This window comes from Lactuca virosa, chromosome 5 (assembly GCF_052849685.1).
Source record: "Lactuca virosa cultivar CGN04683 chromosome 5, Lactuca_virosa_CGN04683_v6, whole genome shotgun sequence".
In the NCBI taxonomy this organism is placed as follows: domain Eukaryota; kingdom Viridiplantae; phylum Streptophyta; class Magnoliopsida; order Asterales; family Asteraceae; genus Lactuca; species Lactuca virosa.
Genome location: NC_136430.1, coordinates 425,301,458 through 425,373,546, shown reverse-complemented (window position 1 = coordinate 425,373,546; position 72,089 = coordinate 425,301,458). Strand labels below are relative to the sequence as shown.

General features: G+C 37.1%; 2 protein-coding genes across 2 annotated transcripts; both read left to right on the top strand.

Annotated features, from left to right (window-relative positions):
- The first annotated feature begins 41,107 nt into the window (after window positions 1–41,107).
- Window positions 41,108–41,721, top strand: LOC145114105 (uncharacterized). The gene is made up of 2 exons (XM_079050114.1): window positions 41,108–41,434; window positions 41,521–41,721. The coding sequence occupies exons 1-2, from the start codon at window positions 41,108–41,110 to the stop codon at window positions 41,719–41,721; spliced, it is 528 nt and encodes a 175-aa protein (XP_078906240.1).
- A 17,153-nt stretch (window positions 41,722–58,874) lies between these two features.
- LOC145116856 (uncharacterized) lies at window positions 58,875–61,510 on the top strand. The gene is made up of 2 exons (XM_079053166.1): window positions 58,875–59,300; window positions 61,114–61,510. Exons 1-2 carry the CDS (start codon window positions 58,883–58,885, stop codon window positions 61,461–61,463), a joined length of 768 nt encoding a protein of 255 aa, XP_078909292.1. The 5' UTR covers window positions 58,875–58,882; the 3' UTR covers window positions 61,464–61,510.
- Window positions 61,511–72,089: the final 10,579 nt, after the last annotated feature.

The window sequence follows — 72,089 nt, the reverse complement described above, 5'->3', positions numbered from 1 at the left end:
TGATTTAGAAATCATATCACAATTAGTCCTCTAAAGGTCATCTTAGTGCATTCTTATGACTAAGAAGAGGAGTCATGAATTGTTGAAATGGTTAGATCAGGAAGATGAGTCATACTTCGTTCCAAAACAATTCTTAGAGTCATACTCCAAGATTTTAACTTGAGTGACATATCTTAAAGAAAGGTTTAAAACACTTGTCAAATGTAAGAGTAAAAGTGTCCTACTCTTGTACATTTGAAATTGGTAAGTTGTGATGTTTTGGATAAAACAAAGACCAACTAAGGCCAATTGTGTGAAGTGTTTGTCTTGATAAAAAATCCGCACTATCTCTTGAATATTTGGCAAGATAGTCTTATATGTCAAGAGGATAGTGGGAGTCTTAAAGATCCTAAAAAGAATTTCAAGAACTAATCAAGAATAAAACCTGAGGTTCTTCACTAGCACACGACTTGAGGTTTATAACCTATCGTGTTGACATATTCTGTGCCCATTCCAGTTAAAGTTGGCTTTGCATAGGAGTTCTGAAAGTTCTCAATTGGTTGCATAACAACTTGGAAGCAATGGCAGGCCCTGTACTGCCAGGTGGCAAGAAGTTAAGATTGCATAAGTTCAGTCCATATGAGTTTGGATTTGTCATTATCCTTGTCTTGTGACTATGGTTTTGACGATTCACATGGATAAGAACACATACACCATAAAATCTAAGGGTCATAAGGTTTCTCTCCGATTCATGAAAATGATGGTGAGGAAACACTTCCACCAAGTAGATTTGAAGCAGATGGCAAAAGGTCTAAACAATTGAGACTATGATTACGGCATCCCTTTTCATAGTTCTGAAATTGTTTAGACACACATGCATGTTATCTAAGGAAAGGTGTATGATTTTGATAAAGTTTTATCAAAGCATCTCGTATCAGAAATCTGAACTTTGGTAAGAAAGTCAACAAAGTATTGATTTCTAGAAGTCCAGCTGATTTCTGAGTACATGTCAAAGCTAGTGGGAGCATAAGTGTTATGCTAATAATCATCATGTTAGTGGGAGCATGATAATTATTGTTAGTGTTGCAAGTTAGCAATGTTAATTATAGAAAACAAAAGTTTCAATTCGTGAGGCTGCAGGGATTGAAAAAGTTGTTTTGCTATAATTAAGGGAGAGGATATACTTCATTTCAGTTCTAAAGGCTTAGATTGAGACCTTAATCATCTTTAGTCAACAATATATATATATATATATATATATATATATATATATATATATATATATGAATTTCATGTTGGATTGGTTCAACTTAAGGAAATTCTATATATTGCGTTCTCAAAATTTGATTATGATTACGGCATCCCTCTTCATAGTCAAATTTTGAAAACATGGCAAATAAAAATATTGTAGCAAAAGACTGGTCTAGAATCATGTCTTTATGTGAGACATCATGAATCGTGTACCATTTGCTTTGGGTACATGATCGATTGCATGTGCTATAATATTTGTCATTTCTAAATTTTTTCAAATGCCCAGAGGCATTAAGAAGGGAAAAAGTCTAGAATTGGATATGACTAAATTGATTAAGCAATTGTCGAGGACAATCTGAGGTTTACCAAAGATTGGTTGCTCAGGGACAGTTGGCAGTATAGTGCTAATTTTGGAAGGACCATATTGACATATTCTGAAAAGAGGCATCTCTTATTCAGAAGTGATAATCAAAATGAGAATATGGAGTTGTCTCCATAGGTGGAAGTTATCTGTGTAAGATTAGAAAACTTAATGCAAGAAGCATGTCCAAAGCAATGTACTTTGAATATGAGACTTAGTTTCCATGGAGTTGATTTCCATTGGAATACCTTATAATGACTGTTGACAAGTCTTTGTGACTTTGTACATATTCATTACAGGAGGGTCAGTGCATATAAGTTTAAAATCTAAACAGATTTCGATAAATGATAGGAATTTGAAATTCTCACATTTTTCGATAAGGATTTGGGAGTGTGAAATTAGAATCATTGAAATTATGTTCAATTGGTTTATTTCACAAAGTAAGGATCATAGACAAACATAGAGTGCATACTTGGTGTATGGCAAAACTATTGTTTAAGAAAAACATAGTATACATGCTTGGAGCATGGGACAACTAGTGTTTTTAATTCAAGTATAAAGTTGATAAAACCGAAACAATGAATAATGAGTAATCAGTATGGTGATAAATAAAAGTGTTTATTTATATTCATAGGGTTTGATACCATATTTGATTCATTTATTCTTGTGTTTCACTTTGCATATTTTGACTTCCAGAATAACTAAGTCACTCTTCCTGAATGATTTGTTATTCAAACCATCCACAGTCGGTCATATGTTGGAAGTAGATATGAATCAAGACTGTCATGGGTTGGTTTGTAGAGGTCCAAGTTGGTGGACAAAGCGGTGCTACAACACTCATGAGTGCTCATAAGTTCTGAGTATTGGATTCAACCCACGCTCATTTGAATCACTTCATGGATTTTATCACGAGTGATCATGAGACGATAATATCTTATATTCTTAAAACCTAGAGATATGAGTTGTTACTATGAGTTGGTTATACATTGATTGCACGAAAACGCATTTGGTAACTCGATGTTATAAAACGTGCCTTTGTGTATGATTCAACAAGTAGTAGAACAAGCCATATTAGTCAAAGTTTATCCATTCCTTTTACCTTCGGGATAAAAGCGATATCTGTGGGCCCCTCGATGATTTAGTGATGACTACCTAAGTGCTTGGCCAAGCCTGGACTGATTTGATTTGTTCAATTAGTCAATCGTCATAAATCGGAAATCGGGAAACAACAAATGGACAGAGAGAATGATTATAATCCATGTCTCAGTCCATATGATATCTAGAATGGAGGAATATATGATCCCTTATCTAATGGACGCGTCATTGATTTGTTCAGAGTTCGACAGCGGCTTTAAGAGCTACGATTGCTAGTCGGGTTATGAAGTCGTACTTGTAATAATAGTTTTAGACTTATCCAAGTGGGAGACTGTTGGATTAGATGTCTAAGCCCATAACTATTATTGGTATGTACTTGACCCGAGAGTAGCATGGTCCATTTGGGTTGCATATCATCAGGACAATTTGTTAGGATGGACTTTTGAGAGAAGGTTATTTATGGTTTATTAATATATTATAAGTTATAATATATTAATATGAAATCATATGTTTTAATTAGTATCGATCAAGAATTAATTTGGAATTAATTTAGTGATCAAAAGAGACTAATTAAATCTATGGGGACTAATTATGATAATTAGTTATATTTATATGTGTTGTGCTTATGATCCATGTTGGACCAAGTTTATGTATGGATACATAAAGAGTTGGGCCACATGAACCATGGATCATAAAACCCATGGGTATGGATTATGGGTTATACCCATGACCCTTGGAATCCTACATATAAATAGGTTACTCCATAGCCAAAATCACCACTTCTTTTCTTAGAGAAATATGGAGGTGTTTTGGTGCATGGAATTCTCTCTCAAGAGCCACCTTTGTCCTAGGTGTGTTGTGATTCCATTTGAGGCATTTCATACTATTGGTGCTAAGCTCTTAAGGCCAAATACATCAAGACTTCAAGCCACATAAAAGGTATGTTTCCCTAACTAGTATATTATATGGTTTATGTCAAATGCATGCTAGTTATAGGTTTAATGCCTTGGAAACCATTTGCATGTATAATAGAGAAAACATAGATCCAAGGTATTTAGGGTTGTATGTGCACCATAGGATGTTGTAGTATACTAAAACCCAACATAATTTCCTCTCCCCTAATTATAGCAAAACAATTTTCAACCCCTACAACTTCCGGAATTGAAACTTTTGTTTTTCTATAATTAACATTGCTATCTTGCAATATTAATCATAGTTATCATGCTCCCACTAACATGATGATTATTAGCATAACACTTATGCTCCCACTAGCTTTCACATGTACTCAGAAATCAGCTGGACTTCTAGAAATCAATACTGTATTGACTTTCTTACCAAAGTTCAAATTTCTGATACGAGATGCTTTGATAAAACTTTATCAAAATCATACACCTTATCTTAGATAGCTCACAGGTGTGTCTAAACAATTTTAGAACTGTGAAAAGGGATGCCGTAATCATAGTCTCGATTGTTTAGACTTTTTCCATTTCTCATAAGTCCATGTTAGTGTGTCGGTTAACCACACACGCTCCACTAACGACTTTGAGAATGCAAAGATCACAATTGCTATCTTACTTATAATCTACTTGGTGGAAGTGTTTCCTCACCATCATTTTCATGAATCGGAGAGAACCCTTATGACCCTTAGATTTTATGGTGTATGTGTTCCTATCCATGTGAATTTGTCAAAACCATAATCACAAGACTAGGTTAGTGACAAATCCAAACTCATATGGACTGAACTTGTGTAATCTTCTTGCCACCGGGCAGTACAAGGGCCTGCCATTGCTTCCAAGTAGTTATGCAAACAATTAAGAACATGTAGAACTCAAATGTATAGCCAACTTTAACTGGAATGGGGCACAGAAATGTCAACATGATAGGTTATAAACCTCTAGTCGTGCGGTAGTGATGAAACACAGGTTTTATTCTTGATTAGTTCTTGAAACTATTTCAGGATCTTTTAGACTCCCACTGTCTTCTTGACCTATAAGACTTTCTTTCCCAATATTGAAGAGATAGTGTGGATTCTAATCAAGACAAACACTTCACACAATTGGCCTTAGTTGGTCTTTGTTTTATCCAAAACAACACAACTTACCAACTTCAAATGTACAAGAATAGAAAACTTTTACTCTTACATTTGACAAGTGTTATAAACCTTATTTAAGATGTGTCACTCAAGTTACAATCTTGGAGTATGATTCTAAGATTTGTTTTGGAACGAAGTATGAATCATCTTCTTGATTTAACCACTTCAACAATTCATAACTCCTCTTCTTAGCTATCAGAATGCACTTAGATGATGAATTGTGATAAAGTCTCTTAATCATTAAGATGATCTTATAACATGATACTAAAGTACTCTCCCATCTTTTTCAGATTTCAGAAATTTTTATCCTTCTGCCTAATTTGATTCTTCTTATTCCTTCTGCCATACATCGAAACTTTTCCAATGTTCCAGAATTATACTTAAACTTGTAAGTATAACCATATTTACTAAACTTTAGTAAATCATGACGAAGAGTCTTATCGATCTTGTGTGGTGGACTTTGACCAGTGCACAAGAATGTGTACTTGATCCCTTAGTCCTTCACTTGACTCACATATACATGTGAACAAGGAATTAGTCTTAATTTTCCAAAGATGAAAATTCTCATTCATCATACAATACAACTTGCATGATTCCAAGTTTCTATCCAACTGAAACTTGGGTGATGACAATCTTTCCTTATTTGGTAAATTATGACACTACTACAAATGAAAGAATCAATTTCATATTTCCATTATTGCTATCAATGGAATCATATAAGCAACAATTTTTCACAAATGCCATTGTAAGGATACTTAAAATAAATAAAATCAAAAATTTTCTTTTATTTTAAAACTTGCGGAAAAACTTATCCTTACAATGCAAATGCATATGAAAACTATGTTGTTATCTATTCCTAAGCAATCTATCACAACTCTTAAGCAGCAGCTCACAAATTTTGATCACCGAACCATGCGATCGAAATCCATCTTCGCGATCAGAATCAGCTTACTCTTCTTTAAGTTTCTTTACTTTTCTTTTGATTCTTAAAACATCAACATGTGACCCAGTCACATCATGTAATAAGAATCTCAGAATAGAAACTTAACAGAGTTAGATAGTGGACTTTACCTGAAGTAGAGTCAAACTTCTTGACTTGATCAACCTTATGATCTTTCAGGTAAATAGGCAGTTTCGCTTCCAATGCCCCTTTTCTTCACAATGAAAACATATAGACTCTTCGGGAATGGTACAAAAGGCTATCCCAGACTTAGACTTTCTCTTTACCTTCCGGTCAACCGGGTTGACCAAGGTCGATCCCTTTCCATTGGGAAGAGAAAGCTTTTCTTGACTTCCAATGTTACCATTGTCCATGTCCATGGAAGTTTGAGAAATAGACCTTCCATCCATATTTGCTTGACTATTGCACTAAATCATTTCTGATTCAGCAGTAATAAGCAAATATTAAAGATCCATTAGGGTCATGTCGTGATCTGTCACATAATAGTCTTTAATGAACTTACTATATGACTGAGGAAGTGACTGAAAGACCCAGTCAATAGCCAACTTCCTTGGGACAATGAAACCCAACATTCTCAACCTGTCAATCTGTGACTTCAGTCCTAAGACATGAGTGCACACAGGACTTCCATTTTTATGTTTTATTATAAGTAGGGATTGAGTGATCTTGAACTTTTTAAGTCTTCGAGCTTGTGGGTCGGGGAGAATAAGTGAAGGAGGTGGAGGTAGAGAAGTATGATTTCCATGAACCAACCATGGGAGATCATCTTCATTAGGAAAGCTTGTTCCTAGAGATTTGGGATGATCATAGATGTCTAAACCAGACATCTAATATGGGAGATATTCAAGTAAGTTGATTTAAGTCCTTAATATAACACCCAATATGAAATATTAAGGCTAGGACCCAACACAATATTTTATAACTTGGAAGAGGGATGCCGTAATCCAGGCTATAAAATATTTGAAGGTAGGCGAATGACGATTCACCAATTTCCACCATGAAAAACGAAATAATTTATTAGGTTTTAATTGGATTTGAAACTCCTAGATCTTTTGAGATTCATTGAACTTTTCAATGGCATGTTTCAATCTCGATTATGCCCTCTTAGGTTTTGTGATTGGGATGCCGAGGATCATAAAACAAGGTGTGAATAACCATGCAAATATACTTGCTACCCTTAATATTTATCACTTAATCGATGTGTCGGTTAACCATACGTGCTCCACCGATCCTGTAATAAACATTAAGTTACCCTTTGCCTACCTTGTTAAATCCAGGTTAGTGTTCCGGTTAACCACACACGCTCCACTAACGACTTAAGCAAAGTGCCTAGTGTAATTTCATGGGTTAGCACCAAATTCACATTTTCCTAAGTAACTAAGATTGGGAATTTATAAAAGGTTTAGTTACTTAGTATTTATCATTAATACTTTTAATGAATGGATAATTAATTCTAGTCATTGTCCTACCAGTTCGGCTAACGACCCTCCACCAGTCAAGGAAGCGGTGAGTGAGAGTGGACACCCATTAAACTGCCATTTTATAGGCAGTAACCTTATACCCCCCTTATAGACCGACTTCGTGAATGAGGCCTACTAATGGTAAGACGACTTGCTCTATATATATATATATATATATATATATATATATATATATATATATATATATATATATATATATTATTAACTTATAATATTATATAGTATAAGGGTTGATTTTAACTTTTAAAATCCTAAGGGCTTAATTTGGAATTAAAGTATTCATGAAAGAAAACTTTTCAAATTCCAAAACTTAAGGGCAAGTTTTGAACTATTCAAAAACTTTTCAATTCCATAACTTATGTGTTTAAAGTAGTTTTAATTCAACAAACTCTTCAAGTTCCATAACTTGAGGACAAGTTATGGAAGACTTTAAACTATTAAAAGAATATGACTTTTCTTTATTCATAACCTATGGAAATATTTATGAGTTTTATGAATCTTAAATGTGACTTTTCATATAACTTGAGGACAAGTTACAAAAACACATTTTAGAACCAACTCTTAGATTAATTTGGATTGAAAACAACAATTTCACATAACTTTTCTATTAATCTAAGCAACTCATAAGAACAAGATAATTCATATCAACAATTTTCAAGAACTTAGCTAATCAAATAAACAAAATAAAGTCTTGAAACTTTGACAATTATCATTTATTTGGATGAGAATAAACATTACCATAACATCAAAATCAAGTTTTATGAACAAAAACACTTTGTGGTAAATTTTACCACCTCGTGGTGAACTGGCAGATTAAAAAAAATGATTTTTCTTGCAAATAGCATCAAGTATAATTGAAAACAAGCCTAGGCTCTGATACCACTGTTGGGTTTTGAGCATTCTAACACTCCTAAGTGTACATGCAACCCTAAATACCTTGTATCTATGGTTTCTCTATTATACATGCAAATATGAATCTTCCAAGGTATTACCCTAACTAGCATACAATCTTTGATACTTGGGTAATAAAATAGATAGAATACACACCTTGTTGATGTAGCTTGACTCCATGAAGCTCGAGAGCCTAGTTCCCCAAGTGTGACACCTCAAATGGTTCACACAACATCATCAACACTTGAAATAACCATGAGAAGAAGACACTCATGCTCAAATCGGCTAGCCCTCATATGTGTGTCACTAGTGCCAATTTCTTGAGCTAAAGGGGTCCTTATATAGTGTGCACATTAGGGTTACACCATGTAACCCATGACTTTACCCATTCCTTATTCTCCATGGGTTTTAACCTCCATGGAGTATCCATGGGTCACCACATGGGTTAAACCCAACATAAGGAATCATGGATCATAAGCCCACATATATAAGAATGAATGATTTACACAATCAATCCCCATATATTTAATTAGTCTCTTTTGATCACTAAATTAAGTCCAAATTAACTCTTGATCAATACTAATTAAATAACACGATTTCATATTAATATATTAGAACTTATAATATATTAATATGTCACAAATGTCCTCTTCTCATAAAACGGTCTATCCAAATGTTCCGATGCCATGCAACCCAAATGGACCATGCCGGGTCGGTCAAGTCTTACCAATTATAGTTATGGACTTAGACATTAATCCAACAATAACTTCCTCCTCAAAGTCTCATACGCAGTCTGCTACTCTGGCCCCCAACGAAAATCCACACTCTTCTTCGTCAGGCGAGTCAAAGGAACAACAATCTTGGAGAAATCCTGAATGAATCTCCAATAGTAACCTTCCAGTCCCATAAAACTCATAATCTACGATGGAGATCTTGGGACCTACCACTGCATGACTGCCTCAATATTGGCCAGATCAACTGTTCTGGTTGTAGAGGTGCCCCAAGAACTGAACCTCTCGTAACCATAACTCACACTTTAAGAATTTGGCATAAAGCCTCTCCTGCCTCGGTACTCCAAGTAACTCCCGAATATTCTCCTCATGTTGCTCCCTAGTCTTGGAATATACCATAATATCATCAATGAAAACAATAACCGACCAAATGAGCATCGGCCTGCATACCCGGTTTATCAAATTAATGAACGTTGTTGGTGCATTGGTGAGCCCAAACGACATCACCACGAACTCATAATGACCATAACGAGTTCAGAATGTTGTCTTCTCCAAATATCCTCTCTAACCATCATCTAATGGTACCCCGACCTCGTATCAATCTTGGAGAACCAAGATGCATCCTGTAACTGATCAAAGAGATTATCAATCCTAGGAAGTGGGTAACGATTCTTTACCGTCAGCTTGTTCAATTCATGATAATCTATGCACATACGACGAGACCCATCCTTCTTCTTCAAAAACATAATCGGTGCTCCCCAGGTTGAACTGCTTAGTCTGATAAACTGCTTGTCCAATAGCTCCTGAAGCTTAAAGGACAACTCTTGCACATCTGGTGGTGTGAATCGATACGACACCTTAGCAATTGGGGCCACACCGGGAATCAAATTGATCCTGAACTCCACCTGCCTCATGGGAGGCACACCGGGTAAATCCTCCATAAAACATTTGGAAACTCTCTGACCACTGGCACATCTAAAACTGAAACCCTCCCCTCAACTTAAGTATCGACCACATAAGCTTGATAACCCAAACATCCATGCTGGAGATATTGTCTGGCCTGGAAGATGAACAAAAAGTTGAACAAACCCTAGTGCCCTCGCCATAAATGATCAGCTCCCCTCCCCCACTTGGGGTTCGAACCACCACTAACTGCCTCTCACAATCAATCTCAACTCCAACCCTGCTCAACCAGTCCATCCCCACAATTATGCACACATCCCCCATAACGATGGGAATCAAGTCAATCTGGTAAGATAACCCGAATATCTCCAAGATAGAGTCGTGAAACACGCTCGAAGTAGAAATCTTGTGTTTGCTGGCGATGGAAACTCATAACGAACACTCTAACTCCCCAAGATTCATATCGAAATCTCTACTGCATGACTGAGATAAAAAAGACCGACTCGCACCCAAGTAAAAAATCACAAGAGCAGACAGAGAATTCACTAAGAATGTACCTATTAAGAATACAAACATAAGCATACAAGAAATAATTTGACAAACTAATAAATGAATACCTACCAGTAACGACGTCAGGCGCCACCCTGGCCTCCTCTGTTGTGAGCTGAAAAGCACGAACCCTGGCCTTTGGGGCCTTGTCCCTCCCTGGCGCCCATCTGGGATCCGAAGAATGGTTGGAGCCAGTGTCTGCACTGGTCTGGCGGCGAGAAAGGAACAATTGGCCTTCACATGGCTAACCTGATCACAATGGTTACAAATCATGTTCCTTGGTTGCGGAGCCTGATAATGTCAATCGCTCGCAAAGTCCCCCTCCATGACGTAATTGTGTCATGTTGTCACTGATCGGCACACTCCCTCATGCATCTTCCCGTACTTGCCACACGTACGGCCCCTCTTTCCTCCAGATTATTAATCAGCGGGTTTAAACCACTTAGTTGTTGGTTGCGTCTGAACTGGGGTCTTCCTCTTTTCTCTCGTCTAGGTCTTAATCTCAATCTCCCTCCTCCGAGTAAAAGACTGCAACTCAGAGAAGGAACTATACCTCTCAGTCGATACAAACTCGTGAATCTCCGTCTTGAGCATGCTCAAGTAGTGGGACATATGAACCTACTCCGAAGCAGCATACTCGGGGCAAAATAAGGCTCTCTCAGTAAACATATCGGTGATCTCTGTCACCGACTCTGTCTTCTGCTTCAACGACAGAAACTCATGGGCTAACCTCTCCCTCTCAACCAACTAAACATACTCGGTACAGAACATCTCCGTGAACTGATCCCAAGTCATTGTGGCCTTCTCCGTAGAAGAATAATCCTAGTAACCATCTTCCACCAATCATTCGCCCCCAAACGAAGAAAATTCAGGGCAATCTTTCCCTTATGGTCCTTTGGGTACGAGCAAGTGAAGAAATAACCCTCCATATCAGATATCCACCTCATGGAAACGATCAAGTCCTTGACCCCATCGAACTCTGAGGGTTTCGTATTGTTGAAGTCCCAATACTGAACCATCGTTCTCCCCTGAAGTCTTGTGGCAACAATAGTTACAGTGGTTGCGGCATCAACAACCTCAGTAACGGCGACATATCGCTCATGAAAGAGCTCAATCATAGCGGTCTTGACAAACCTAAACATCTTTGGGATCGCCTCTCTAACTACGATGGTCTCTTGAGTAGTGATTATCTCGCGAATCTCATAATCAGTCAATCCTGGCCTCTCCGGGCCGTTAGCTTTTGATCTCAAACCTGTAGTGATCGCCATACCGAAAAATAAACCGAAATACATCAGAAAAGCCATAATTAATGCTAATACACCTCTAGTGGATCACTAAATCCTCAGAGCTCGCGACTTCCTTGATACGCGTACGGGTCCTGTGCTTTTAGTAGTACGGGCCCATACTACCTTCCACACCTACCCATATTTATCTCAAGGATCGTCACATAACCCTTGGCCCCACAAAACCCAAGCAACTAGGATACACATACATCATATACTCACTCTCTCGAGAGTGGCTAATCATTCGATATGTTGGCTTCCTAACAACCATACCCGATCATGAAACTTCCACTAACCGTGCAGTTGATTGTGTATGCTAATCATACATAACATTGGATTCAATATACAGTCGAATAGTTGATTCTACCCTAGGCCCACAACCAAACAAGGAACATGAAATAAGGCTAAATCTAACATTCTCAGACTATGGAATCTTAGTTATGTATAACCATGATGCATACACTAAGCAACCACAATAATAATTTCAGTTCCATATAGCATACCAAGAAGTTCTCATAGGCTATCATGCATCATAAATCTGGAAATTCTAGCATGCAATTCCCGAAGATCCATAGCCTACAAACTAGCATGTAATTCTATCATATCATCAGTACAAGTAAATAAGTGTGGGTATCTTGGGGAATAACTTTCCTTGGCTCCGACTCATTGTACACATCACATCCTCTCCTTTGATTATTTTAAATTTAATTATGAAAATATTTTATAGTTCCATAGTTTGAGTCTGGAATCACATAGATGTTCATCCAATTCACTTAAAACAGGGCTCTGATACTGTTACATCTCAAAAATTAGGGTAAATTTAATTTTTTCACAAACAACCCATTAGCTATAATGTGTGTACAAAAACCATTATTTCAAAAGTATAATAATAATCAGAGTATCACAAGATCCAATATCATAAAAACAGGAAGTTGTGCACGATCACGCCTTCGCTTTCCCACGATCCTCTCAAGTACCTGAAACAATAAACTGAAACCGTAAGCCAACGCTTAGTGATTTCCCCCAAAGTACCACCACACAACATAACAAATAACAACATGCATACATGAGCCTTCGGCATGACTGGACCGCCACACTGGGCCTTTAGCCAATCTGGACCACTCTTCGGGCCTTCAGCTTGACTGGACCGACTCGCAGGCCTCGGCGGGCTAGGGTTTTCCCGACCATCTGGTTTCTTTAGAAACTCGGCGTGTTCATTGGTGCACTCGATGAGTTGGGTCAACATGGACGTTGACCTTGACCGTTGACTTTGACTTTGACCATGGTTGACCAAGTTTGAATTTTGAGAGCATTTTTGGTATTTTGAGATTTTGATGGAATTGGTCACATGGTGGTTGTAGGCATTCGAGTCGAGAGCTGAGATTCGAAGTCAGACCTTATCAATTTTGCACTACTTGTGATGTGATTTTCCTCACTATACTTTGGGTAGAAGGCACCAAGGCCGACCCATTAGTTTGATAACCTGATATTGTGTATGTTGAGTATGGAGTAGATATACATGCTAGTTTTTATATGCTAGTAAGGTAGATCTGTAGGACTACCTGTGATACTGCTTGTTATCTGAATATGATATTATATGTTATATGTCGACATATGGTGAGGGTTGGGCTGAGGTTGTACTGCTCCGTGCTGTAGCCAACAAACCCCGGAGCATACCAGCTATGAGCTGAGGGCCAGGAAGGGCATGCCAAACTCATACTGAGGGCTCATGAGCATTCCAGATACAAGCTGAGGGCCGGGTGGGGCATGCCAGACTCGTACTGAGGGTCGGGGAGCAAGCCACACATAAGTTGTGGGCCTAGGGGGAAGCCAGACTTATGTTGTGGGCTCAGGGGTAATCCAGTCTGTTAGTTGTGGACCCATTACATGTTTTTATATTTGTGTTGTTTGCTATGTATTGGTATTTTAGGGGAACTCACTAAGCTTTGGGCTTATAGTTTTGGATTATGTTTCAGGTACCTCAAAGGATCGCGGGAAGGCGAAGGCGTGATCGTGTACATCCTCATGTTATGTTTCATGATTTTGGGATTTCTCTGATGTTTAAACTCGTTTTGAAAACTACAATGCAAAAAATTATGATTTTTGGTTGGTTGAAAAAGTTTAAATTTTCATGAATTTTTATGAGTGATACAAGTTGGTATCAGAGCCTTGGTTCGAGTGAATTGGAGGAACATTAGTGTGAATCTAGTCTCAAACTAAGGAAAAAGATTTTTAAAATGATTTTCAAAGGTTTTTAAAATAATCAAGGAGGATGCGATGTGTACGATCAGTCGAAGCCAGTAAGTAGACCCTAAAATACCTTACTGTTATTGATATTATGATATGTTAGAACAACATGCTAGTGATAGGCTAGGGATCTTTAGGATGTTTGCATGATAGAATTGCCTGATTATATGATTCCAGATAGCCTAGGGTTCTTCTCTAATGTAATTAACATCATTACTGTAGTTGCTTGATGTATGCATCATGGTCGTACATAACTAAGATATTATAGCCTGAAAATGGTTGTTTTGGCCTTATTTCCTATTCTTGTTTGATGAAGGGCTTAAGGTAGGATCAAATATTCGACTGTCTATATGGTCCATCGTTATGTATGGCTAGCATACACGCGTGCTGCAGAGTTGGTGGAAGTTTCATGGATGAGTGGTGTGGGGTCATCCGACTAGTTTTGATATATAGTTATCCTTTAGGGTGCGAGGATTGAGAGTTTGGGTATGCTAAAAGTATTGTTAGGGTTGTTGTGATGATTCTCTGGGACAACTACGGGTAGGTGTGGAAGGTAGTATGGGCCCGTACTACTGAAAGCACATGACCCGTACGTGTAACCGAGAAGTCACAACCCCTAGGGCTATTTGGGAGTTGGTTCCCCTGTTATGTTATGTGCATTATCTGATATCTCCCTAGTGTATTTTCAGTATGGTGACTACGAGGCGAGTTGAGATCGGATCCGAATCAGGATCAGGAGCCGACAGACAGATTGGGGCGGATGAGTTGGATGCCCGGATTAGGAAGATTCTTCATGACGAGGTTGTATCCGTTGTGCGGGACCAGATACCGAAGATGTTTGGGTCTATTAAGACCGAAATGATGGAGTTATTTGATGATAGATACGCAGCCATTGCTGAGACTACTGTTGTTGCAGCCTCCACAGTCGTGGTAGCTACTGGTGTTGGACCGGGTCGGGTTTTTCAGTATCGGGACTTCGACAATACGAAGCCCCCGAATTTCGATGGGGTGCAGGATCCGATCATTTCCACGAGGTGGATATCTGATGTGGATGGAGGTTTCTTCACTTGTTTATGCCTTGCTGACTAGAAGATCAGGTGCGCTCTGAACCTTCTGAAGTCCTGAGCGAAGGATTGGTGGAGCAGTTTTCTGAGATGTTCCGCTCCTGATATGTTCCGCTGGTGGAGCGTGAGAGGTTAGCGTAGGAGTATCTGGATTTGAGACAGGGTTTTGAGACGGTGACGGAGATCACCAAGATGTTCACGGAGAGAGCTATGTTCTGCCCAGAGTTTGCTGCATCTGAGCAGGCTCAGATGACCCGTTACTTGAGCATGCTCAAGATGGAGATCAGGCAGTTTGTTTCTACACAACTCTATGGTACATTTTTGGAGATTCAGGAGGCCGCCATGTAGCGTGAGATTGATATTGATCTGCAAACAAGAGAGCAGAGGCCGGATCCGGCGCAGTCGCAGCCTGCGCTAAAGCGGTTTAAGACCGATGATGTCAGATCTGGGGGCCAAAAGGGCCGCACTTGTGGGAAGTACGGCAAGGCGCACGAGGGTGCTTGTCGATAATCGTCTGGGTGCCACAATTGTGGCCGGAAGGGCCACATGGCGAGGGATTGCCGCTAGCACGTTCCAACACTCAGTTCCATAATTTGTTATCATTGCGACCAGGTTCGCCATGTGAAGGCCAACTGTCCATCGCTCGCTGCCAGGCCGACGCATGATCCAGCGCCGACTATTTTGAGGATCACTGACGGAAGTCAGGGAAGGGCGGAGCCCCCGAGGGGTCGAGGTCGCACGTTCTTGCTTACTGCCAAGGAGGCCAGAGCAGCACCAGATGTTGTGACTGGTATGTTTCTATCCCATATCTTATTGATTATGTTTGTATTATGCTTATATATTTGTACCTTTGGTAGGTGCGTTTTTAGTGAACTCTTTGCCTGCTTTAGTGTTGTTTGACTCGGGTGCGAGTCGGTCCTTTGTTTCTAGGTCTTTTAGTATGGAGTTTGCTTTGCCCTTAGGGGAGTTGGAGTGTCCGTTGCGAGTTTCTATCACCAACGAACACAGGGTTTTTGCTTCTTCAGTTTATCAGGATTACGTTCTGGAGATCTTCGGGGTATCCTTTCCGATCGATTTGATTCATATCCCCATTGGGGATGTCTGCGTGATTGTGGGTATGGATTGGCTGAGCCCTTTCGGTGCCATGATCGACTGCGAGGGTCAGCGCATGGTAGCTCGAACCCCAAGTGGGGGAGAACTAGTTATTTGTGGAGAGGTCACCAGGGTGGGTTCAGGGTTTTGTTCTGCAGCCATGGCTTGACAATATATTTAGCATGGGTGTACAGGTTATTTGGCTTATGTGGTAGATACGCGGGTTGGGGATCAGGTGTCCGTTGCTGATGTTCCGATCGTCAGGGAGTTCACTGATGTATTCCCGGAGGAGTTACCCGGTGTGCCTCCAGAGAGGCAGGTCGAGTTCAGGATTAACCTCGTGCCAGGTGTGGCCCTGATTGCCAAGGCTCTGTACCGGTTGGCACCGTTTGAGATGCAGGAGTTTGTTGGGTTTTGAGCATTCTAACACTTCCTAAGTGTACATGCAACCCTAATAAACCTTGGATCTATGTTTGTCTAAGGTACATGCAAAATATTAATTTCCAAGGTTTATAACCTATCTAGCATGGCATGGGGTACTTTTAAACATAAAAGGACTAGATGAATTACATACCTTTTGTTGATTGTTGATTTCTTGGAGTTTGAGAGCCAAGCACCAATAATGTGAATGCCTCAAATGGAAATCACAAATCACCACAAACTTGGAAAAAGTATGAGAGAGTATACTAACACTTAGAAATCGGCCACCACTATTACACACACACTAGGGTGTTATTTCATGCAACATGAGCTTGTTTATATAGTGTGCATGGTTAGGGTGAAACCCTAATAACCCATGTCGTTTCCTTTCCAAGGATCCATGGGTTAAAAGCTCCATGGATCATCCATGAACTTCCATATAAGCTTAGCCCATTAACAAATGAGTATTAGCCCACACCATATAAATATAATAGCCCATGATTTAATTAGTCTTCCTTTTAATCACTAAATTAATTCATATTTAATTCAAGATTAAAACTAATTAAATAACATGACTTTATATTAATATATTATAACTTATAATATATTAATAAATCGTAAGTATACAATTCTCATAAAATTATCCATAAACAGTTTGGGTGAAGTGCAACCCAAATGGACCATGCCGGGTCGGGTCAAGTATATACCAAATAAGTTATGGACTTAGACACCTTATCCAACAGTCTCCCACTTGGATAAGTCTAATAACTGTATTTGCGTATGTTACTTCAGGAACCAACCAGCAATCGTAGCTCTTGAAAACTCTGTTGAACTATGAAGCGCCATTTTAGATAAGTGATCATATAATCCTCTGTTCTCATGATATCAGCCGGACAAATACATGGAACAACGTCACACTTATTGTCCAGCAGTTTGTTTCCCGATTTCCGATTTGTTTGACAAAGAACTAAACTGAACACATCAATTAGGTTCTGACCGGGCCCGGTACATAGGTCAAAACAAAATCATCGAGGGGCCCAGATATCGCTTCTAATCCTCCAAGGACTAGAAGGAACAGATAAACTTTGACTCATATACTTGTTTCTACTACTTGTTGAATTATACACAAAGGCACGTTTTATAACATCAAGTTACTGATGCGTTTACGTGCAATCAATGCACAACCAACTCATAGGTAACAAATCATATCTCTAGGTTTGAAGACTTATATGATATTACCGTCTCACGATCACTCGAGATAAATTCCATGAAGTGATACAAGTGAGCGTGGGTTAATTCCAATACTCATAACTTATGAGTACTCATGAATGTTGTAGCAACCATTGCTATGTCTAAACACGTTTAGCCATCTACAAACTCGATTCATGATAGTCTTAATTCATACCTACTTCCAACATATGAACGACTGTGGAGTGTTTAAATAACTTAGTCATTCGGAAAGAATAACCTAGCTATTCTGGAAGTCAAAACATGCAAAGTGAAACACAATAATAATCGAATCCAATATGGTCTCAGAAACCTTTTGAATATAAATAAAACCACCTTTTATTTATCACCATATTGATTACACATTATTCATTGTATAATGTTTCAAATAATCAACTTAATACTTGAACAAAAACAACAGTCGTCCCATGCTCCTAGCATGTACACTTTGTTTTTCTAAACAATAGTTATGCCATACTCCAAGTATGCACACTATGTTTGTCTATGATCTTTACTTTGTGAAATATATCAATTGAACATGATTCCAATGATGCTCATTTCACAATCCCAAATCCTTATTGTAAATGTAAGAATTCCTAATTCCTACCATTTACCAAAAAAAACTGTTAGATTTTAAACTTATATGCACTGATCCTCTCGTAATGGTTATGCACAAGGTCACCAAAACCTTGTCATCAGTCATTACAGAGGATTCCAAAGGAGATCAACTCTATGGAAACGAACTCTCATATTCAAAGTACATTGCTTTGAACATCCTTCTTGCATAAAAGTTTCTAACTTTCTCATAGATTCTTAATATCCAACTCCCAATATGGAAAATTTCCATATTCCTATTTTGATTATCATATCTGAACAAGAGCTACCTCTTTTCAGAATATATCCATATGGTCCTTCCAAAATTTATCACTATACTTCCAACTGTCCCTGAGCAACCAATCTTTGGTGAGCCTTAGATAGTCCTCGACAATTGCTTAATCATTTTAGTCTTATCCAATTCTAGACTTTTCCCTTCTTAATGCTCTGAGCATTTGGAAAATTTAGAAAGGATGAATACTATAGCACATGTGACCGATCCTATACCCGAAGCATATGGGACACGATTCACGATGTCTCACATAAAGACCTGATACTGGATCAGTCTTTTGCTACAATATTTTTTTATTTTCCATGTTTTCAAAAATCGACTATGAAGAGGGATGTCGTGATCATAATCGAATTTGAGAACGCAATATATATAGAATTTCCTTATGTTGAACCATTCCAACATAAAATTCATATATATATCCTTGACTAAAGATGATTAAAACTCAATCTAAGCTTTTAGAATTGAAATGAAGTATAATTTCCTCTCCCTTAATTATAGCAAAACAACTTTTTCAACCCCTACAACTTTACGAATTGAAACTTTTGTTTTTCTATAATTAACATTGCTAACTTGCAACACTAAACATAATAATCATGCTCCCACTAACATGATGATTATCAGCATAACACTTATGCTCCCACTAGCTCTGACATATTTCCAGAAATCAGCTGGACTTCTGAAATTTAGATTCGCACACCCTTTCTTAGATAGCTCACATGTGTGTCTAAACAATTTCCAGAACTATGAAAAGGGATGCCGTAATCATAGTCTTAATTGTTTAGACCTTTGCCATTTCTCACAAGTCCATGTTAGTGTGCCGGTTAACCACACACGCTCCACTAACGACTTTGAGAATGCAAACATCACAATTGTATCTACTTAAAATCTTCTTAGTGAAAGCATTTCCTCACCATCATTTTCATGAATCGGAGAGAAACCTTATGACACTTAGATTTTATGGTGTATGAGTTCCTATCCATGTGAATTTGTCAAAACCATAATCACAAGACAAGGTTAGTAACAAATTCAGCCTTACATGGATTGAACTTGTTCAATCTTAATTTCTTGTCATCTGGTAGCACAAGGCCCACCAATGCTTCCAAGCTGTTATGCACATAGTTTAGAACTAACAGAACTCATATGCATAGACAACTTAATAGGAACAGACACAGAAACAAGAATTATGTCAACTTAATAGGTTTCAAACCTTAAGTCGTGTGCTAGTGATAAAACTCAGGTTTTACTCTTGATTAAATCTTGAAATCCTTTCAGGATCTTTAAGACTCCCACTGTCCTCTTGACATATAAGTTTCCCTAGTCAAGAACCATTCCTTGACAAAACAAATATTCAAGGGATAGTGCAGATTCTTATCAAGATAAACACTTCACACAATTGGTCTTAGTTGGTCTTTGTCTTATCCAAGACATCACAACTTACCAATTTCAAATGTACAGGAGTAGAAAACATTTTACACTACATTTGATAAGTGTTTTAAACCTTACTTTATGTCACTCAATGTTACAATCTTGGATTATGACTCTAAGAGTTGTTTTGGAACGAAGTATGATCCATCTTCTTGATTTTAACCATTCCAACAATTCATGACCCCTCATCTTAGTCATAACAATGCACTAAGATGTCCTTAGAGTATGAATTTGTGATATGGTTTCATAATCATTAAGATGATCATAAAAACATGTATGATCCATCTTTTTGATTTTAACCATTCCAACAATTCATGACCCCTCATCTTAGTCATAACAATGCACTAAGATGTCCTTAGAGTATGAATTTGTGATATGGTTTCATAATCATTAAGATGATCATAAAAACATGATACTAAAGTACTCTCCCATCTTTTCAGATTTGAGAAACTTTTATCTTTCTGCCAAATTTGATTCTTCTCATCCGTTCTGCCATACATTGAAACTTTTCCAATGTTACAGAATTATACTTAACCTTATAAGTATAACCATATTTACTAATCTTTAGTAAATCATGACGAATTGATCTTTGTGGTGGACCTTGACCAGCACACACCCAGTGTACCTAATTCCTTAGTCCTTCAATTGACTCACATATGCATGTGATCAATGAATTAGTCTCAATTTTACAAAGATGAAAATTCTCATTCATCATATAATACAACTTGTATGATTCCAAGTTTCTGTCTAACTGAAGCTTGGGTGATGAGAACCTTTCCTCATTTGGTAAATTCAGACACTACCATATATGAGAGAATCAAACTCATATTTCCAATATTGCTAGAAACATACAAACATCAATTTTCCATAAATGCCATTGTAAGGGGATATAATATAAAATAAACTAAACAAAACTTTTATTTCTTTATTAAAATGCGGAAAAATATTTCTTACAATGCAACTTTAAATGAAAACTATGCTATTACATATTTCTTAGCAATCTATCATAACTTTTAAGTAGTGGCTCAAAAATCCGATCCTCGAACCATGCGATAGAAATCCATCTTCGTGATCAGATTCAACACACTCTTCTTTTAACCTTCCTTTTGCTCGATCCTGCTAAACATCAAGATGCAACCTAGTCACATCATGTAATAAGAATCAACAATTAGGAACTTTAACAAAGTTAGATAGTGGACTTACCTGAAGCCGAGTCAAACATTTTGTCTCTACTTGCTTTCAAATATTTTAGGTATTCAGGGCAGCTTCGCTTCCAATGTCCCTTCTCATGACAATAAAAACATATAGACTCTTTGGGAATGGTACACGAGACAATCACAGACTTAGCCTTTCCCTTTACCTTTTGGTCAATCGGGTTGACCAAGGCCGATCCCCTTCCATTGGGACGAGAAAGCTTTTCTGGACTTCCAATGTTACCATTGTCCATGTCCATAGAAGTTTGAGAAATATATTTTCCATCAATATTTGCTTGACCATTGCGCCAAATCATTGCTGATTCAGCAGCAACAAGCAAATAAGAAAGATCTATTAGGGTTATGTCAGGATCTGTCATATGGTAGTCTTTAATAAACTCACTATATGACTCAGGAAGTGACTGAAGAACCCAGTCAACAGCAAACTTCCTTGAAATAACAACACCCAACATTCTCAACCTGTCTATGTGTGACTTCATTCCTAAGACATGAGTGCACACAAGTCTTCCATCTTTATGTTTCATTTCTAGTAGAGCTTGAGTGATCTTGAACCTTTCAAGTCTTTGGGCTTGTGGGTCAGGGAGAATAAATGGAGGAGGTGGGGGGAGTGAAGCATGATGTTGAGGGACATCATCTTCAAGAGGAAAGCTTGTTTCAAGCGATTTGGGAAGATCATAGTTGTCTGAACCAGACATCTACAATGGGAGAAAATCAAGTTAGTTGATTCAAGTCCTTAATATAACACCCAATATGAAATATTAAGGCTAGGACCCAACACAATATTTTATAACTTGGAAGAGGGATGCCGTAATCCAAGCTATAAAATATTTGAAGGTAGGTGAATGACGATTCACCAATTTCCACCATGAAAAACGAAATAATTTATTAGGTTTTAATTGGATTTGAAACTCCTAGATCTTTTGAGATTCATTGAACTTTTCAATGGCATGTTTCAATCTCGATTGTGCCCTTCAGGTTTTGTGACTGGGATGCCGAGGATCACAAAACAAGGTGTGAATAATCATGCAAACTCACTTGGTACCCTTAATATTATCACCTAATCGATGTGCCGGTTAACCACACACGCTCCACCGATCTATGATAAACATTAAGTCACCCTTCGTGATCCTTACTAGTCCAAGTTAGTGTGCCGGTTAACCACACACGCTCCACCAACGACTTGGTAAGGTACAAAGTGTGAATTTCATGGGTTAGCACCGTATTCACATTTTCCTAAAGTAACTAAGATTGTGAATTTATAAAAGGTTTAGTTACTTTATAATATTCATTATACTTTTAATGAGAATTTAAAGTCATTGTCCTACCCGTTCGGCTAACGACTCTCCACCGATCAAGGAAGCGGTGGGTGAGAATGGACACCCATTAAGTTGCCATTTTATAGGCAACAACCTTATACCCCCCTTATAGACCGGCTTCGTGAATGAGGCCTACTAACGGTAAAACGACTTGATCTTATACATATATATAATAATTAACCATTAATGTTATAAATAGTATAAGGGTTGAATTTTAACTTTTAAAACTCTAAGGGTTTGGAATTAAAGTTTATTAAAGTGTGTGAAACTTTACAAATTCCAAAACTTGAGGGCAAGTTTTGTAACTATCCAAAACTTTTCATTTCATAACTTATGAATTAAAGGTTCATAAAAAATGAAGACTCTTCATTTTATGTAACTTATGTGTTTTAAGTGTGTGTTTAAAAGAAGTGACCTTTGGATATCCATAACTTGAGGACAAATTATGGACTCCATTAAAACACATAAATGATCAAGAATTAATCCTAAACAATTCAGCAAATAATTCCTATCATCTTCTAAATTCATAAGAACATGAACATGATCATCAAAGTTTCAAGAATTATATGAACACATACAAAGCATGAAATTTTGATATAAGCTATTGTAAAAGGATTAGAACTACCATTACACCAACTAAAACAAGTTTTAAAACACCAAAACAGTTTAGGGTAATGTTTCTAGTCCATTTCCAGCAGCAAAAGTAGAAAATCTGCATTCTGAGGCTCCTACTCGCCGAGTGCACGAACCTACTCGGCGAGTAGGATGAGTTTACACATGAACTCGGCGAGTCCCCCCATGGACTCGGCGAGTTCATCAGTCAGACAGCAAAAAATCGACTTTTTATCACTATTTTGCATCAAGTATCAAACAAACAAGCCTAGTCTCTGATACCACTGTTGGGTTTTGAGCATTCTAACACTTCCTAAGTGTACATGCAACCCTAATAAACCTTGGATCTATGTTTGTCTAAGGTACATGCAAAATATTAATTTCCAAGGTTTATAACCTATCTAGCATGGCATGGGGTACTTTTAAACATAAAAGGACTAGATGAATTACATACCTTTTGTTGATTGTTGATTTCTTGGAGTTTGAGAGCCAAGCACCAATAATGTGAATGCCTCAAATGGAAATCACAAATCACCACAAACTTGGAAAAAGTATGAGAGAGTATACTAACACTTAGAAATCGGCCACCACTATTACACACACACTAGGGTGTTATTTCATGCAACATGAGCTTGTTTATATAGTGTGCATGGTTAGGGTGAAACCCTAATAACCCATGTCTTTTCCTTTCCAAGGATCCATGGGTTAAAAGCTCCATGGATCATCCATGAACTTCCATATAAGCTTAGCCCATTAACAAATGAGTATTAGCCCACACCATATAAATATAATAGCCCATGATTTAATTAGTCTTCCTTTTAATCACTAAATTAATTCAAGATTAAAACTAATTAAATAACATGACTTTATATTAATATATTATAACTTATAATATATTAATAAATCATAAGTATAGAATTCTCATAAAATTATCCATAAATAGTTTGGGTGAAGTGCAACCCAAATGGACCATGCCGGGTCGGGTCAAGTATATACCAAATAAGTTATGGACTTAGACACCTTATCCAACAGAGTTATCATCTTAGTTTCAGGAGTTGCTAGGCAAACAGTTAATCAGATCGAGTAGTTCTCCGTGGGGAGTGCCGATTTTATTCGTCAAGAAGAAGGATGGTTCATACCGGATGTGTATTGATTACCGGGAATTAAACAAGTTAACGGTGAAGAACCGTTATCCCCTTCCGCAGATTGATGACCTCTTTGATCAGTTGCAGGGTGCATCATGGTTCTCCAAGATAGATATGAGTTCTGGATATCATCAGGTCAGGGTGAGAGAGAAGGATGTGAAGAAGACCACGTTCCAGTCTCGTTATGGGCATTACGAGTTCGTGGTGATGCCATTTGGGCTCACCAATGCGCCTGCAGTATTCATGGATTTGATGAATCGGGTATGCAGGCTAATGCTCGATCATTCGGTGATCGTGTTTATTGATGATATCTTGGTATATTCCAAGACCAAAGAGCAGCATGAGGAGCATCTTCGCGAGCTCCTTGGGGTTTGAGGCAAGAACGACTTTATGCTAAGTTCTCGAAGTGCGAGTTCTGGTTACAAGAGGTACAGTTCCTTGGACACCTCATTAACCCGGATGGAATTTTGGTCGATCCGGCCAAGATCGAAGCGGTGATGCAGTGGAAGGTTCTGAAATCTCCCCAGGATATCAGTAGTTTCTTGGGTTTGGCGGGGTACTACCGAAGATTCATTCAGGATTTCTCCAAGATTGCAATACCCCTCACTCGTCTGACGATAAAGAGGGTAGATTTCCGGTGGGGCCCCGAGCAGCAGTCAACATTCAAGACCACTTCGGTAGAGGCTATGCGAGGCCCCAATTTTGACCCTCTTGGAGGGAATTGGGGATTTTGTGGTTTTATGTGATGCATCCATCACTGGTTTGGGGGTAATCATCATGCAGAGAGGAAGGGTGATAGCTTATGCTTTGCGGAAACTGAAGCCGCAAGAGTCGAGATATCGCACGCATGATCTTGAGTTGGGGGCTGTGGTTTTTTCCCTCAAGATTTGGAGGCATTATCTTTATGGGGTCCATTGTACCATCTACACGGATCACAAGAGCTTGAGGCACATTATGGATCAACCGAACCTGAACATGAGGCAGCACATGTGGCTGGACGTAATCAAGGATTATGACTACAAGATCCTTTTGTTGGATATAGTGTCTAAGTCCATAACTTTATTTGGTATGTACTTGACCCGACCCGGCATGATCCATTTGGGTTGCATGGCATTGCAATACTTGGATAGACTAAATGAGAGAATAAGGCACTTATGATTATTAATACATTATAAGTTCTAATATATTAATAATAGTATTATTTAATTAGTATTGATTAAGTATTAATCTAGTATTAATCTAGTGATCAAAGTGAGACTAATTAAATATATAGGGTTGATTATGACAATCATCAATTCTTTTATGGTGGATTAATGATCCATGGTTTATGGGTTTGGTTATAACCATATGGAGCTCCATGGATAGTCCATGGGAGTTACAAACCCATGGGTCATGAGAAATCAAGAGTCATGACAATTAAGGGCATTCATGTGTAAACCCTAATTGTCACAACACTATAAAAGGAACCCTATGGCTAGCAAAATGGGGACCTAGTGGATATAGTGTTACTAGAGAGGGCATAACCAATTTTGAGTGCTAGAAGTATTCTCTCAAGTTATTCCAAGTCTTGTGGTGTTGTGTGAAGCATTTGAGGCACAACATTTGGGGTGCTAGGCTCACAAAGTCTTGAAGGAATCCAAGCAACAACAAGGTATGTATTTCTTCTAGTTTTATGTTTTATGTAATCCCCATGCCATGCTAGTTAGGAAATAACCTTGAAAAAGAAATTTGCATGTATATAGAGAAAACATAGATTCAAGGTTATTAGGGTTGCATGTACACTTAGGAAGTGTTAGAATGCTCAAAACCCATCGGTGGTATCAGAGCCTAGGATTGTTTTCTGTATACTTGATGCAAAACTGCTTAAAAATCGAAAAATTCTGCATTCTGACGACTGGACTCGCCGAGTCCATGGGGAGGACTCACCGAGTCCATGAACAAATTCATCCTACTCGACGAGTAGAATAATGCACTCAGCGAGTAAGAGCGTGCTGGGCAGTTTTTTCGAGTTTTGTTGCTGGAAATGGATTAAGATCATTATCCCAATCTGTTTTGGACTTGTAAAATCTGTTTTTCAAAATGATAATGATTATGTTAACCCATTTTACATGACTTATATCAATTTTCAAGTATTGTATATGTTTATATGATTTTCTTGAAATTGTTTGATATGAATATTTGTTCTTATGAGTTTTTAGAAGATCATAGAAATTATGTGTAACCTCCATGTGTGTTTAATTCATGATCTTAATGGCAATGATGGTGTCCATAACTTGTCCTCAAGTTATGGATAACCAAAAGTCACTTCTTTAAATTGTAATTAAAGAACTAAAGAGGTTTCATAAAATGAAGAGTCTTCATTTTATGAACCATTAAAACTCATAAGTTACAAATTGAAGAGACTTGGAATAGTTTCAATTCTTGCCCTCAAGTTTTGGAATTTGAAAAGCCTTACACTTTAATTCCAAATTGAACTCTTAGAATTTTTAAAGGTAAAATTCAAGCTTTATGGACTTCATTAAATTAATTAAAGTGTTTAATTAAAAGAGTTAATAATTCCATAAAGACATGGTTTAAGTTTAATTAAATTAAGTATAGTTTAATTAATAGATTAAACCACCAAGTATTTTAAATGTTTAAAATACACCCTTATACTATTATTATAATTTTAATTATATAGATATGTATAAGAATATGTCATTCTTACCGTTAGTAGGCCTCATTCACGAAGCCGGTCTATAAGGGGGGTATAAGGTTGTTGCCTATAAAATGGTGACTTAATGGGTGTCCACTCTCACCCACCGCTTCCTTGATCGATGGAGGGTCGTTAGCCGAACGGGTAGGATACGACTTTAAATACTCGTTAAAAGTATAATGAATTATAAAGTAACTATACATTATAAATTCCCAATCTTAGTTACTTTAGGAAAATGTGAAATTGGTGCTAGCCCATAAAATTACACTTTGTACCTTACCAAGTCGTTAGTGGAGCGTGTGTGGTTAACCGGCACACTAACATGGACTAGTAAGAGTGGCAAAGGGTAACTTGACTTTATTATAGATCGGTGGAGCGTGTGTGGTTAACCGGCACATCGATTAGGTAATATTGTTGAGGGTACCAAGTCAATTTGTATGGTTATTCACACCTTGTTTGTGATCCTCGGCATCCCAGTCACAAACTTGAGAGGGCACAATCGAGATTCAAACATGCCATTGAAAGTTCAATGTATCTCAAAAGATCTAGGAGTTTCAAATCCAATTAAAAACTTAATTATATTTCGTTTTTATGGTGGAAATTGGTAAATCGTCATTTACCTACCTTCAACTATTTTATAATTTGGATTACGGCATCCCTCTTCCAGTTATAAATAGGTTGTTGGGTCCTAGCCTTACTATTTCATATTGGGGGTTATATTAAGGACTTTAAATCAACTAACTTGAATTTCTCCCATTATAGATGTCTAGTTTAGACAGCTATGGTCTTCCCAAATCTTTAGGAACAAGCTTCCTCATGAAGATGATATCCCAAATGGCAACCAAGGTGAAAGATCAATCCCTTTGTTGTGCATTAGTGGGACTGGAAATCATATTTCACTTCCTCCACCTCCTCCAATAAATCTCCTTATCCCACAAGTTTCAAGACATGATAAGTTCTAAGTCACTCAATCCCTATTGGCAAACAAAGTCTATATGTGCTTAGGTCTTGGAGATTAAGTCACATATTGACAAGCCGGGAGAGTAGGGTGTCGAAGTCTCAAGGTAGCTGGCTGTTGACTTGGTCACTCCCTGATAACAGATCACGACATGACCCTTAATGATCTTACCTATTTGCTTGATGATGCTGAATCAGCAATGATTTGGAGCATTGGTAAAGCAAAATTTGATTGGAAGATCAACTTCCCAAACTTCCATGGACATTGACAATGGTAACATTAGAAGTCCAGAAAAACTTTCTCTTCCCAATTGAAAGGGATTGGCCATAGTCAACTCGGTTGACCAAATGGTAAAGAGAAAGGCTAAGTCTGTGATAGTCCCATGTACCGTTTCCAAAGAGTCCATATGTTTCTGTTGCCAAAGGAAGGGCATTGGTTGCGAAGCTGCCAAATTTACCTAAAAGTCCATAAGGATAGTAAAGTCAAATGTTTGACTCTACTTCAGGTAAAGTCCATTGTCTAACTCTATTAAGTTTCTATTCTGAGATTCTTATTGCATGATGTGACTGGGTCACATGTTGATGTTTTAAGAATCAAAGAAAAGTGAAGAAACTTAAAGGAAGTATATGCTGATTCTGATCGCGAAGAGGGATTTTGATCGCATGGTTCGGTGATCAGAATTTTGAGCTATTACTTAAGAGTTGAGACATATTGCTTAGGAATAGATAACAACAAGGTTTTCATATGGGTTGTAAGGATAAGTTTTCCGCAAAGTTTTAAAATAAAGAAAAGTTTTGATTTTATTTATTTTAAGTATCCTTACAATGGCATTTGTGAAAAATTGTTGATTATATGTTTCCATTAATAGCAATATTTGAAAATGGATTTGATTCTTTCATTTGTGATAATATTATAATTTACCAAATAAGGAAAGATTCTCATCGCCCAAGTTTCAGTTAGATAGAAACTTGGAATCATGTAACTTGTATTGTATGATGAATGAGAAGTTTTCGTCTTTGGGAAATTAAGACTAATTCCTTGTTCACATGTACATGTGAGTCAAGTGAAGGACTAAAAGATTGGGTACACTTGGTTGTGTGCTGGTCAGGTCCACCACAAAGATAGATAAGATTATTCGTTATGATTTACTAAAGTTTAGTAAATATGGTTATGCTTACGAGTTTAAGTATAATTCTGAAACATTGGAAAAGTTTCAATGTATGGCAGAATGAATAAGAAGAATCAAATAAGGCAGAAAGATAAAATTTTCTCCAATCTGAAGAGATGGGAGAGTACTTGTGTATTTTGTTTTATGATTATCTTAGTGATTATGGAACCATATCACAATTGATCCTCTAAGGACACCTTAGTGTGTTTGTTGCCTGAGGAGAGGAATCGTGAATTGTTGAAATGGTTAAATCAAAAGATAATTCATACTTCGTGCCAAAAACAAATCCTGGAGTTATACTCCAAGATTGTAACTTGAGTGACATAGTCTTTAGAAAGTTCACAACACTTGTCAAATGTAGAGTAAGATGTTTCCTATTCTTGTACATTTGAGATTGGTAAGTTGTGATGTTTTGGATAAAACAAAGACCAGCTAAGACCAATAGTGAGAAGTGTTTAACTTGATAAGAATCCGCACTAGATCTTGAATATTTGTTTTGTCAAGGAATGGTTCTTGACAAAGAGAAGTCTTATATGTCAAGAGGATAGTGGGAGTCTAAATGATTCTGAAATAGTTTCAAGAACTAAATCAAGAGTTTTGTTAATCACTAGCCCACGACTTGAGGTTTGTAACCTATCGTGTTGACATATTCTTGTTTCTGTGTCTGTTCCAGTTGAAAGTTGATTATGCTTGTGAGTTCTATGAGTTCTCAATTGTTTGCATAACAACCCGGAAGCAATGGTGGGCATTGTGCTACCAGGTGGCAAGAAATTAAGATTGCACAAGTTCAATCCCTATGAATTTGGAAGTGTCACTAACCTAGTCCTGTGATTATGGTTATGACAAATTCACATGGATAGGAACACATACACCACAAAATCTAAGTGTCATAAGGTTTCTCTTCGATTCATGAAAATGGTGGTGAGGAAACGCTTCCACTAAGAAGATTTTAAGTAGATAGCGGTTGTGATATTTGCATTCTCATATAGTTAGTGGAGCGTGTGTGGTTAACCGGCACACTAACTAGTGAGAATTGCAAAAGGTCCAGACAAACATGTGAGCTATCTAAGGAAAGGTGTATGTTTTTGATAAAGTCTTATCAAAGCAATCTAGTATCAGAAATATGAACTTTGGTAAGAAAGTCAATAAAGTATTGATTTCTAGAAGTCCAGTAGATTTCTGAGTACATGTCAAAGCTAGTGGGAGCATAAAGTGTTATGCTGGTAATCATTATGCTAGTGGGAGCATGACGATTATGTTAAATATTGCAGGCTAGCAATGTTAATTATAGAAAACAAAAGTTTCAATTCGCCTTGAAAAAAGTTGTTTTGCTATAATTAAGGGAGAGGATTTTATACTTCACTCCAATTCTACAAGCTTAGATTGAGAATTTAATCTACTTTAGTCAAGAATATATATGAATGTTATGTTGGAATGGTTTAACATAAGGAAATTCTATATATGTTGCGTTCTCAAAATTCGATTATGATTACGGCATCCCTCTTCATAGTTCGAATTATGAAAACATGGCAAATAAAAATTTTTATAGCATAAATCATGTCCCATATGCTTTGGGTATAGGTTTGATTACATGTGCTATAATATTCATCCATTCTAAATTTTCCAAATGCCTAGGGCATTAAGATGGAAAAAGAAATAGAACTGGAAATGACTAAAATGATTAAGCAAAGTTGTCGAGGACAATCTGAGGTTTACCAAAGATTGGTTGCTCATGGACAATTAGAAGTATAGAGTAAGGACCATATTGACATATTTTGAAAATAGGCAACTCTTGTTCAGAAGTGATGGTCAAAATGGTAATATGGAATTGTCTTCATAGGTGGAAGTTATTCTTTGAATCTGTGTAAGATTAAAGAACTTAATGCTAAGAAGGATGTTCAAAGGAATGTACTTTGAATTTGAGACTTCATTTCCATGGAATTGTTTTCCATTGGAATACTTTGTAATTTCTGTTGCCAAGTCTTTGTGACTTCTGTGCATAGTCATTACAAGGGGATCATTGCATATAAGTTTAGAATCTAACAGATTACAGTAGATGGTAAGAGTTTGGTATTCTTTCATTTACAACGAGGATTGGAATTGTGAAATTAGCATCATTGGAATATTGTCAATTGATCTATTTCACAAAGAGAGGACCATATGTAAACATAGTATGCATACTTGGAGTATGGCATAATTGTTGTTTGGAAAAACATAGTGTACATGCTTGGAGCATGGGACAACTAATGTTTTAATTCAAGCATAAAGTTGATTAATCGAAACATAAATAATGAGTAATCAATATGGTGCTTAAATAAAAGGTGTTTTTATTTACACTCAAAGTGTTGGGGCCATATAAGATTAGTATTATTCTTATGTTTCACTTTGCATGTTTTGACTTCCAGAATAATTATGTTATGGTATATATCATATTATTCAAACCATCCACAGTCAGTCATATGTTGGAAGTAGATATGAATCAAGACTGTCATGAATTTGGCTTGTATGATTTGTCTAAAGTGCTTTAGACAATGCAATGGTTGCTACAACATTCATGAGTACTCATAAGGGCTGAGTATTGGATTCAACCCACGCTCACTTGCATCACTTCATGGAATTTATCTCGAGTGATCGTGAGACGGTAATATCATATAAATCTTCAAACGTAGAGATATGAGTTGTTGACTATGAGTTGGTTATTCATTGATTGTACGAAAACGCATTGGTAACTCGATGTTATAAAACGTGCCTTTGTGAATAATTCAACAAGTAGTTAGTACAAGCATATCAGTCGAAGTTTATCTGTTCCTTCTAGAAATAGAAGCGATATCTGGGCCCCTCGATGATTTGGTTTTGACTTATGTACCGGGCCCGGTCAGAACCTAATTGATGTGTTCAATTTAGTTCTATGTCGAAACAAATCAGAGATCGAGAAACAAATGTTGGACAATAAGTAAGACCATGTTCCATGTGTTTGTCCGGATGATATCATGAGAACAGAGGATTATATGATCACTTATCTTAAATGGCGTATCATCATCATCTCAGTTCCGAGAGACTTTGAAAGAGCTACGATTGCTAGTCGGATTTTGAAGTCATATTTGCAAATATAGTTATTAGACTTATCCAAGTGGGAGACTGTTGGATATAGTGTCTAAGTCCATAACTTTATTTGGTATGTACTTGACCCGACCCGGCATGGTCCATTTGGGTTGCATGGCATTGCAATACTTGGATAGACTAAATGAGAGAATAAGGCACTTATGATTATTAATATATTATAAGTTCTAATATATTAATAATAGTATTATTTAATTAGTATTGATCAAGTATTAATCTAGTATTAATCTAGTGATCAAAGTGAGACTAATTAAATATATAGGGTTGATTATGACAATCATCAATTCTTTTATGGTGGATTAATGATCCATGGTTTATGGGTTTGGTTATAACCATATGGAGCTCCATGGATAGTCCATGGGAGTTACAAACCCATGGGTCATGAGAAATCAAGAGTCATGACAATTAAGGGCATTCATGTGTAAACCCTAATTGTCACAACACTATAAAAGGAACCCTATGGCTAGCAAAATGGGGACCTAGTGGACATAGTGTTACTAGAGAGGGCATAACCAATTTTGAGTGCTAGAAGTATTCTCTCAAGTTATTCCAAGTCTTGTGGTGTTGTGTGAAGCATTTGAGGCACAACATTTGGGGTACTAGGCTCACAAAGTCTTGAAGGAATCCAAGCAACAACAAGGTATGTATTTCTACTAGTTTTATGTTTTATGTAATCCCCATGCCATGCTAGTTAGGAAATAACCTTGAAAAATAAATTTGCATGTATATAGAGAAAACATAGATTCAAGGTTATTAGGGTTGCATGTACACTTAGGAAGTGTTAGAATGCTCAAAACCCATCACCTTTACCATCCAGGTAAAGCGAATGTGATTGCGGATGCCTTGATCCGCACGTCGGCTGGGCCTTCTGAGGGGGTGTCATGTATGAGGATATCAGTAGATTCTCCGCTAGTGGGATTGATAAGAGAGGCTCAGGCCGAGGGTGTTCGGGAAGAGAATTGGAAGATTGAGAGGATCAGGGGTGAGATCACCCGATTTGTTTCGGATAGTCGGGGTTTGTTGATCTGTTGTTCGGGTTTGGGTTCCTATGTCTAGTGGGGTCAGACATATTGTGCTGGAGGAGGCTTATAAGTCTCGTTTTTCTATTCCGGGGGCCACCAAGATGTATTGGGATCTGAGATTGAGTTATTGGTGGTCGTGTATGAAGAGGGAGATCGCTTGGTATGTTGAGAGGTGTTTGACCTGCGGGATGGTCAAGGCCGAGCATCAGAGGCCGCATGGCAAGCTGCAGCCTCTGGAGGTTCCCATGTGGAAATGGGAACATATTTCGATGGACTTCATCACCAAGTTGCCAAAGACGGAAAAGGGTTTTGATGCTATTTGGGTCATCGTGGATCGATTGACCAAGAGCGCACATTTTCTGGCAATTCGGGAGAGTTCTTTGGCCGAGAAGCTGGTCGGTGTGTATATTCACAAGATCGTTGCTCATCATGGGGTTCCGGTCTCTATTTTTTCAGACCGTGATGTTTGGTTCACCTCCCGATTTTGGCAGAAGTTCCATGAGGAGCTGGGCACGAAGCTGCATTTCAGCACAGCTTACCATCTGCAGACCGACGGCCAGAGTGAGCGGACAATACAGACTCACGGGGATATGTTACGAGCATGTGTCGTTGATTTCGATGGGAGCTGGGACTCCTACCTACCTCTTGCAGAGTTCTCCTACAACAACAATTTTCACTCCAGCATTGGTGCTCCGCCTTTTGAGTTTTTTTATGGGCGGAGGTGTCGTACCCCATTCTGTTGGGGCGAGGTTGGTCACAGGGTTATGGGGCGGACCGAGATGGTCCTTCAGACCACTGAGATGATCCAGCAGATCAGGCAGAGATTGCAGACCACTCAGAGTCGGCAAAATAGCTATGCCGACTGACGCCGATCTGAGTTGGAGTTTCAGGTCGGTGACATGGTGTTGTTGAAGGTCTCACATTGGAAAGGTGTGATTCGCTTCAGGAAGAGGGGGAAGTTGAGTCCCCGATATATTGGGCCATTCCGGGTTATTGCCAGGGTTGGAAAGGTCACTTATAGATTGGATCTTCGGAGGATCTTCGTCAGATTCATAGCACTTTCCATGTTTCGCAACTGCGAAAGTGCGTATTGGATGAGGATGCAGTGATATCATTGGACGATATTCAGGTTGATGAGCGCCTGAACTATGTCGAGAGACCGATAGCTATTCTAGAAAGGAAGGTAAAGGTTTTGCGTAGCAAGGAAGTACCTTTGGTAAAAGTATAGTGGCAGCACCAGAGGAGCTCTGAGTGCACCTGGGAGCCAAAGGCTGAGATGCGGGAGCATTATTCGGATTTGTTCACCGTGATGAAGCATAGTCCAAGTGGGGGAGAGTTGTAACATCCCGATTCCTAGGTATGAGATTATTCCTTAAAGCATGTTTTTCCTTTGGAACTCGGCGTGTTGAAAGCCTCAACACAACGTGTTGAAGGAGTTTTGGGTCGCGTATTTTATGGATCAACACGGCGAGTTGGTGAAGGAACTCGACGTGTTGGCGGTTGGATGAGAAACCCTAAATTTTAGGGTTTTGCACCCTATATAACCTCCTTAAGTCCTTAAGGCTGATCTTTTATCAGCCTCCAAACCCCCATATCGACCCTTGTGAACCCTAATCATCCTTCCCTCTCATTTTGTGAGCTAGTGTGGTATTTTTGGAGCAAAAGAAGACGAAGTTGGAAGAAGGAAGCAAGGATCTAGCAAGCAAAGCTCTCATCTTCAGTTTGGCACTCTTCTGGACCTTTGTAAGTGTCTAATATCCGATTTTTATTCCTCTATGTAGCTAGATCTTGAGTTTTGTCCCTTTTTCTCCTTTTTCTTGGTTTTTGCTATGGATGGATCTCATAAAGTTTGCAACTTTATGAATCTCCAGGTCAAGATGACCTTGTAGTGACTTTAATCTGGTCTTTAACCAAGTTTTGATGCCATGCATGGAGTTTAGGTCATATTTTCCCTTTTTGACCCATTTTGGGTTCAAGACATGCATTGGACATGCATGTCTATAGAGCACCAACCTTTGGGACGATTTTGAGGCTAGAATCTCTTCTGGAAAAGTTGGATTTCATATCTCAAGGATTTTGTGCATAATGGTTAAGCCCTTGAGTCTTTAAGCCTTGTGGAAGGGTTTTTGAACACTTGGAGCAACACCAAAGGATAAAGTTGGAAACTTTATCCTTTTAGACAGTATTTGAGTTTAGATCTGAGCCTTAGAGTTCCTGGAATCGAAGAAATAACTGAATGTATTAAGCTGGGGAAAACTCGACGTGTTGGATAGGGTTTTCCTGACCATCTGGTTTCTTTAGAAACTTGGCGTGTTCATTGGTGCACTCGACGAGTTGGGTCAACATGGACTGTTGACCTTGACCGTTGACTTTGACTTTGACCATGGTTGACGAAGTTTGACTTTTGAGGGCATTTTTTGGTATTTCGGGATTTTGATGGAATTGGTCACATGGTGGTTGTAGGCATTCGAGTCGAGAGATGAGATTCGGAGTCAGACCTTATTAGTTCTGTACTACTTGTGAGATGAGTTTCCTCACTATACTTCGGGTAGAAGGCACCAAGGCCGACCCATTGGTTTAATAACCTGATATTGTGTATGATGAGTATGGAGTAGATATGCATGCTAGTTTTGATATGCTTGTTAGGTAGATATGTATGACTACCTATGATACTGCCTGTTATCTGAATATGATATTATCTGTTATATGTCGACATATGGTGATGGTTGGGTTGAGGTTGTACTGCTCCGTGCTGTAGCCAACAAACCGTGGAGCATACCAACTATGAGCTGAGGGCCATGAAGGGCATGCCAGACTCATACTGAGGGCTCATGAGCATTCCAGATACGAGCTGAGGGCCGGGTGGGGCATGCCAAACTCGTACTGAGGGTCGGGGAGCAACCAGACATAAGTTGTGGGCCTAGGGGGAAGCCAAACTTATGTTATGGGCTCAGGGGTAATCCAGTCTGTTGGCTGTGGACCCATTGCATGTTGTTTTTATATTTGTGTTGTTTGTTGTGTATTGGTATTTTTGGGGAACTCACTAAGCTTCGGGCTTACAGTTTTGGATTATGTTTCAGGTACCTCAGAGGATCGCGAGAAGGTGAAGGCGTGATCATGCACATCCTTATGTTCTGTTTCATGATTTTGGGATTTCTCTGATGTTTAAACTCGTTTTGAAAACTACAATGTAAACAATTATGATTTTTGGTTGGTTGAAAAGGTTTAAATTTTCATGAATTTTTATGAGTGTTACAACAGAATCGAGCTTTAAGCTCTTAATCATTTAGGCCTTACAATCCATACCTTCCAGAAGGCTTTCTCTATTATAGAACACCATAAAAATCATAGCTTTTTGGACATGCATGTGCAATGCATGTCCCAAACATTGTAATAAGGGGGCAAAACATTATAATAAGGGGGTTAAGATCTCATGCAGGAGTCCCAAAACTCTACTACACTTCAGATCCAACACTTATGTCTGCTAAGGGACTCTAGAGATCCATAAAGTTGGTAACTTTATGGAACCCCAACACTCTATCAAGCTTAAACATGATAGAAAACACATAAAAACCTAAATCTAAGCTCATAGACTCATAAAGCACTGAACTTGGAAAATCACAAGGGTCCAGAATGTGTGAGAATGGAAGATGGTGAAGCTTGCCCGTTGTGTTGATGCACCAAACTCTATCTCTCCTTCTTCTTGGCTAGAAAACACCCAAATGGAGCTCAAAATCAACTATGGAGGATTAGCGTTTCAAGGGGGAGTGTATGAAGCTGATGGAGGCTGAAGGTGGGCTAACCCTAGCCCTCATTTCCGTTAAATAAGGAAAAAAAATCCCCGAAATTAGGGTTTGGCTCGCAACAGCTGTCACGTTGTGACCCTCATGTGATCACGTCGTGACAGTTAAAGGAAATGCGCATTTCAAGAGCATGGTCACATCGTGACATGCAAGTGCCCACGTTGTAACCAACGTTAAAACCCAAAAAGAATTTGATTAAAAATATAAGAAAATGTTTACCTGAACTGGGTGTTACAGCCGCAAATGGCCTAAAATTCCACCCGGCTGCCACTTTGACAATTTTACCATTAAGATGATTGGTTGAAAATTGTCCTCTCAGTCCTTACTGATTTTAGAGTTTTCACCAGATCCGGAATATATATATATATATATATATATATATATATATATATTAATGAGGACCATTTTAAATAGACAAGAGATTTTTGTAAAGATGATTTTACGTAATTAAAAAAGCAATGTCATTGCATGTGTATGCTCTTATCAATGTCATTTATTTGATTTCGGATCATTCTATGCATACGACTGGACTTGGAATAACATTCATTTTAAAAAAAAATAATTGAATTGAAAGTGAGAATGAAAATTAAAGAGTAAAATGGAATGAAATTCATATGAATAATATGTGTTTTCTTGAAATGGTATGAAGAAAGGTATTTATAATGACATAAAGAAAAAAATCGAAATATATCTACTGGAGTGGGTTCCACAACCTACACAAATTTTATTTTGGTGGTACCCTATCAGATCGGAATCGTCACCTCAATAGTATCACTAGATGTCTTTCGCAAACCAACATTGACACCGTCCACTCTAAGACCATAAACATTCCAATATACAATTACTATCTTTCTATGCCATTAGATGACATAGCGATCAGCCGTTCAAGTATACAAATTAAGCAAACAACATTTAAATAAATTATAATACATTCATGTAAACAAATGAATCCTTAGACAACAATACATTCAATAATGATTATTCATAGTTCAAGATTTATAGTCCTAATTTCACAATCATGGTATTTAACTTAGGTTAAGATGATTTAGCTACTATAGCAAGAAGGAAATCATTTTCTTTAATTGATTGTGCTTGTATTACTATATAAAATGGGAACATACGTTATTTATAACATTAAGACAAAATTTCACAATTGGTCCCTGTGGTTTACATAATATCGCACTTTGAGGACTTCCTAGCTAAAAGTCACGCGAATGGTCCTTAAGGTTTCAATTCATTGCGCGATTGGTCCTTGACCCTAACCCCGTCACTTTTGAATCGTTAGTGGAGGGGTAATTTTGTCTTTTCAGCTCGCAGTCAATGTAATAATCCTTCATTATGCACATAATACACGCATGATCTCTGCAATTAAGTACAAAGATCATCTTCCCCAGCTACCCATTACCCTTTTCGCATTCATCTTCGTCTTCTACAACACAACACAAGGCGAGGATCATCTTCCAGTTCGATTGAAAATGATAATGGTGTTAACGTTATGGTCAGTTCGTTCCAAACACACGAAAGCATCAAACTATGATTTGGAAAGAATATACCGTAAGCGACTTACTAAAGTGATCATAGATTTTGTCGATATGAAATTACGCCCAAATAGTTGAAATTTTTTTTGTTATTCTTTATTTCAGAGGGAATAAGCAACTACTTCACACTGAAAATCCATCATGGTGGGATATTCATGAAAAGCCCTGGGAGAAGGTACGTAGATGGAACAATAGACTATGTTGACTTCGTAGATATTGACGTTTTCTCTGTGCATGAGTTGGATACAATGGTTCGAGAAATAGGGTACGTAGAAGGGAAAACTTTGTATTATCATTTTCTTATTCCAGAAGTAGAGTTGGACTTTGGTCTCTTACCTCTAGGAAATGATGGGGATGTGAATGTATTGTCAAATTATGTGGAAAAAAAATCTTTTAAGTATCTACATAGAGCATGGGCAGACAAGGGTTAACATTTATTTTTTGTCCCCTACAAAGGTTATTATTGAGGAGTTGGTTAATGATGTGTCCCCTGAACTAGATAGGAACCAAAAGAAAGGAAAAGTTGTTGGATCTTCTAGGAAAAAATTAGACTACTCCCAGTCTATTGTGCCATATGGAACATTTTGTGGATCTTCCCAAGTGATACAGGGTAATGAGCCAGTCATGGATGATGAGCCAATTATGAAAGATGAGCCAGTCATGAATGACGAGCCAACCATAGACAATGAACCAGTTATAGGTGATGAATATGACTGTGAGGATAGTGCAGATGAAAGTGAATTTCATAGTCAGCATGATGCAAAAAAAACAGTGTTTGATGAGGAACCTTTGATAGATGATGTGGAGGTGAACATGATCAACTTCTGTAGTGTACTTGATGAAGACATTGACTTGGGGAAGCCTGATCCGACAAACAATAATACAGAGGAACATGAAGACATTGAAGATGAACCTTTAGAAGTCTTAGATAATGATGTGTTTGAGTTATTTGCTAGTGAACAAGAGCCTAGAAAGAAATTGTTAAAGTCCATTCTAAAACCAGTTGCTTGTTCATCTGGTGAGGTTCACACTAAAGCTTTTAAGATTGGTCATACATTCAAGGAAAAGGAAAAGATCAGAGAAGTTATTGCCAACTACTCTGTAAAAGAAAGGAGGGATCTACATTATGTAAAGAATGACAAGACAAGAATTAGGGTAAAGTGTAGGGGTATTGTTCCTGAATTGACTGGTGACAGTAATAAAGGTAGGGGCAATTTAGTACTTTCCAAGAAAACAACTTGTCCATGGGTTCTTTTTATATCTAGGGCAGATGAAAAACAAGTTTGGACTATCAAAACATACGAAGATTGTCATTCTTGTTTGCAAACAAGGACAGTGAGGGCTTGTTCATCTAAGTTTCTAGCTAACAACATATTGCATCAAGTTGAAAGTAACCCCAAGATCCCTACACGTGCTTTACAGGAGGACTTAGTACAGAGGTATTCACTTTCAATATCAAAGATGAAAGTATTCCGGGCCAAAACTATGGAAAAACAATTTGTTTATGGTGATTATGAAAAGCGGCATGGTATTTTGAGAGAATATGCCATGGAATTGCAGTCAAAGAATCCAGGAACAACTGTGAAGATAGATGTGGAAACTGAACTGAACTTGTGTTCTGAAACAAGGATCTTCAAACGTATATATATATATATATATATATATATATATATATATATATATATATATATATATATATGCTTAGGTCCATTGAAGGAGGGATTTAAAAAAGGTTTGAGGGATTTTCTTGGATTTGATGGTACGTTTTTGAAGGGTCCATTTCCTAGACAGATCCTCACTGCAGTTGGGCTTGATTCAGACAATGGCATTTACCCAGTTGCATATGCCATTGTAGAAACTGAAAATATTAACTCTTGGACATGGTTTTTGGAACACTTAGGTGATGACTTAGATTTGAATTCTTCATCTAACTTCACTTTCATTTAAGATCGTCAAAAGGTACCCTCTAACTTCAACAAATTTTACTTATTTTTTTAATTTCATTTACTAACTTATTTTAATTGTACTCAGAGGGAATCTTGGTTGCAATAGAGAAGCTATTTCCATCAGCTGAGCAAAGGTTCTGTTTAAGACATGTGTATGACAACATGAAATTGAAACACAAAGGAGATGAATTAAGGGAAGCAGTATGGTGTTGTGGAAAAGTATACAACATACCAAAATTTAATAGGGCTATGGAGAAACTGAGAAAGCTTAACCCATAAGCACATGAGTGGTTAAGTAAAATTCCTGCAAAACATTGGGCAATATCCCATTTCTCTGGTAAGTATCATACTCTTTTCACTAACATATTTCATAACTAATTTCACTAATTAATTGTTTGGTTTTATACATAGGAAGGGCATTGACTGATAGTTTGACAAATAACTTGTGTGAGGTATTTAACTCCAAGTTAGATGAGGCTAGGGACAAGCCTATAATCACTTGTTTGGAATTTATTAGAGAATACCTCACAAAGAGAATAGTAAATGTTCATAAAGTGTTAGACAAATGTAAAGGTTCTCTAAGTACAAGTGCAACAACAATATTAGAAAACAATAAGACAGAGGAAAATAAGATGAGGGTTCTATTCAGTGGAGCTGATAAATATCAAGTGACTGGTCTATGGATGGAGCAGTATGTTGTGAACTTGAAAGAGAGGAGTTACACTTGCAGGAAATGGGACATTACAGGTATTCCATGCCAGCATGCTATTGCTGCAATGTATGATAAGATGCTGAATGGGTCAGAATGTGGATATCCTGAGGCTTGGGTGAGCAAATGTTACTGGCTTAGTACATGGAATGCTATGTACCAACACACAATTGACCCAATAAATGGAAGGAGCATGTGGCCTAGATCTGATTGTCCAACAACCCTTCTCCCACCCAAACATCACAAACAGGTTTGTTGTTATACATGTTTTGCATAATTTAATTTGAAACTATTTACTAAACTTGTTGATATGTAACCATATAAATTTGTTTATAGGTTGGCAGGCCAAAGAAAAAAAGGAAGAGGGCAGCCGATGAGCCAACTCAAAGTACCAGTTTAAGTAGGAAATACTTGACAGTCACTTGCAACAAATGCCACAACAAAGGTCACAATGCCAGGACATGCAAGGGGCAAGGAGGTCCTAGTGAATCTGGAAAGGGGAGTGGACAGAAGAAGGGGAAAGATGTTGTAGTTTAGTTTGTAGTTTCAAGTATATGCTTTTGTTATTATGTTTAAGTAAAGTTAGAACATGTTTACTAAGTTTGGTTATGGTATGTTTGTAGAAACAATTACTTTTGATAGGTATTTTGGTTAATGTATGTTTGTAACATGATATTCCACTTACATGCATTATGGTTGATGGTATTTTGCTCTGCTATGTTTGAACTAGTACATTTTCAATTTTGGTAATGCCACTTTGGTAACTAGTTTTTTGGTTATGTTATTGCACATTAATAATCAACATTACACTTACATGCAATCAAATTGACAATTTGCTTCCTTGCTAATACCAGTTCACATTAAAACTAAACATCAAACTTACATTACATATAATATCCATTACATTTTCTTGTCCCAACATTACATACAATCACAGGGAAAATCCTTCAAAAGCTATAACAAAAATGGGACCAAAACATAGATTCCAAGTCACAGATTTCCCCCCAAAAGCTTCTTGATTTTTACTTGAAAATGTAACACACCAAGAAAAACAACCAACTCAGACAAAGTAACCATTTCACCATCATCAATCTTGCTTCGAGATTGTTTCTTCCACGCAATAACCTCGAAATCACAACAGTTGACCTAGGGCACATGGGAGGGTCGAACCATCCAAAAAAGCTGCATGTTCCTCCTAACCTTGAGCATGACCAGAATCGACGACCTGGGTTCAAATCAGTCCACGATGTCACCAAAATCGCCGGCCTTCCATAGTGGCATATCACCATCTTCTTCAACTTTGGAATAGAAAGTAAGTGGGGAGGGAAGAACAGAGGTAAGGAACGAGAAGTAGAAGGCAACAAGGTGGGGCTTACATTTAATACTCTGATGCACAACAATATGAAAAGACAAAATTACCCCTGCACTAACGGTTCAAAAGTGACGGGGTTAGGGTCAAGGATCAATCGCGCAATGAACTGAAACCTTAAGGACCATTCGCGTGACTTTTAGCTAGGAAGTCCTCAAAGTGCGATATTATGTAAACCACAGTGACCAATTGTGAAATTTTGTCTAAAAATTAAAAAAAAAAAAAAAACAAACTCCGATGATAGTATAATGATACTAAAAATGTAAAAAAATAAATAAATAAATAAACAAGAATAAATAATGCCTTTATTATCATTTTAACTTGTTTATTCTTTAGAAAAAAATCGTATATATATTCAAAATTATATTAAAATTTTTTAACTTAGATATTGTCTAACTTTTTTTAACTTAATAGATTTTTTTAAATTGGTAAATACATAATCTGGAAGTTTGATTACGTGTGCACCAATTTTAAGGGCGAAAAGCCATGCCTGTGATTAGATAATCACATTTTACAAGAACCAATGAAATTAAAAAGAAAAAAAGTCAATGAATAAATGGAATATTTTTGTGTATATTTATACTTTAGATGAGGCCAAGCCAATGATGAAAAACAATAGAAAGGCAAACCAATTAAACAACACTCACACTATCCAAGTAATTTATTATTATTTTTTTTTTTTTAAAAATAAAAAAAAGGGTTTCCATAAAATTTTAATTGTCATCGTACAATGAATGAGATGGTTTAGATTAATATAATTATAATTTATCTAAATTATAATTAAATGAAATAATATGTTTGATTTTTTGTCAAGTTTGTATACTGTAGGGTAAAATTCAAATGTCATGGAGTTGTACATTGTTGTTATACATAAGGTTACGTGTACAACTGTGTATTGGTTTTAACTTGCGTAAGTAATTTATTTTTATTTTTGTGTGAAATTTTGTATTAATGTGGTGAAAACAGAAAATGGCATGTGAGTAATTTTGCAAAGAGATGACAAGTGGAGAGTGATTATTCATTAAACCCACCTCCAAAGAGTCACCTCGTCCTCGGTGTTTTTTAAGCTCCAGCCACATCCATCATCATGTCATCTCACTCCTTCAATTCCCAATATACCCCCACACCTCACTTTCCCTTTTTACCCCTACTCCCTTTTCTTTGGCCTCATTCTCCTTTCCCTTCTCTTTTTCTTTCATTCCCAAGATGCCCTTCTTGTTGCCTTTAGTAGGGGTATTTCTGTCTCTTCACTTGCTGCACTCTTCCTTCTCTCTCAAACTACTCGCTGCCCTCCATGTTTTCAGAGATGGTTCTGCATCAAAAAACAATACCACCCTCACAACGTCACACAAATATAGATATACACAAACAACTGAACGACTAATTAAACGAGTATATGATTGCTTTGAAAATTGGAAGGATAAAGTTGCACTTAACCGCCCTATACTTTCACTACAAGTTTAAAAAAACCCTTTCCTCCGTCCAACATCTATATCAATTTTATCTCTAAATAGGGTTGTTTGATATTTGTTTTATTAAGTCTTTAAAGATTGGTTATAAGTTAGACAGTTTAATATTATAATTAAAAATATTTGATTTGGACTTACAACCTATGTGATATGCCTATTACTTGTTTGGTTAGAAGTTGGATTTGAAAATCTTACTTAATCAATAACTATATAAAAAACAAAAAGATGCTTTGTTTTTCTTTTTTCTTTTTTTTTTAAAAAAAAAAACAGGTTTCCTCAATTAGTCTTTTTGGACAAACAAATATATATGAAAAAAAACTATTTATTCTTTAAAAGCCAAAAAAACAAACTTATTCATTTTTTGCAGATAATTTTAAAAATATTTTTAAAAGTTGAAAGTTGTATTGTTTAAAGTTTTCTTCTTTGACATGTTTTTTCCATGTTTATATTAGATTTGTTTTCATATTAATTGTTTGATTTTGTTTTAGATTTCAACATAATCCTTATTAGTTTCTTTTATGGTGACTCTCATATGGCTGGCTGCAACTTGTTGATTATTTAACCTAATATATTTTAATTTAGACAAAATTGTAAAATTGGTCCTTATAGTTTTTCATTTTATGTGGCTAATGTTCAAAACCTCTGAAAAGTTGTAGATTTAGTCATTTTCAACAAGTTTTGTTGTGGTTTTGGTCTCTATTTCGTTAACTTTAACAGCTTGGATGTTAACTTTTTCAAAATTACTATTTTACACTCATGAACCATTCCGCAACCAAACTAGAAGGACCATTTTTTATATATCTTCTTTTTAATCTTACTGAATTATTATATATTAATAAATGTTATTTTTAATGTATAGTATTTATATATTAATAAATATTAATTTATTTGATTATAAATGTCTTTTAATTAAAAAAATTAATTTCTTTGTTATCGGATTTTTTAATTGGATTATTATATATGAATAAATATTATTTTAATATATAATATTTATATCTTAATAAATATTACATTAACTAATTATTAATTTTTTTAGTTAATTTTTTAATTTTTTTTTGGATTAATTCTTTTTTCATTAGATTATTATTTTTAAATTATTATTTTCTTTATATAAAATTATTATTTTATTGTATTATTAATTAATTTTTAATGTATAACATTAATTTTAATTTTATTAGTTCCACCACTAAGTTGCCGGAATACGCAAAACTGTCGCCTCTCATCGACGAAAATCATCGGAATCAACACCCAACACCTTCATCAGAGGTCCGACGAAAACCCTACTAACTTTTTCCACCCAACGCTACCGGTAGTCACTTGCGACAACCTCTTTACGACCCGTTGGAATCCTCCATATCCCACACAATGCGCAACAAACTCCTATAAAATTTAAAAGTGGTGGTGGTGATCGGGTGATGGTGGTGGTGTTGTCTGTAGCATCTCGATTTCCAAGTATTGTAACGCCCGCAGATTCGGGCTAAGTCAATTCAGAGACAATGAGCATCAAAAATAAGTTTTTGATGAAAGATTATTTAGAAGGATTAATCTTAACCAAGTTATAGTATATGTTACAAGGGTTCCGTAGATATAAAGAACGCTGAAATCCGAGTTATAACGAAGAAGTTATGGCCCGTCGAAGTTTTACGGCGAAATCGGCACGGCATCGCGTAACGTAAAAAGTGAATTTTTGATAAACTAATTTTTAGCCTTAGTTATCTAAATGAAAGTTGTAATATACGTTAAACCAAGAGTGTGCATAAAAAGAACGTTAAAATCTGACTTCGTATGAGGAAGTTATGATTTTTCTAAGATTTGGCATATCAGTGCACAACCCGAAATTCGAATTTTAGATCGGTCGATTTTTGGCCGTCGCAACCTAAACGAGAATCGAAGATCTCGTTAATAGTAGCGCAACGGTAAAAAGACAGAGGAAAACGGACGTCGGATGAAGAAGTTATGAATTTTTAACGGACTTTTTCTGTCCCGGCGTGTTAAAAATATAACTTTAAAAATAAAGTCAAAATTAGCCGACGGAGTCTAAACGAAAGTTGTAGGGTACGGTCCTGCTTACGCGTGGATATAAATAACGTCAAAAACGGAGTTCGTATGAACGAATTATAAATTATAATAGCATATTTACGTATTAAAATAAAGTATAAATCATATATACGTATACATATATATATATATACAAATGTATATATCATTAGAAAGGTATCGGCGATGCGGTCATTATAAGACTATTGTTGAGTACTTTCGACATTAGTTTAGTACAAATATCATTAAATCTATTTAAGATAGTATTATGAAGGGGTGTTTAGTCGTTTATATAACTATAAGGTCATTAAGTAATTATGGAGGGTAGTTTTTGTAAATTTAATTACTATAAATAAGAGCCTTGGGCTCTCATATTTCTTGCACCATTCTCTTGATTCAAGAGTCTTTCTCTTCTTATCCCCCGAGCATTTCGGTCCCTCGTGATTCGACTTCTCTTTCTGTAGTTTTAGTATAGTATGGTGAGCGCTGAAGCGCTGCACGAATCTTTCTTAGAAAGATTCAGCGACGAAGTTCTGCCCCTGCAGAGCTCGACTCCTAGCTAAAACCCCCTTCTAAGTAAGTTATGCTTACCCTATTTTAATATAGCTTATATTTAAAATTAGTATTGTTATTATGAACTTATAATAAATATTTGGGCTATTATTATGACTTATATAAGTATCGTTATAATATCTTTTTAACTACTCGCGGTACGGGGAATCTGGTTTAAAGGGCCGCATAGGGTTGTTGGATATCAGAAGTGCTATATGCCAAAATGGCCCTGCCCTCCGGTGTTTTACGTCTGGCCCCTGTCTGTACATAGTGTAACATCCCAAGTTCAGAAGCAAGAGTTCGGGGGTGTAAAGTGTAAATGGGAGGATGGACTCGGCGAGTTGGAGCTATAACTCGTCGAGTCGGAGCATGTGAGGAGCACGTGTTAAGTGGCCTGACTCGCTGAGTCGGCGGCGGGACTCGACGAGTCAGTGTTGTGAAGAGAAAACCCTAAATCTTAGGGTTTGCACCCTATTTAAAGGATCTATTGTCCACCCCTCGGCCCCCGTACTACCCTTTGAGTTCCAGAAACCCTAAAATCGTGAGTGAGAGCCTTGGGAGCATTTTCGAGCTTGGATAAGTGATTTTGTGAAGGGATCTTGTGGATCAAGAAGCTTGTATCAAGGAGAATTGTGGAGATCCGAATTATTCATCAGTTGGAGGTCGTCTTGAGGTAATGAATCGCTTCCTTGGCCCTTCTCCTTTCTAGATCCATCATTTATGGAGTTTTAGGGCTTGTTTGGGGATGATATGATGAGATTTTGGTGCATAAGTTAGATCTGGAGTTGAAACTCCAGATCTGAGTTCTACTTGGATCCTAAATGCAGAAAGCCTTTAGTATTGTTATGCAAAAGCCATCCCTCATGAGTTATGTTCCTTTCTAGCTTGGTTTTCGGATTTTGGGACATGAAAGCACGTAAAGGTAGCAACTTTATGTTGCTAATGTGCTCTAGGGACCTAGATCTACTGTTTGGATCAAAGGAGTAGCTCTGTATCATTCGATTATGGGAATACCCGTATGAACTCGGCGAGTCTGGGAGATGACTCGGCGAGTCGAGTGGGGTTTTGGTTCGATGTAGTCCCGAGTGGACTCGGTGAGTCTGGGAGATGACTTGGCGAGTGGGTCTGAGGTTTCAGGCACTGAGTCGCATAGTGACTCGGCGAGTCGGTTCGTGTATGGTGGGTTTCTGAGTTCATAAACTCGACGAGTCGATAGGTTGACTCGGCGAGTAGGATCAACCACGAAGGTTGACTTTGACCAGGACTGAGACTTTGACCAAAAGTTGACCTGTTGATTTCCAGGGGTATGTTAGTAATTTGGGTTCTGATAGTTGTGGTTTCTTTGGAGTGATAGGTGGTGGTGTTCGTGGCGGTGATCGAGGGTTTTGATTCTATCTCTCCAGCTCGGCAAGTGCAAGGTGAGTTATCCTCACTATATCAACAGAGTCTAAGGCACCAAGGCCGGCCCTTTATCGGATTAGAATCCGGGTAACTGTTTGATATGTTTTTGATTTGTTAGATCTGCATCCGGGTAATTAGGATGGTATTATGTTAGTGACCTGGTTTAGGTCGATATCCTGGTATATAGGTTGATGCTATGCTAGTGACCGGTTAGGTCGGTATCCTGGTTAGAATGTTGCTATGTTATATGATCTGCTGGATCGGTTTGTTTGGTTGTGGATAGTTATGTGATTACCTGTTATGTGCACATGGTTGTTTGATTAGGGTTGGGTTAAGGCGGGTCCTGCTTTGTGCTGTAGGCCAACATACCCAGAGCGGACCGGATAGACCGAAGGCCCAGCGAGCGGTCCGGATAGGCTGAAGGCCCCAAGAGGGCGGTCCAGACGTGCCGAGGCTCGGAGAGTGGACCAGACAGACTGAAGGCCCGGTGCGGGCGGACCAGTCATACTGTAGACTCAGAGGGTGGACCGGGTGGACTGAAGGCCCGGTGCGGGCGGACCAGTCACACTGTAGACTCGATATGCATGGCTGCTCTGTATTGTGATATGATATGATTATGGTTGTATGTGGTTGGTATTTTGGGGGTAACTCACTAAGCTTTCGGGCTTACAGTTTCAGTGTATTGTTTCAGGTACCTCAGGAGATCGTGGCAAGGCGAAGGCGTGATCGTACCGCTCCTCATTTTTATGCTGATGTTTCTGGGATACTCTGATAATAAACTAATTGAAAACCTTTTTGTAATAATTAATGGAATTGGATTGTTTTTGAAAAAGTTTAAATTGGTTGGAAATTTATGAGTGTTACAAGTTGGTATCAGAGCCTTGGTTTGAGTGAATTGGAGGAACATTCGTGTGAATCCAGTCTCAAATCAAGGGGAGTTTTCAAAATGATTTCTAAAATGGTTTTCAAAATAAGTAAAGGAGGATGCAGAGTGTACGATCAGCCGGAGCCAGTAAGTAGACCCCAAAATACCATACAAGTTATTTGATTATGTGGTATGATTAGAACAACATGCTAGTACTAGGCTAGGGATCTTCATGAATTGCATGATAGAATTGCCTGATTACATGATGCCTTCTAGCCTAGGGTTTCCTTTATATGAGATTGACATCATTACTGTAGTTGCTTAGTGTATGCATCACGGTTATACATAATTAAGATCTTATAGCCTGAGAATGTTTGATTTGGCCTTATGTTCTGTTCTTGTTTGATTGGGAGCTTAGGGTAGGATTGGATATTCGAAAGTCTATAGGGTCCATCGTTATGTATGGCTAGCATACACTAGTGCTGCAGGGTTGGTGGAAGTTTCATGGATGGGTGGGTTGTGTGGGACCAGTAGGTCGGTTATGAGATAGTTGTGCTCCTCTAGAAGTGAGGATTGAGTGTTCGTCATGTATACGTTATTGCTAGGGTGTTGTGGTGATACTTGATACAAATATGGGTAGGTGTGGAAGGTAGTATGGGCCCGTACTACTGAAAGCACAGGACCCATACGCGTATCAAGGAAGGCACAACCCCTAGGGTTTTGTTGGGAGTTAGTTCTCGGGGTTATTATGAGGAATGCCTAATATCTTGTGGTGTATTTTTAGTATGGTTGTTACGAGACGTACCGGGGATGGATCCGGATCAGGATCGGGATCAGGAGAGGGTGGTCAGGGTGGATCAGCGCCACCCAAGGTCATTGGTCAGATGAGTACGGATGAGTTGGATGCCAGGGTTCGTGAGATCCTGCATGATGAGGTTGCTGCTATGTCCCGGGCTCAGTTGTCGGAGATGTTTGGGTCGATCAAGACCGCCATGGTTGAGTACTTTGATGAGCGCTATGCAGCTCTTGCAGAGACAGCTGCCGCGGCAGCTGCAACGGCTGTAGCAGCGGCAGGGGGAGGAGCCGGTCGAGGCTTTCAATATCGGGACTTCGATAATACGAAGCCCCCTACTTTCGATGGAGTTCAGGATCCGATCATTGCTATGAGATGGTTGTCAGATGTGGAGGGTTGCTTTTTCATGTGTTCATGCCCTGCGGATCAGAGGGTGAGGTGTGCTCTGAACCTTTTGAGGCTCGGGGCGAAGGATTGGTGGAGGTTGACTACGAGATCTTATTCTGATGCGCAGCGGGCTGCGGTTACTTGGGATCAGTTCCGGGAGATGTTTAGTACTCGTTATGTTCCGCGGGTTGAGAGAGAGAGGTTGGCTCAGGAGTTCTTGGAGCTGAAGCAGGATTCAGAGTCGGTGACGGAGATCACCAGGATGTTCACGAAAAGGGCAATGTTTTGCCCTGAGTTTGCTTCGGAGCAGGCTCAGATGTCCCGGTATCTGAGTATGCTCAAGAGGGATATCAGACAGTTTGTGTCCACGCAGAGATGTGATACCTTGTTGGAGTTGCAGGAGGCCGCCAGGCGGCGCGAGTTGGAGATTGAGTTGCAGTTGCGAGAGCAGAGGCAGGCCCCGGTGCAGTCGCAGCCGGCGCCGAAACGGTCCAAGACCGTTGACTCTAGGATTGGAGGGCAGAGCAGCCACACTTGTGAGAAGTGTGGGAAGGGTCATACCGGAGTTTGTAGGTCCGGTGGTACGTGTCGCAAGTGTGGGAGAGAGGGGCATTATGCGAGGGATTGCCGTCAGTCGGCCCCGGTTCAGGATGTGAGGATTTGTTATCACTGCCATCAGGTCGGTCATATAAGGGCCAACTGTCCATAGCTTGTTGCAAGACCGGTGCAGGCTCCAACACCGGCCACTTTGAGGATTACTGGCGGGGGTCAGGGTGGAGCGGAGCCTCCGAGGGCTCAGGGACGCTCTTTCCAGCTTACAGCAGAGGAGGTCAGGTCAGAGCCAGATGCAGCTGCTGGTATGTTTCTATCTTGTTATCTTGTTATTGTGTGGTATTGTAAACCTTTCCGTCTTTTCAGCATGGTTCTTAGTAGATCTGAGGATTTTAGTAATTAGGAGTTGTAGACGGTTAATTCCCAGGAGTATAGATGATCGGAAGATAGGTTGTATGATCTCTTTGCTAGGTATAGCATCTGCGATGTGAGAAGTGTTCAGCTGAGATTCGAACTTCCTTGGAGTTCGGATGTGCGATGTCGGGAGGGTTGTTCTGTGAAGGTTGCTCACTCCAGAGGGAATCAGTTCATGGATAAGGGGGATAATATCAAGTAGGGACGTTTGAGCTATGCCGGTTTCGCCATCGGTAGTTAGTAGTTGGTGCACTAAGTGGGGAGAATTGGAAAATTCTCAGGTGAAACAGCAAGCATCCAAGGTTGGTTAGATTCAGCAGTGTCTTTAGCCGAGAGTGTGGTCTGGTTAGAGCAGGTGATAGACACGTGGGTCAAGGAGCAGACCATGGTTTCAAATAAGGTGGTTGACTGACATGAGGCCTGGGGTTAGGCCGGGGTTAAAATTCATAGAATGGATCTGGAGTTCGGAACCCCAAGAGGGCTAGAACAGTCTACACAGGAAAGGTTCCCGGGAAGAATGGTTCAGGGTGGTGTACACCAGTTTTGAGCGGTCCGGATAGACTGAAGGCCAGTGGGCGTACCAGTCAGGCCGAAGGCTCGAAGAACGGTCCAGACAGGCTGAAGGCCCAAGAGAGCGGTCCAGACATGCTGAAGGTTCTGAGAGTGGTCCAGATAGGCTGAAGGTCTGGTAAGGCGGTCCAGTCATGCTGAAGACTTTGTATGTGTTAGTAGACCTGTATGCGGAGATTGATTGAGTATGTTGCTATGCAATAGCAATCAGTAAGTCTGGCCCCAAGTATTGATCATGATAATGGAGTTAGCTGAAGGCTGTGTGTGGGCCTTGTTAGTTATGTGATCAGATTCTGAATATATGGGAGTTTCAGAGTAGCAGTTGCTCTACAAATGGATAGTGTTGAATGGAGTTTTAGCACCGTGGCACTTGTTGATATGGTAAAGGTCGTCGAGTAGACTTCCTTGAATAATGGAAGGGAAAGGTATGTAGCTCCGGGAAGGAGTGTTGGTCAACTGAAGGGAAAGCAGTAGTGTGAATGGATGATCGAAAGTATTTCAGTCATGGACAGTGAGCATTGGGATTGTACTAGTTATATGAGAGCACATCTGGGTTGGGTGTCTGTTGAGGTTGTGGAATGATTATCGGTGGTGTCGAATCAGAGGAGTTCGGAAAAGATGCAAGGATAGATCCTTGGATTCCAGGTATGGTTGTAGTCATGGGTTATGTATGTAGTGGTATTCCATCCTAGGGATGACTGAATCCATCGTAGGCGTGCCTGGTATTCCAACCCGAGACTGTTTGGGCCAGGTATGATGTGTATATGTGTTATAGATGGGAGTTCATAGGAGTTGCTCGGAAACTGAAGAATGCATTATCATGTCAGCGCGGAAAGGGATTGGATTCAGGAAAGAAACGGGATGAGTTCCCAACAGTACAATTTGATAGAAGTAGTGCCAGTTGGGCAAGGGATAGCAGATTAGTACTGGGTCAGGGCCCAGTGGTTTATAATGGTATCCAGTTTTCGCAAGATGCGAATGAATGTGTAAGACGGGAATATGGTAGTATCATCAGGTGATACTTAGTGATATATGTTGTCATCAGGGAAAAGAAGCCGGTGGCCGGCTTTGATCAGTTGTCAAGGCCCTATAGGAGAAGGAGTTGATTTTCTTTAGGGATTCGATAGTAGTGCCTGAAGAGACCTGGGTCGGTTTGAGATCAAAGGTTGCATCGAAGGAGTGTTATCCGAAATCGTGTGCTGCAGCAGGCTTCGAGGACGAAGCCTAATTTAAGTGGGGGAGAATTGTAACATCCCAAGTTCAGAAGCAAGAGTTCGGGGGTGTAAAGTGTAAATGGGAGGATGGACTCGGCGAGTTGGAGCTATAACTCGTCGAGTCGGAGCATGTGAGGAGCACGTGTTAAATGGCCTGACTCGCCGAGTCGGCGGCGGGACTCGACGAGTCAGTGCTGTGAAGAGAAAACCCTAAATCTTAGGGTTTGCACCCTATTTAAAGGATCTATTGTCCACCCCTCGGCCCCTTACTACCCTTTGAGATCCAGAAACCCTAAAATCGTGAGTGAGAGCCTTGGGAGCATTTGGAGCTTGGATAAGTGATTTTGTGAAGGGATCTTGTGGATCAAGAAGCTTGTATCAAGGAGAATTATGGAGATCCAGATTATTCATCAGTTGGAGGTCGTCTTGAGGTAATGAATCGCTTCCTTGGCCCTTCTCCTTTCTAGATCCATCATTCATGGAGTTTTAGGGCTTGTTTGGGGATTATATGATGAGATTTTGGTGCATAAGTTAGATCTGGAGTTGAAACTCCATATCTGAGTTCCACTTGGATCCTAAATGCAGAAATCCTTTACTATTGTTATGCAAAAGCCATCCCTCATGAGTTAAGTTCCTTTCTAGCTTGGTTTTCGGATTTTGGGACATGAAAGCACGAAAAGGTAGCAACTTTATGTTGCTAATGCGCTCTAGGGACCTAGATCTACTGTTTGGATCAAAGGAGTAGCTCTGTATCATTCGATTATGTGAATACCCGTATGAACTCGGCGAGTCGAGTGGGGTTTTGGTTCGATGTAGTCCCGAGTGGACTCGGTGAGTCCGAGAGATGACTCGGCGAGTGGGTCTGAGGTTTCAGGCACTGAGTCGCGTAGTGACTCGGCGAGTCTGTTAGGAACTCGGCGAGTCGGGTCGTGTATGGTGGGTTTCTGAGTTCATAAACTCGACGAGTCGATAGGTTGACTCGGCAAGTAGGATCAACCAGGAAGGTTGACTTTGACCAGGACTGAGACTTTGACCAAGAGTTGACCTGTTGATTTCCAGGGGTATATTGGTAATTTGGGTTCTGATAGTTGTGGTTTCTTTGGAGTGATAGGTGGTGGTGTTCGTGGCGGTGATTGAGGGTTTTGATTCTATCTCTCCAGCTCGGCAAGTGCAAGGTGAGTTATCCTCACTATATCAACAGGGTCTAAGGCACCAAGGCCGGCCCTTTATCGGATTAGAATCCGGGTAACTGTTTGATATGTTTTTGATTTGTTAGATCTGCATCCGGGTAATTAGGATGGTATTATGTTAGTGACCTGGTTTAGGTCGATATCCTGGTATATAGGTTGATGCTATGCTAGTGACCGGTTAGGTCAGTATCCTGGTTAGAATGTTGCTATGCTATATGATCTGCTGGATCGGTTTGTTTGGTTGTGGATAGTTATGTGATTACCTGTTTATGTGCACATGGTTGTTTGACTAGGGTTGGGTTGAGGCGGGTCCTGCTTTGTGCTGTAGGCCAACATACCCAGGGCGGACCGGATAGACCGAAGGCCCAGCGAGCGGTCCGGATAGGCTGAAGGCCCCAAGAGGGCGGTCCAGACGTGCCGAGGCTCGGAGAGTGGACCAGACAGACTGAAGGCCCGGTGCGGGCGGACCAGTCATACTGTAGACTCAGAGGGTGGACCGGGTGGACTGAAGGCCCAGTACGGGCGGACCAGTCACACTGTAGACTCGATATGCATGGCTGCTCTGTATTGTGATATGATATGATTATGGTTGTATGTGGTTGGTATTTTGGGGGTAACTCACTAAGCTTTCGGGCTTACAGTTTCAGTGTATTGTTTCAGGTACCTCAGGAGATCGTGGCAAGGCGAAGGCGTAGTCGTACCACTCCTCATTTTTATGCTGATGTTTCTGGGATACTCTGATAATAAACTAATTGAAAACCTTTTTGTAATAATTAATGGAATTGGATTGTTTTTGAAAAAGTTTAAATTGTTTGGAAATTTATGAGTGTTACACATAGTGGTTGGAAAATATTGTTTAAACGCTTATATAATAATAATAATAATAATAATAATAAGACTAATAATTAGTCACGGTAAATATTAGACTAAAATCTAGTGGTAATAATACTAGGTTTCGTCGAAGGAAATTATTTTTAAGAAGCGAAGCGCTGTCTGAGTTCGGAATCACCACCTTAACAGTGCATAGTTACTTTCATATTACACATAGATATGAAGTATTTAATATAAATTACGTGCTATGTGTGCATATTGTCTGAATACTTGCTGTTTATGCTGGGTGAAAGATTTTTATACATGTTTTAAATGATTTAAACTGTATATGTATTTTATATCTACAAAATGTGTTGGGTAAAACATGAGTAGATGTAATAGTTGCTGTGTGACCAAATAAAATAATGAGAGGCCTCGATATTGATGTTATTGATGATCCAGTCATCTAGCGGAGTATAGATGACGACCACGGACTATTCTAGACAGTCCAGTGGAACGCTAGCAGGCTCGCAACCTGTAGGTGTTTATTTGAACTGTGTGCTCACCGACAGTACTCCATCCCCACATGGTTGCCTTATTTGACATGAATTGCTGAGGAACCCCCCGAAGCATGTGTTGTCACCCCGACGAAAGTCCTTAGACTAGGTCCCTTGTGTTAGAGGTTTTAGGGACGTAAAGTGAGGATAACGGGAAAGAGTAATCGGGTTTGATTGGTTTGACAAAGTTAATAAACTTATTTATTGTGGGTTGAAAATCCTATGTACTCACCAGGTTTCCCAACCTGACCCACTCAAGCTTATTTGTATCACAGGTGTCGATATGAAGTTACATTACACTGAGAGATTAAAGAGATGTAGATCACTAGTGTAAATGAATGTAAGTTCTGTTTATGCTTATGTTTCTGTATTGATGATGACATCCCAAATGTTTTAAAATGGATAAAAATACATTTCTTCGGAAATGATTTGATAACCTATTTATCATGTTTTTCTGGGAGCAAATTCCGCAACATTTTTATTAAAAGATGTACTCTGATTTTTATAAAGCATAAACAAATTCGGTCTTTTCTGGCCATGAAAATGGGGATGTCACAAGTATTTACCTTTAACCCCTTAGTATGAGAATTGTTTGCAAGGGGTAGAAGACTGTTCAAATAAAAATAAAGATGGAGGCAACTAGTTTATAAAGATTGTTTATTAATATATCAAAAGTAGTCGTATTTTAAACTTTAATTTATCTATGTAATCAATCGCCAGAAAAAAAAAACATAAGAATCTTAAAAAAAAACATGTTTTGTTTGCATTTTGATTCAATATTCAATTAGTCAAACGATCTCCTAAATTGTGATGATGAATTCGATGTGCTTGTTTCTCCGATTTGAGTATTATATCTTGTATTTTAAAATTATGAAGTGATGCTCTATTATGATCCTTCGTTTCTATTTGAAGATGTATGTCAAATTGATATTAAATTCAGTAACAATAGGAACTTTAAGATGTCATTGCATGTATTTCGAAAGTTGAATGGTACGATTAGAGAAATGATACCAAGAAACTAAGATTTAGTGATAGAAAGATTATTTGTTTTGTAATCTTTAGAGAAGAAGGAATATACATGTTTTCTAAACATATAAGTAAAATTTATTGTTGTGCCATTAGATCAGTTAATTGTTGACAAAAGTTGGAGTTAGAATGGATTGGCTGAGGATTAATGTCATGATCTCTATTTTTTTTTTAATCTCTTAGGAACCGTCCCATATATATATATATATATATATATATATATATATATATATATATATATATATATATATATATATATATATATATAGAAAGAGAGAGAGAGAGAGAGAGTAAATTACACGAATAATCCATATGGTTTGGGTAATTTGCACGTTTGGTCCCTACCTTATTTTTTTTAACTTGGAAGGTCCCTACAGTTTGTTTTTGTTGCACGCTAGCCGGTAGGTCTCTGTCTTACCTAAAAAGACTATTTTGTCATTGATTTTTTAATTTAATAAATTAAAAAATCAATGGAAAAATAGTCTTTTTAGGTAAAACATGGACCATGCACGCAAAAAAAGCAAACAGTAAGGACCTTTCGAGTCAAAAAATAAGTTAGGGACCAAATGTGCAAATTACCCTAAACCATAGGGACTATTCGTGTAATTTACTCATATATATATATATATATATATATATATATATATATATATATATATATATATATATATATATATATATAGAGAGAGAGAGAGAGAGAGAGAGAAAGAACTTAGGTTCAAATGAAAGAAATTATATAATCTACAATGCAAGAACAAATATGGGCCATTCATTTCTCTAAATAAATCATCTGGAAATAAAATATTTAAATAAATTAAATTGGCAAATAATTAATTTTCATTATTAGTTAAATCATAACAACATAACTTGACTTCCTAAAATCACAATCTTAGATCATAACATCAATATTCTCAAATGATCAACATCAAAGATATTTAAAAAAAAGTTATTGAAAAACAAAAAAACCTCGTTTTGAGGCCCTAAACAGTCTCGAACGACCGAAAAATACCTTACGTCACGGCAAAGCTATGAGTATTGTAAATCACACCATTTTCCATTTACCATGCAAATTTCGTCGAAATCTGAAACTAAACATCATTGCAACAAATTTTATAAATCACTTTATAAGTTTTCATTCCTACTAGTGATGACATCATCATGACTTGTTACTTTTAATCACATGTGAATAAATCTAGAAAATCGATTGTGATAGAATTTTTAAAGATGTTACTGAATGTTTAATCCTATTATGTATTTTTTTATGTTAATTTATTGACATGTGAATAAATCATATATGCGCACCTATGAATAAATAACAAACTATAAGACTTGGTTTGTAAATTATTTTTATATAGTGTAAATATATTATTTTAAGTGTGAATTCAAAATTGTTCTAGGATAAAGTACATATATTGGTTAGTGAAAATCATTTACATGCGAATCTAACATAATAAAAATTGAAGAATATATTGAATTGGACAACATTCACACATAAATATAACAGCTATATTGTCTTCTGTTTCAAAAAAATCAACTATATTATCTTCATTAATAATGTCTTCTCTATTAGACTAGTCAATCGTCAACCCTTGTGACATGAACCAATAATTGATAAAATGTTGTTCGTGTGTTGAAATATAACTATACCCCGATTAACATGTAAATACAAATAAAAATTTTAATACTCATATATTGTTAGTTTATAATAATAATGATTTATTTACATACGAATTTTTATATGGTATATTCACAAATAAATAAACCATGTAATATTCACATGTGAATATTACATGTATATCCATATGTGAATGCTACATGGTATATTCATTGTGAATATTACATGGTATTTTTATATGTGGATATTACATTGTATATTCACTTATAGTATTAACATATAGACATATCATCATATATGAATATACCCTATAAAAAAACATATAATATAACATATGAATATACAAAATATACAATGTAATATTCAAATGTGGATACAACTTTACACATGAATACACATATCAAAAGAATATATATCATGTAATATTCACATGTGATTATACCATGTTGGCAAATAATATATCGTAGTTTTTTTTTTATAAATGCGACAATGTATGTTCACGTATCGATCGGCAATAAACATTACACATTGGATCAACGTATCGAGTTAATAACCACGATTCATTATCGGCAATGTCACACAAATCGCCGGGAAAAATTGGCGACGACGTTTTTAGTGACGACGAACGTCCGGTCTGATGTCGCCGGTATAAATTGTGTCGCTTAAGGTGGTATTTCTTATTGTGCTAGAAGACCCACATGGAAAAGACATTGGAACTATATATATTCCACATTTAACTGAAAAAACAGAGGGGGGAAATCATAATAGGTAAAACTCCGAGGGGTTTATTTATTTTATTGTAAACCTAAAACCTAGACCTAGATGATAATTCGCTCTCTCGTTTCCTTTATAAAAGAGTTCATATTTCGTAAAGCCCATGCAAACAGTAAAAGCTAAAGAAACCAAACAGTCTCTAACTCTCTATCCACCTGTGATCATGGAAGGTAACAATAGCAGCTCGGAGGCAACAACGGAGGTAGCCGGAAGGGAAACCGCCGGGACAGCAACGCCGTGCAGGTGGAATCCGACGAAAGACCAAATAAGCATGCTGGAGAATTTGTATAGGCAAGGGGTGAGAACACCAACGGCCGATCAGATTCAAGAAATCACAAGCAGATTACGGACATATGGACACATTGAAGGTAAAAACGTCTTCTATTGGTTTCAAAATCACAAGGCAAGGCAAAGGCAGAAGCAAAAACAAGATCATCTCTCTTACTTTCATCAATACCTTCATCATCACCACCACCTGCACCAACCGGCAGCCGTCTTTCCGGTACCCTATCATCCCAATGGTTCGTATTTTCTTCTTATAGTTGATTTTGTAATGCCTATTTTCGTGTATTTCTAGTTTTCGTAATTAAATGGTGGATTTTATAACGGTTTCCCTTTTCAAGATCGTATCTGCTGCCGCCATAGTACTGGTATCAAAGTAGAAACATAGTTGGCATTTCCGAATCTTGAATTTATTTTAAGCATTTGTTAATATCTTTATACGATAAAATTAATCCACATTTAATATACATATTTTCTTTTGTAATCCTTGAAATCAATTAAAATATTTTTTAGTTTATTTAAAATATATAAATATTAATAAAAACTTAAAAGTATTAAAGTGTTAAAGAAAGTTTTACCAAGATTATAATTATATATTCTAAAGTTCAGACTTTTATATACTAAGATTATAAATTCTAATTATATGCTATCCTACAACATTGAAGTTTTCTATCTATAATACATGATACACATACAAGTTAATGAATTAAAACTAAAATTATTGCATTCAATTAAAATTTAGCTAATACCAATAAGTATACGTATCTACTTTCAAGGAACAATTTTATATGGTATAAAATAAAAGCTAAATTGAAAAAAATGCAAGATACTTTCACTATATATTTTTAATGTTTAAACTCTTTTTACAAAAAGATACTATTGGAAATTTGGTCTAAACTTCGGGTTTGTCACAACTTGAAGACCTTTCCAAAAGTATATTTTCCAAAAACAAGTTAAACCTTATTTTCTTTTTTACCAATGAATGCACCATAATTTTCTAACTATCTGATATCACAACCTATTTTAATTTATATCCTTTTACTTAAAATGTAACTAGCAACTTGCTAGTTCTTTATGTTATTTATTTTGCTGTTATTTAAAAAAAAATATTATTAATATGCATCTTGTCATTTTTATTGAAATAAATTTATCATTTTCAATGGTTTAAATTTACAAAACTTAAAATTGGTTCATGAACTGATAATTTTATCTCAATAAATAATTAAATATTACTAAAAATATAATTTATAAATCAGTAGAATATAATGATAAAAAATATCTTGTACATTACCATTATCCTGAAATAAAACATATATAATTTATTTTTTCTGAAAAACTCATTTGAAAAATTGGTAGTCAAAAGGAACAGTAGGTAGTTTTCATGCAACAAAGTAGTACTTGTAAAACATTAAGTGTCTGTCTGACTGTCTCAATCCATCTGTTAGTTTTGTACTGTAAATGTAATCCAAAGGTTTCTGATTTTTGTTTGTTTATGGGCTTTTGCTCATAAGCTTTGTCAATCTTTGTCAAATAATTTCCACAATTTCTCTGACATTTCTTTGTGTTGTTTTCCCAAGATTTCTCCTTCAGTCACCCTAACTGTACTTTACAATTATTTGGGTGTACCTCCACATCTACCCTTATCATATTAAAAATAATGTAAGGTATATATTTTCGACCAAAATTCCTAAGGTTTGAGGGTTTGATATAGCTAGATTTGTATCAAAATCATTTATGCTTGTATAATATATGTTGCTTAAATGTGTATTGGTGGAAATGATAGAAAGATGGTTAAATGTGTCGCATGTTGTATTATTGACCGTTGAATTTGTCGTCTGGTTGCAAATTAGTAGAGTTTTATCTTGTTTACTGACGGTTTTTGGTACTAATATCGAGTAAGAAAACATATGTAGATTTGATTTATATAAAAGAAATTACCATCTATAGTACTGTTTCTTTCAGAACCATGCATCAGTCTTTTCTTTTGATTGACTTTTTATAATATAAACTGTCCTTTTATTTTAGTAATTTTTATTTGAAATGTTTATACAGTTGTATATGGGCAATGCTATTTCCCACAAAGTGATCACCTAGGGTTCTATCCGAAGGTGCTAATACCTAGTGCCACCACCATTAAGAAAAGGTCACCTCGGGCTGTCAAACCCAAACTGTCTTCCGGTGCCGGCACCCTTGTCGGAGGTAATAATCCGATCAAACCAAAGATGGTCAACGGCAACATTCATCAAGAAACTTTGGATCTTTTCCCACTTCAACCTACTGGGATTTTGCAACACAGGGAAGCACCTACAAGCAATGTTAATCATCATTCTTTGACTGCTTGTACATCAAGCTCCTCCGATCGTACGCAAGACCAACACTATTTTGACTTTTTCTCTTGTTAATGGTATTGACCTAATAGGCAAATGGTTAATTATGGTTAAACCCAATTCTTCTGTAACATGCAAGAAAATGTTGTGATTAATTTGTGTTGGTTTTGTTTTTATATGTATGGGAAGTTGGCAAAAATACGTATTTTAAGTGGGTTTTTAATACATGTGTTTTTCTATCTTAGATCTTATTGTATTGATTACTTTATAAAAACTTGGTCAAACTGTTATCTTTTGTTTTTGCTATGCTTTTGTTTGCAAACGCTATTACATATAATATATTATCATGTATAAGAAAAATTAAATATACTTCTATTTTCTTTTTCTAGTTTTCTTTTTATCCATATGAAATGATAATATGAATAAGAAGACAAATAAATGATAATAGGGCTAATGTCATAAATGTAACGACCCAAATTTTTCAAATAAAATTTTCATTTTTAATTAGCCAAACATTTCCATAAAATGTGAAGTAACATTAACTACTGTTTTCAAAATTCATAACATTAACATTTTATTCAAAACATCAGAGTGTCTCATCAAAACAAATACCGGAGAGTGCATGCCGCGCCATCAAGCCTTGCCCTTGCCCTTAGGCTCAGATGTATCTGAAACAAATCAACAAATTGTAAGCTAATGCTTAGTTAGTTCTCCAGAGCATACCCCACACAATCCACATAAACACATAATCATATTAGCTATAAAAGCTACATATATCACAACAACCATGCATACAAACATATAGGGATGTCGTGGGCTCGTCCCCAGGGTCTTACTCCAGGTTGTCATGGGCTCCCCACATGGTCTTACACCTAAGTGTCATGGGCTCTCCCATGGTCTTTAATAGGAAAGCCATGGGCTCTCCACATGGTCTGACATCCGAGTGTCATGGGCTCTCCCATGATCTTTTAGTAGGAAAGTCATGGGCTCTCTACATGGTCTTACATCCAGGTGTCATGGGCTCTCTCATGGTCTTTCATACAAGCATACTACATATACCACTAGCATACTTCCTAGCTCATACCAACTATCATGCCACATCATCCAACTTCACCTAAGATACCACATATCATAAAATGGGCCGACATTGGTGCCTTAGACCCATTGGTATGGTGAGGAGACTCGCCTCTCGAGTGCTGGACTGACAAGCTAAGATAAGATATATCCCACCCATTGCTCCTCCTCAACTGCCTATAATCAACATATGATTAACTTGTCATGATCCTGTAAATACCCTTAACCCTTATCAAAGTCAAGGTCAACAGTCCATGTTGACCTCAACTCGTCGAGTGCATCCTAGCAAGTCGTCGATTTCCTCCCGAGTCCATTCCACTGAATCCTATGTCAACTCGCCGAGTCACCTAAGTGATTCGTCGAGTTCATTGAATGTCCAGAAAACTAAAAGTTCATGCAGTCCTAAAACCCTAATCCTTCACTGCACTCATTCTGAATCTCGAAAACAGGTAAACCCTACCCGACTCGTCGAGTCAACTAAGGGACTCGACGAGTTCCTTCAGTCCCTTTTGTGTTCAGCCCTTTTCAGTGGGATCTAAGGTCCCAAAATCCAGATCCACCCTTCCTTAGTGTAGTTACCACGTAAAGTTGCAAATTTTACGTGCATGCAAGGCCTCACAAGGCTAAAGCATCAAAACTAAGCTTCCTACAAGGTTTTTGTGCATGGAAAGGGCCTAAGCTGGATAAAGTGACCAACTTTACGTCATTGGGGAGCTAGAGAGGTCCAAATTTGGAACCATATCCTTGTGATAAGTCCAGATCCGAGTATGACTCCATTTTGCACCAAAAATGGTCATTTACTTCCAAGAAAAAGGATCTAAGCAACTAGAGCTCAAGGTAACGACTTTATACCTCAAGATGGTGGCCAATACAGTGTAGATGTCGGATCTACTGCTTCTCTCCTTGCTTCTTCTTCTTCAAGCTCTAAAATCCTTCACAAACACACCAAAATTGCTCACAAAAGCTCTTTCTCTCACTCAAGAAGGTGCAAGGTCCAACTAGGGTTTTCTATGGCTAATAGGGTGGTAAGGGAGGCCATAAAAGGCGGATTATGTTCTTTAAATAAGGTGCAAACCCTAAAATTAGGGTTTTCCTTTACAGCGCCTACTCGTCAAGTTGGCCTTCTGACTCGTCGAGTAGGATTGAAAATCCGCATCCTCATAATAAATTCTACTCACCCAGTTGGAGCTCCCAACTCGCCGAGTCCATGCACAAAACCCTAAAAATTAGATAAATTAAATAATACCTGGAACAGATGTTACAAAAAAAGTCCTTAAGTTTTCCAAAAATAATCGGTTTTACCCTTGGTGAACATTTATGTCAACTAATACCCAAGATTTGTTTATTTTTTGTCACCAATGCCCTTTAGCAGGCTATACTCAGTAAACCACTCACCTCTTAACCGATTATTCTTCATTAAGCTTCTACTAGGTAAAAACATGGCTTCCACACCTCACTATCATCATCGATACTTACCTCCCACCATCATCTTCATCAGGTTTCGTCAGAAAAAAGAAAGGAAAGAAAAAGCATAATCGCAAACCCTAAACCCCTTCTACTATTCATCATCTTCTCCAACTGCTGCTAATCGATTCATCATACATGCCTGAAATCATATTTCTTTTTGAAAAACCTTCCTGATCGATTAAACAATAATGGGCGGGGCTTGGTGCTCGATTGAAGAAGATTTGGTACATCTTTGAATCTTAACCCATCAGCCAACGAGAAAAACACACACATTATGTTTTCAATCTGTAATAATCAAACAAACCCATATTTGTGTTCATCTTAAAAAAAAAAAAACACAGATTTGTGTTCATCTTCCAACTAGGCATGGTAACCCAGATTTGTGTTTTAATGGTTGTTTGTTTTCATGTTGCTTTAAACCCAGATTTCAAAATCCAAATCTTCAAGAACATTGGTGGTATAAATTGATGTGGAGAAGACGAGAACAAACCCATATCTTTCAAGAACAAATGATCCCAGATCTAAAATGTTGGTTCCAAAAATATTGTTTGAGTTATGAGTTCTTTGAATTTACGTGTATGTGTTTTTCAAGAACAAATCCAAATCTTATTTGAATTCTTGTTTGAGTTCTGAATTTTGTTTCCAAAATCTCATTTTTAAATTTGAAATCGATGCACACCAGGTTCTTTAGTTCTGAATCTGAAATCCTTTCTTTGTTTGAGTTTGCTCTGAAATCTTGAGTTTGTTCTAAAATCTTCTTTGAGTTCTGAATTGTTTCTTGAATGTGTGTGAGTTCTGAAATTGTTCTGAAATCCTCACAGTTGCTTGAATCCTAAAAACTCTTGACGAAATTCAGATAAACCTTCTTAAAACTCTTGATGAAATTCATGGGTCGGTGTTGGATTTGCTCAAATTGTTTTTATTCAGTCGGTGGGGGGAAGAAGAAGAAGGTTTGGGGAGATTGTTGGTGGGTTTGTCGAGGAAATAAGAAGAGGTAACCGGCTAAGGGTTGGAAACCTGATAAAAGGGCTTAAGCACAAAACTTTTAACAAATATTCGGTATTAGTAGACACAAATGTTCACCAAGGGTAAAACCGAATATTTTTTGAAAATTTAAGGGTTTTTATAATATTAACCCAATGATAATACTATTTCATTTTCCTTATCACCTTGCACCACTTTTACTTATCAATATAACATATTATCCATATTTTAAAGTAAAACTAAATGAATATATGTGCGTGCCTTAAGACTAAAATTATATAATTAAAATATAAATAAGTACATATTATTAAATATAATTTATAAACTAAAAACTTTATTTATATATATATATATATATATATATATATATATATATATATATATCAAAAACAGAATTTTCATGAGAAACATGAGAAATAAACCAATCGAATCATATGATAGTAGAAAGATCTATAAAAAAAAATACAACTAGTAGAGCTATATATAATGATTATAATAATAACTACAGTTCACTAAATAAAAATTAAATTAATATTATATAAGATAAATGTTTATTTTGAATCGCATGGTCTTCATAACTTCTACTTAAGAGCTGCATAATACACAAATAAAATTGTATATAGTTTATGCTAAATCATATTATTACTATGTTCAGACTACTAGAAAAATACTCTTTAATGACACACATTGCGTGTCAATGAAAACCCCAGTCATAAAGGAAGACGACACACATTTATGTGTCGTAACCTTACGATGCGCATTTACGACACACATAGATGACACACAATACGTATCAAGGAAGTCATGTCATAAAGGAAGATGACACACATTTGTGTGTCGTAACCTTATGATGCGCATTTACAACACGTACTGCGTGTCATAATTTTAAACGTTATATATATATATATATATATATATATATATATATATATATATATATATATATATTAGATTTACAAATTTTCAAATTAAATAACAATTAATGTCTCATAACAAAACATAAAATACATTATATAACAAATAAAATATATTTCATACAATAAATGTACCAACATTCATTCATCTAATCTACTTTATGTTTCATACAAAAAATCTATTTCATACAATTAATTTACCATCAAAAGAAACCATTTTCTTAATTGCTCTTTGTAACCTGGGAAGAGCATAAGATAGTAAACTGGCCTTGTGTATATGATCTTTAAATAAGTGAAGCTTTCTTGACATCCCAACGCCTCTTTTTACCTAACCATAATGACACAACAGATACAAAAGCAAATAGAAGAAATATAAATATCACTTGATTAATGAATGATATGACCTATGAATATGACATAACAATTACCTAATTAAAAAATGTTCCTTGAAATGGGCTTTTATCTTCATTTAACTATTAATAAGAATCAAAACCATTAGATTAGCACCTTTCATGAAATGAAAAAAACATGAATAAAAATCTAAATCAAAAGGAGTAGATATTAGTTGATAGATATTGATGTGGATGTTGTTAACCGTGTATATTATATGTATGTTGTATATGTGTATTACTTACTCTAAATGGGCTACTATACATTGGGCCCACAAATGCTTATAATTTGTGACAATTGACACCAAATTATACACGGTACCTTCCAACAACAATGGCCAAATCACCTCTAATGGTTACATGCTCTGATTTGAATGGATCTGTGGCTCCAATAAGTTTCCTTCCATATCTAATCAACTTCTCCTTCCCAAAACACCAACTATTCTAAGTTATAATCCTTACAAGAACATGGCTAGACAAAAGAACGTTGTTTACAAACTTTCCCAACATAAATTCTAATTAACTATTTACTTTTTTTATTTCTTGAGTTGAGAAGGAACTACTTTAGAAAACTAGCTTTACTGTTTTTGTTCTTTGTTTTTTGATTAGATGGACATGGATTGAATACAATTTCTAATTTTTAATATTAATATTTTAAATATTTGATCATATTGAGAATGAAGAGTACCTTTCATTGTTAAGATATATAATCAAAAGAAGTGTGGATATACATACATACACATATATCCATATTGAAATGTATAGTAGGAATAGAGGAGTACCTCTCATTGTCAAGATATAATTTCATAGTGATGCATACATACATGCAACCATCAGTTCTCTTCAAGACTTTGAATACACAACTAAAGTTTCCAGTACCAATTTTTTTTGTTCCGAAGTGAATAGGCATCATGCTTAAAAAAAAGAACATAGGACTATATGTTTTATTTCAACAACCATTATACCTCCATTACATGAAAATCTGTTTGATTACGTGAAAGACCATCGCCACAAAAGGAACCACAATACACAACTATAACTTGAGATATGTGAATTGAAGACTGAGATACAATGATAACTTTTACCTCTTCATTCAAAATTTTGATAGTAGGATCATGTCATTATTGGCAAATTTTCAAGCTAAAGCTACCTATTTTCCCATTATCATCTTTATAAATTATGATGAAATAAATTTAGTACACATAACTACCATCAATATTAAAGGGTATAGTAGACATTCAATATATACTTGAAAAAAAACTCAAGTATTCTTTACTCAGTGATTCTCGATCATTCTTTATGTTTTCCCTTGCCTAACAGATGTCATAATAATAATAAGAATAGAAATGGTATTTAACCTGTTTTATATTATTTTTTCAACCAAAAGCAATAGTATTTTAATTTGCAGGTTGACTCACATATTACGAGAAATGGTATTTAACCCGTTTTATATTATATTTTCAATATACACTAAAAATATTGTGTTCTTTTTACTATGTGATTTTTACTTAAATAGGTATTTGATATTTTGTATAATAACTGTGGGCCAAATGCAGTGCCATTTATATTAAAATGTATATAAATAAGGAAAAATCCAAGAAAAGGTCGCAAATAACCTCAACATAATGAATTATAACTAAATTATATCGTCATATCATACATTGGTAAAGACCAACCATCTTATAAGCTATTGTGACAAAATTTAGGACCAATTGCTTCTTAACTTGTAGTAATTGTTAGGCATTCACATCTTTTTCACAAAGAGTGAAAGGATAATATATCATTTTGGCTGTAATTCATAGACAAACATTTTTAATCAAAAAGATTTACCTTCAAACATAGTGGCTGCTTCTTGAGTTTTGAGAAAGTTATAGAGAAGCATTCAACCTCATTTGGTTCAACTATCCGGCTTGAGGAGCTTCGATCTTGCCCTATTAACATCGTTTCCTCTTCATCTTAAATTTTTTGATGTCTAATTATTAGTTTTGGTTTAATCACCCTTCGTTCTTCCTGTATAAAGAAAATAAAATAAAACGAAGCATTGAACGCCACCAACGCTACAAAATAAAAAACAGATACAAACAATAAATAAAGAAATTTTTGGTTTGTAGAATGTTTTTTTAAGTAAATTAGAATATGATGTCAATCATTTGGATATGGAATGAAATTGTGTCATGCATTGTAAATGAGAATATTTTAGTCTTTTAATATAAAGGAAGAATGAAATTGAAGATCTTCTACCCTCTACCACAAATGGTAAAATCCATCAAACATGGAGTTTAAAGGAAACCCAAAACGGAAATGAATTCCATCCATTTGATAATTTTTCATTTCGGGGAATTCTCAAGTTAAATAGCTTATTATCATTTTCTTATGTCCCACTAAAATTGCAACAATTTTCAATTTCGGTGAATTTTCTAGTTAAAGATGCTCGTATACCCATTTTCTCACGTTACAGTTACTGATTTCATTTATAGGACTCGAAAGGGAACTTTAGACATATGAATACAAGTGAAAGAGTTTTCCTAAACTATGTTACAGTTACCAAATAGCTTAGAATATGAAGTTTGCTTGTAAAATTCAAAGTTTAAAAAAGGTAGAAGATATGGGTGCTACTCGTGGAATCGACTATGCTGTGGTGGAGCAATGAACCAGAAACAGGCAGGGGAGAATACTCCAATCCACTCATCAATTGATGGGTTCGGATTGTATATATATACACAATAAACATTCAAATTTTTGGCTCAAGAAAAGCATCATTTGTTTGTATTATATCTCTGTTAAACTGTTGTCGCGCACGATTTAAGCAAAAATAATATTTCACGGTTGGTTGCACTAATGGATAGCACAGAGTAGCAGGGTCGAATCCTCTGGGACACAACCTAACCAGTTAATTCCTTTTGGCGTAAGACACATTCTAGTCAAAACAAAAAATATAAAAAGGGGGATTTGATTATTAAATAAAACTAAAATTTGCAGTGAAAATAAACTAAATTAAACTCGGTAATAAAAACGATTTCAGCTCTGTTGCGACTCTCGTAATCATGTAATCAACCCAGATCTGGTTATTCATAATGCGTTCTATCTAAGCTGGTATTGAGAAAACTAACAAGCTCTAGTATAATCTCTTTTACCTAGTTAAATTAATCAAAACAAGCTCTTCAGTTAACCCTAACTTTTTACTGTCTAATTAAATAAGCTCTTAATTGAGATCAGAAAAGTTGCATTAAGAGCTGTGTAAAATTCCCAGCAATACCTAATACTTCTCACAAACTTGGAAGCGTAAAGATATGAAATTTCAGTTTATATTAGAGTTAAATCCCAAAAACGGAACGAATCTGATACTTGTTACTTATTACGAGTTGACAAGAACACATACATATTCTATTTACTGATTAACTGGAATGATAAAACCCTAGCTATGCGATCAGACTAACAAGAATTAAAAATCAAACGTTTATTAAGTTCAAAACTGAAACTAGATAAAAGCACATAATGAAAATCAGATTTGATAACAGATCACATGAGGAGTACTAGTCTAATGCAGAACTGAAAACTAGGGTTTAGCCAGACATGGCTAAAAACGAATCTAAACTAATGAAAAGAAAGACGAATTGATTAATCTTCTAAAATAAGTGTAGGAGATGATTCACAACCTTCATATCTCCAAAAGTCACTGAAAGGTATCAAAAATCGCCTTCAGAAGGGTTTTTCGTCGTCTGGAGCCGTCTAATCTCGAATCTAATTAGGAGGGTCATATTTATATGCAAGAAGGAACCTTCCGGAACAAGTCAGCAAAAAATGTGATCGCAAATATCTGATATGAGATCGCAGATATGGCTTTTTTTTCCAGATTTGCCATTAAATGAAGTACGATGCTATTTAGGAAGTTTTTGGACTTGCTTCACAAAAATGCACTCGCATAAATGGGTTATGCGATTGCAGATTTTAGTTTTTTTCTTTGAGATGACTTTTTCAACCTTGCAAAACCTCGACACATTTATGCGAACGCAAAAACCAAAAAATACGATCGTAGAAATGGCTTTCCGGCTCGATTCAGACACGATTCTTTAGTTTAAGCATTCCAAGTCCTTCCTTAGCATCCTTCTTCAGTTCCAACTCCATTTAGACTCCAAATATGCATCCAGCTACTCCCAAAGTACCGCTCCACTCGAATTATCTGAAAACGACACAAAACCGCTAGCAATACGAGAATTTTGATAAAAGACATGAGTTGAACATTATTTAAACTAATGACATGCAAATGTACAAATTATGCTGCTAAATGCTAATAAAAACTACCCTAAAAGATGCATTAAATTGCATCTATCAATCTCTATATTTAATAATTTAATAACTTTTAGAAGCAGAGATGTGTGAGAATGATTTGCAAGATTCAAAAATACTACTTGATGCTTATGCGAATATATAAAATAGTAGTTGGTGCTCAAAAAAAACATTTGTGATCTCACCTTTATCTAGAATGTTGTTAAACGACTTGGCGAAAGAAAAGGGAAAGAAAAAGACAAATACAAAGACTGTTGTTAGCTAAAATAACAATAAGAAGTAAAACATTTGGCTTAAAATGGAAGAAAGAAAGTATAACTTGTGTAACAATTGGTCAACAATAATTGAGCAGCTGAGCTCTTGAATTATTTGAAAGCTGCCTCCACATCATTAATACTACCTGTGTTGTAAAACGAATGTTTTAGGCTTGAATTTTGGGAGTGTTGAGAATGAAGATGAAAGTAAAGCTGCAATTTTGGTATCTATCTCTTGAAAGACAGAGTTGGATTGAAAACTTCAATTCTGATTCTAGAATAGAATACAAAGTGATAACATGACTTCATACCCCATTATGTGTCTGGCTCCATGAATTTGGTACCTTAATTATCAAATTGTTCTTCATAAACTACTGTCTTCATATTCAACTCACTTTCAGTTGATCAGTTGTCTTGAAATTCGAATTTCAAAACCTTTTATCTTCTTTATACTGGATCGCATATTGGAACGATAGTGGCGGATGAAGCGTTCGTCGATAATGCAAGTGCATCATCGTCGTGTGAGGCCAAAAGAGTCAGCGAGGGTTGGAGACGGTGGTGGTGGGTTGGGGGAGGAGACGTATGAGGTGAGATATGAGAGAATGATGGAAACAAATGTAGGAGAAGAAACATTACAGAGCATTCCTCGTGACGTTCTTGAAAAAAACCCTAGTGTAACATCCCAGAAATAAGACCCAAAAAATTTCATTTTTAAAATTTTAAAACAAATGTATCAATCGTCATATCATATTAGAGTAAATCACAAAATGCGGAACGAGGTGGTGTGTGCTCTGCAATCATCATGGGATCTTCCCTTTGGAACCAGAAGTACCTGAAACATAAACTGGAAACCGTAAGCACAAAGCTTAGTGAGTTCCCTAACATACCACATACCATACATAAATAAACACATAACATGCCCTGCCCAATGAGTGTATCAGGCCCCGACCACACTCGCATAACAGACCCCGCCCACTGAGTATAATGGGCCCCACCCAAACTCGCATATCGGGCTCCGCCCACTGAGTATAACGAGCCTCGCCCAAACTCACATAACGGGCCCCGCCCAACATACAATTCATATAAGCACATATACATACAAGAGTCACACAAACATCTAGTATCCCAACATCACTGATCATGGGCCAACATTGGTGCCTTAGAACCGCTAACATGGTGAGCAAACTCACCTCGCACTGCCGAATCTCACAGAAAGAATCCATGGTTGCTGGTCCGCTAAAATCCATGCGCTAACAATCATAAAATAACATCCAAGTAATAATTGGATCCTGAATCACACTAAAAGTCCAAACTAGGGTAAAAGACCTTTTT

What these genes read in the sequence shown, in the direction of transcription:
- LOC145114105 (XM_079050114.1), top strand. Translation starts at nt 41,108, where the DNA reads ATGAGGGTTCTATTCAGTGGAGCTGATAAATATCAAGTGACTGGTCTA. An exon ending in CACCCAAACATCACAAACAG is followed by an intron (nt 41,435 to 41,520) that starts GTTTGTTGTTAT and finishes ATTTGTTTATAG; the next exon opens with GTTGGCAGGCCAAAGAAAAA.
- LOC145116856 (XM_079053166.1), top strand. Translation starts at nt 58,883, where the DNA reads ATGCAAACAGTAAAAGCTAAAGAAACCAAACAGTCTCTAACTCTCTAT. An exon ending in GGTACCCTATCATCCCAATG is followed by an intron (nt 59,301 to 61,113) that starts GTTCGTATTTTC and finishes ATGTTTATACAG; the next exon opens with TTGTATATGGGCAATGCTAT.